We start from the raw sequence: 72089 nt of genomic DNA on the forward strand, positions 1-72089 counted from the left end.
GATAATTGCAAGTGAGTTCCACCCTACTGCATGGGATCCTACTGATAATTTTTCTACACACTTCCCTATGACAACACTTCACGTGTGTTGCCCCAACTCATTGCTAAGAAAGTTAGCCACGTCCTGTGTGACTTCCCAGGGAGAGAACTCTGGACTCGGCTCCCTCTGGACTTTGTCCCGTGCACCCTTCTCTTTGCTGATGTTGCTTGGTATTCCTTCTCTGTAAGAAATCATAGCTGTGACTATGAATGTATCTGAGTCATGTGAATCCTACTAGCAAGTCATTCAACCTTGGGGTGGTTTTGAGGACACCCCAACATATATACTTACTAACATTCCAATGGCCAAAGCAAGTTCCACAGTCAAATCTAAAGTCAAGGAGCTGGAAAATAGACTTTACCTTATTAGTGGGAGGAACTGCAAAATCTCATGGCAGAAAGTTTGGCTACAAAGAGAGACAAAGGTCTGGACCATTAATTCCACCTACCACCGTTCGTGTAAATATATAAAGAGATTAGAACAGCCCTTGACAAACTAACAGTATCGAATAAATTATTATTCTACAAAGCCGTCCTACATATTTCTCTTCTATGTTGATATCTCCTTTCTCTAATCTTTTTTCAACAGTTGTTATTTACCTATATGACAGAACTTAGTTTTTTTTCAAGTTCCTTACGAAAAAGATTGTACCCCCCAACAACGCTGTCAACCATTAAGGTAAAATATCTGACTCACTGAGTTTCTTGCCACCATGTGAAAGTCTTCCCATGGCTAAGTCCAAGGAGAGCTGACTAGTCTGGCAGGCAAGGCGTCATGGAGCTATACAGGCAGTCTCCAACTTTGTCTTCCTTCCTCCAATAAATGTTCGTTCATGTGCAAAAGGCTTTTCACATGCTGAGCAAACAGTAGAGAACAAAGCAGACAAAACTGAACTAACATTCTAGTGGTATTGATTGAACCACATATTGATAAAACCCTTCAGGACTAAGGCATTCTAAATTCTGACCAAACCAACAAGAACTCAAAATATAAATCAAATGTTCATGTACCATTTACAAAGGAGATGTACCTTTCCAGTGATCAACATATCCCCATTAACATATTTGAGTAAGATTCACTTTTTTTTAGCATTTAACATTTCAGAAGTTGGGTTATATATTACAATCAATGACATCTTAAAATTAATGTGCAGGGTATTTTCTTCATGGCTTCCAAGATCACCTGCTTCTCTGCATTAAGCTGTTGCTAAAAGCTAGAAGGCTCATCTGTGCAAGGTTCTCTACAAACCAGGCCTAGTAGTGGCTCACAGCACCTCCCATCCACTAGCCAGAATTCAGTCCCATGGACACCAAACTGCAAGGGAGATAGGGAAATGTAGCCTAGCTACGTGCCCAAGAAGAGAAGGAACCTGGTTAAGTAAAAAACCAGACTCTGCCATACTCTTCCCAAGGCAAGACAGGAAAAAACACAGCCATTTCATTTTTTAAAGTGTTCTCTTTTCTGAACTTTAAGCCAGCCACCATCCTATTGGGTTATTCTTGAAACAGATTTATTAATACAGTTATCAATTTAGTGATCTCTTTCACATTCAGTTATGCCTTCCTGATACTGTACCCTAGTTTCCCTGATTAGAGTTTTGTACAACCCTGCCATAAGACCCATTTTATCTTTAACTAACTTCTGCAGATCACCTAATATATGTGCAGTTTACTAGTTTGACATTTAGTCACTGGTATGGTTTGGCTGTGTTCCCACCCAAATCTCATCTTGAATTGTAGTTCCCATAATCCTCAGGCATCATGGGAGATAACTGAATCATGGGGGTGGGTACCCCTATGCTGCTGTTCTCATGATATGGAGTGAGTTCTCACGAGATCTGATGGTTTTATAAGGAGCTTTCCTCTCTTTTGCTCAGTACTTCTCCTTTCTATCATGTGAAGAAGGATGTGTTTGCTTCCTCTTCCACCATGATTCTAAGTTTCCTGAGGCCTCCCCAGCCATGCTGAACTGTGAATCAATTAAACCTCTTTCCTTTGTAAATTACCCAATCTCAGGAATATCTTTATTAGCAGTGAAAGAACAGACTAATACAGTCACTATGCTAAAGTTCTGAGGACATTCTATTGAGCACAGGTGGAAAAGATACAGACCCAAGTTTTCCTAGGGATGCAGTATAGTGCTTAAGAGTATCAGCCTCTAGTGTCAACTTGCCTCAGTCAACTCCCAGCTCCACCCCTTACTGACTGGGCCAGTTAACCTTGGGCAAGTTGCTTTCATCTTTTTGAACCACCTCTTAGGAAAACTGAGTTAAAGGAAAAGATGCAGGCAAAGATCTTAAAACAGCACCTGGCCCATAATAAGCCCTTTAAAAAATGGCAACTGTTACTAATTATTGTTACTTAAAGACCACTTAGTTCTCAATAACCTTTGCCCAACCACTGAGCTCCATTCTGTGTCCAGTGCAGATTGTTATTCCATCAGCTAGCCAAGAAGTATGTATTTTCTTTTCGAATTTTACACACTCCTGCCTGTGGTTCAGAATAAGCTTTTCTTATAATGACCTTTTCTCACCACCCAAGGAGGTAGCAATTGTCTCTTTGGGTCCCCCCTGAACATAGAGAATGAGGGGCATCTGTTGACCCAGATGCTGCAGGTATCAGTCCCAGTCCTCAGTTCCCAGAGGACCCCCCTCACCTCATTTATTCTTCCTTCTTTTCAGCCCTCCTGAACCTTCCACTCTCTTTTCAACTCAGCTGTTTACTTTGGTAGCATCACTCAGTCTCTTCTAGCTTTCTTCCCCCACTAGTATCTAACAGTTAGAACAGCTCTACACAGCACAGGCACACTAAGGCAATATCCTCTATTTAAAAAAAAAAAATTTTGGAGGCAGAGTCTTGCTGTCACCCATGCTGGAATGCAGTGGCAAAATCATAACTAACTGTAGCCTCAGACTCCTGGGCTCAAGTGATCCTCCCACCTCAGCCTCCCAAGTAGCTAGGACTACAGGCACCTGCCACCATACCCAGCTTTTTTTTTTTATTATTTTTGTGAGACAGGGTCTTGATATATTGCCCAGGCTGGTCTTGAACTCCTGGCCTCCAGCGATCCTCTTGTCTCTCCCTTGCAAAGTGCTGGGATTATAGGCATGAGCCACTGCACCTGGCCTAATTTCTTAAATTTGGAATACATAAGCAAAAAACAAAGAAGCATAAACATATATTAACAGTTTTGTACCAACCAAATAAAATGTACAGAGATAATCACATGCCTGGCAAAAAGAGTACAAGCAATTAGGTGTTTATATAATTAACAACTCTATAAGAAATCAAAATAGCCAGGTACGTGGATCACGCCTGTAATCCCAACACTTTGGGAGGCCAAGACAGGCGGATCATCTGGGATCATCTGGGATCGGGAGTTCAAGACCAGCCTGGCCAACATGGTGAAATCCCATCTCTACTAAAAATTACAAAAATTAGTCCAGCATCATGGCAGGTGCCTATAATCCCAGCTACTCGGGAGGCTGAGGCAGGAGAATCGCTTGAACCCAGGAAGCAGATGTTGCAGTGAGTCAAGATTGTGCCATTCACTCCAGCCTGGGTGACAAGGAGCAAAACTCTATCTCAAAAAAAAAAAAAAAAATCAAAACAAAATTTAAAGTTCTTTTTTTTGTGCTAACCCCGAATGTGTGAAAGACATAGATATTCATGGGATGATGGGGGCTCCGTTCCAGAAAACTTAAAATACTATAAAATCCTTACCAGTACATCTTCATTTTTGGTCACAATTTTCATTAATGATATTTTGTACATGTTTGTCTTCTATTTATTTTCCTTAACAATTAATTTCACGTGTGGTTGACCCATGTGAGGTTCATTAAACATTGAACTGAAACAAAGCTTTGCTGCTTTGAATGTGCTTAAGATTTCTATCTTGATTTTGATTCTAATATGTTTAAACTTAGCTTCCTATCACGTGTTAAGACTTCTGTTTTTTTCAATTTCTCCTCATGTTTATTTAAAAAAGGATAAAATATAATAAAACAGTGAGTTAAAATTTTTTAAAATAACAATAAAGTTCTTTTTTTCCCTTTGCTGTACTTTTAGTATCTATAAATAACACATGTAGATTAGTCTTTCAAAATTTAATCCTCTACACACATAATTAAAAGATGAATTGATTGCATTTGCTGTCCCAGCAGTCACTTCTTGTGCTTTACCCACTTGTACCATCCATCCATGTTCCTCCCTTCCTTCTCTTGTCTCCATCCCAATCACAGCAGCATGCAGAGAAGTATATCCAGCTGTTTTTGTTTTGTTTTGTTTTGTTTTGTTTTGTTTTTGAGATGCAGTCTCACTCTGTCACCCAGACTGGAGTGCAGTGGCATGATCTTGGCTCACTACAACCTCTGCCTTCCAGGTTCAAGCAATTCTCCTGTGTCAGCCTCCTGAGTAGCAGGGATTACAGGCACCCACCACCACGCCCAGCTACTTTTGGATTTTTAGTAGAAATGGGGTTTCACCATATTGGCCAGGATGGTCTCGAACTCCTGACCTTAGATGATCTGCCTGCCCTCGGCCTCCCAAAGCACTGGGATTACAGGCATAAGCCACCACGCCCAGCCCAGCTGTTCTTAAAATGCAAAAAGTGGCAGTTCCAGGTTTGAGGGATACAAAAGTCGAAACAGCAGAAACTCAGGGATCTGAGGCAGTGAATGACGAGGCCAGGAAGAAAGAGCACCATCATCACTCCGCAGAGGCTGGAGTCAGGGCTGGAGCTGAGAGAGAGAGAAGAAGCTGGCCAGAGACAGGCTGACAGGTGATAGGGCAGGGTGGGCATTCTCAACATCCAGCAGTCGGATAAACAGAGGAGAGTGGAAGGAAAAGTTTGGCTGATTATAAAATCTTGAGCTCAAGATATTGAGATCAGGATGGAAATAAGCCTGTGGTTAAAATGGTCCACCAGGAAATGACACAAAAGATGCCTATGGTTAAATGAGCGTATTCTACTGAATGTGAGGCTGGATGTTAGTTGTTTTTGTGGTCTTTTGCTATCGTTTTCAACTTTCCTGGGCCAGGCCCCCTTTTCCAAGGTTACAGCCTGGTTCCCATTCTAGAGGTCAGTCTCCATTCAGGGGTACTTTGTTCTTAAGCATACTCAAATGCACACCTCTGAGTGTGCTTCACCATCCTACACACTCCACAGCCCACCCACTTTCTGGAACTGTTCAGCCCTCAGTGGCCTTGTAGCAAATGCTTCCACCACTCCCTTTTCCTCCAACATACCAGCCCAGCCTTATGGATTCTTGCCTTTGAGAGGGGAGGGTCAAACATGAGGAATGAGAGCCCGAAACACCAACAGCCAACTGTATTTCACAGGTTCACCCAGGGCCAGCCTGGTTTACTTTCAAATATATGCAAATGTATTTTAAAACTGTGCCACTCCGCTTAAAGAGTCTACGGTCCTAGCCATAAAACAAAACATAGGTGCACCTTAAATACTGGTTGATTTGACCAAAGGCAGGACTCTGCGTCTAGACATACATACCCACCTACATTCTCTTGTACACAGTACCATGGCCATTTCTAATATGAAATGTAAACTTACACATCAAAACAATAGCTATAAATATGTGGTGGGTATGGTCTGTTCCTTAACCCTACTAAGGCCTATATTATAAGAGGGCAGGTATTTCCTAAGTAGCCCTTGAGTTCACACAAAAATTTTGTTTTCTAATTGGGCCTTTGATCTGATTTTGTCTTCTAATTTGGCCTGACATACCAGCCAATGTGGTCACCATATTGAACAGCACAGATCTAAAAGGATTTCCTGAGTGTGGAAAAATCTCTGTGGGTCTCTAGGATGGTTAATTTTGTGCATCAACTTGGCTGGGCCATGGTGCCCAGTTATTTGGACAAACATTATTCTGGATGTTTCTGTGAAAGTGTTTTGGGATGAGATTTGCATTAAATTGGGAAACGTTGAGTAAAGCAGACTGCCCTCTATAATATGGATGGGCCTCATCCAATCAGTTGAAGGTCTGAATAGAACAAAAGTCTGACCCTGCCCTGTGCAAGGGGTAATTTCGCCAGTAGACAGCCTTCAGACTTTACATGCAACATTGGCTCTTCTTTGTTCTACAACAACTTTTGGACTCGAATTACAGCCTTTCCTGAGTCTCCAGGACACTGGCCTCCCCCTATCAGATTTTGGACTCACCAAGCTTCCACAAGCACAGAAGCCAATTCCTTAAAATAAATCTGTTTCTATATCCATACATACACATCCTATTCATTCTGTATCTCTGGGCAACCCTGACTAATAGTCTCTAAGTCAAACTATGATACCTTCTTTACTAAGGAATTCCTTCTAATAGTTCTATACCCATTGGTTTTCACAACATGAATCAGGGCTGAAATTTCTGCATATTTTTCTCAGATCTGCTCCAGACGACTTCCTTTCCCATGGCTAAAGGGGGACTGGAGAAGGGGGAGAAATACTCAAATACATTTTTAAAAGATTACAGCTAATTATGTAGAAACACTGGCCCTTAGACCTATCTTACCTGGCATTTTATAATCTCCCTTTCACACAATATAATTTAATTCATATTTGGGGGACAGGAAGATTGATCTACACTGTAACTTGTCTAGTTTCTGGAATGATAAAGAAAATAAAACTTCAATCATATAAAATGTGTTTATACTCCAAATTTTTAGTTTTTTCCCTAGTATTTGCATGTCTAGATATAATTACAAACTCTATGTGATATGCTTTTCATGTGACAATCCAATACAGTGCTTCCCTGAGCCCTTAAAAAATAAAAAAATTACAACTTAAAGAAACAAAAACTCCCTACCATAGCCGCTACAAGGGAGGCTAAGGCGGGAGGATTCCTTGAGGCCAGGAGTTCAAGGCCAGCCTGGGCAACATAGTAAGACCTCCGTCATAAACACAAAAACTCCCAACCCGAGTTCGAGACCAGCCTGACCAACATGGAGAAACCCCGTCTCTACGAAAAATACAAAATTTAGCCAGGCTTGGTGGCACATGCATGCCTGTAATCCCAGCTACTCGGGAGGGTGAGGCAGGAGACTCGCTTGAACCCGGGAGGCGGAGGTTGCGGTGAGCCGAGATGGCGCCATTGCACTCCAACCTGGACTACAAAAGCGAACTCCATCACAAACAAACAAACAAACAAACAACAAAAAACACCTCTCAAACCTATGGACCACGCTGACTTCCAGCCGTCAGAAAGCAAAGTTTTCCAGCGTCCCGCAAGTTCTAGGGCCGCCTTCTGACTCTTCCGCCCCGCCTCCGCCCTCTGCACTCTCCCAACTGGCGGGAGGAGGGCGCCCTCCCAGCCAATCAACGTCCCACAGGGCCCGCCTCCCGCGCGTCTTTCAAAGGTCTTCTAGGAACCAATCAGCGATTAGAGGCCGAGCCTTCGGCCATCCGAAGGAGGAGTAAGAAGCTAGGAGCGGATCTGATTGGTTGCTGGAAGACGCCGCGCCCACCTCACAGGAGGACAAACCAGTGAGCTAAGCGGAGGGGGCGCGGGCTCGGCCCGGACACCGGTGAGTCGCCGGCGCTGCAGAGAGAGGCGGCACTGGTCTCGACTTGGGGCGGCCAGCGATGAAGCCGGTGAGTCGGACGTGCTGGGGCTTGGAGGATCGAGGCGGCAGGGACGCAAGCGGTCCCGGGGACCCGATCCTGGGCCGGAGGGCAGCCGTAGACTGGTAGCACTGCGACTTGCGCCATAACCGTCCTGTGGGTCGGGGAGGTGACTTTGCCCCGCACGGGCACTAGAGACGAAGGAGCAGGGTCGGTGGCCGACGAAGGAAAGACGGACATTCGCTGTGCACCTGCTGTGGGCTGTCGCCTGTCCCCTGCGGGGTCTCATAAGCCTCCCAGCCAACGAAGGCCGAGCCTCGTTGTACCGAGGAAACCGAGCCGAGGAACTTGAGTGTCAGCGATGAGTGGGCGCGATACCCCAACCCCGAAGGGCGTCCGGCCGCTGCCCTGCGCCCACTGGGGAAACCATGAGTACGAATGCCACGCCGCGGCTTGTGGGCGACACCACCGCTGTCACCATGCCCCAGGGCCACTTGGCAATGCTGCCCTTTTCCCGTGACGTTCAGAATCACCGGGCCTGGGGAAGCAGAAACGTCCAGCTCTGTTAGGATGAATAAACCTGGTGAATGGGCCCCACAAATTTGAAATATGAATCATTAAAGCTGCTTTAAAGAAAAAACAGATGCAGGCAAGACGCTGAAGATCCCCCACCTAACCCATATTTCCTACTGCCGGGGTTGACAACCTACTGGAAGCCTTTCCTTTGGGTGCAGTGTATTATAATACTTCAGATAGAGCCAAAGCAATAGAAATGCATAGCCTAGGGCTGGGTGGTGGCTCGCGCCTCTAATCCCAACACTTTGGGAGGCTAAGGCGGGCAGATCACTTGAGGCCAGGAGTTGGAGACCAGCCTGGCCAACACGGTGAAACCCATTCTCTACTAAAAATACAAAAATTAGCTGAGCGTGGTAGTGCACGCCTGTAGTCCCAGCTACTCAGGAGGCTGAGCCACGCGAATAGCTTGAACCCAAGAGGCAGAGGTTGCAGTGAGCTAATATCACGCCAGTGCCCTCCAGCCTGGGCAACAGAGCAAAACGCTGTCTCAAGAAAAAGAAAGAAAAAAATAAAATACATAGCCTAAATTGGCCGTCCTGTGATCTTCAGTACCAAGACCGTTGTAAAATACAGCTTCAGAGCTAGAAAGGCCATTAGGTGGTTACACTTGCTAATCCCTATGTTGCCATGTGGAGGGACATCAGCTGTCCTTCACTCCTGGCCTGTTTCTCCACCTGTCCCTATTGAGTTATCCGATCCCTGAGTTTGGAAGGAACCGAACACCAGTATCTCAACTTTTTCTTTCCTTCTCTCTTGGGAGCTACCTGCCTGCCTGCAGAAGGTGCTTTCTGGTCCACTCTCTGGCACACAGGAGCCCTAGACTGTCCATGGCCACCTGTGACTGGGTGGATACATTTGTCTAATTCTGGGTTGAACAAGGGGCAGGCGCATGTGGCAACAGCTTTAAGCTGCATACTCCATTTGATATACAATAATAAAACTCCATTTCCTTATCTTTCAATTGGTTTCAACTAGGGAGTGAGAAAAGGGTATGGGTTTTGTTCTGTTCTGTTTTGTTTTTCTTTTTCTTTTTCTTTTGATTCTTTAAAATTTCAGCAGGGAGTATAGAAGTCTTCCATGTCAAAATGCTGCAGGATTAAGTTCCAACTGCTTAGATCAGCATACAAAGTCTGTCTCAATCTCTCTAGTCTAGTGATTCATAAAACTGGCAGGTTATTTCACGTACACCACCCCCACCAAACCACTAGGCGATGTGGGGATTGTTTTTTGAGAAAAGGGATGGGCAAAACTACTTCTTCATCTCCTCTACTCCATCTCTATTTTGATATCAGAGTTCCTCAATACAAGGGCCTTGGCTTACCTTCTTTCCTTTCTTTTTTTTTTTTTTTGACAGAGTCATGCCCTGTTGCCCAGGCTAGAGTGCAGGGGTGTGTTCCTGGCTCACTGCAACCGCTGCCTCCTGGGTTCAAGCGATTCTCCTGCCTCAGCCTCCTGAGTAGCTGGGATTATAAGCATGTGTCACCACGCCCAGTTAATTTTTATATTTTTGGTAGAGCCAGGTTTTGCCATGTTAGCCAGGCTGGTCTCAAACTCCTGACCTCAGGTGATCTGCCCGCCTTCTCCTCCCAGAGTGCTGAGATTTACAGGCATGAGCCACCACACGCTCCCTTTCCTATCTTCTTAAAAACCTGCTCTTCCTTCAAAACCCAGCTAAAGCATTTCCTCTGTGAATCCTTCTCCAGCTCCCTACATGGTCAGTCACTCTCTTCTCTGCTCCACAGTATATATTTCTGCTTCCATTTCAGCACTTACATAATACCTTTCTTCTGTAATCTATGCACACATCTATCTCTCCAGCCATACTGAAGGCAGGCTATTTATCTTATAGATCTTTTGCATCTCCAGTGCTTGGCAAATGAAGGTGGTCAAGAAATATTTGTGAATGAATAAATCTCCTCACTTTATAGTTGAGGAAAACTGAGATCCAGAATCAACTGAAGTAGCTTGTCAGAGAGTATACAGTAAGTGGCAGAACCAAGATCAGAAGCCAGATGTCTTGGTTCCCAATCCAACTCTCTTTCCACTATGCAGTGCTGTAATTATTAATAGAAAGGTAAATAGCAGTCATTTATTACTAATATTGCTGATCTCGGTGATATTCTGGATTGATGACTGAATACATTGCAAATATGAATTCAGTGTGTGTTTAGACAAGGACTAGCTATCCTAAAACTACAGAAAAATTCTTTACAGTTATTTAACATAACATTTCTTTTGAAGCCTAGTTCAATACAAACAAGTGAGTTTGACTCATCAGACGAAGAGCCTATTGAAGATGAACAGACTCCAATTCAGATATCATGGTATGTTAGCATTTCTGATCAATGATGAGCTAAAGTCACAATCTACATCATAAATGTAAATTTAGTTACATCATAATCTTAGTAGAATGTAGTTCACATATTGAAAACATTAAGGGTTTATCCCCCTCTGATTATATAATTCTAATTGTTAATGGATCTTCTAACTCCATGATTCATTTACTGTCTGTAATATAGAAAAAGACCCTTTTTTTTTTGGCCCTTCTTTGTACGTTGAGAAAACCTTAGTAGAAGCAAGTAAGTAAGAAATAGAGGTAGGATTGAAATAATCTCCCATTTAGTACCAAAATCTACTTATTCTTTTATGACAAAAGAATAATATACCAAATATGAGATGAGATATTTAATCATTTCTCATTAAATCAAATCCTAGGTAATACTTAGAAGTAATGTCACAGTAATGCATCTATCAACAGACTGTTTAAGATAAAAGCCACATCAATGCAATAACAAAAAGTTTCTACATAAAATCAGCTGTTTAATCTTGGCAAGTGACTTATGGTTATACCAGATTCTCTACAATGAGCAATCAAATACTTTCTCTCATCACCGCAAATATAATAGTCTCTCTCCTTAAGAAAGCACCATCCCTACTGTCAGAAGAGAAAGACAGTCCTAAAGGTCTTTTGTCCTACCATCAAATAGCATTAAACCTTCCATTTTTACTTAAAACTCCCATTTAAACACAAAAATTCATCGAATTTTCAAAGTCAGGTGGTATTTAGATGATGCCTCCTGTTTTCCGTTAAATCATCTTCTGACATGCAGACAAGGTGAGCCTCTGTCCCTGAGTGCTGCAAACTGGGAATGTGATTTCTTGATGTTATTTCTTTTTAACCAAAAACCTGCGGTTTTCATCATATGAAATCATATCTGTTAAGGAAGTTCTACAAAAAAAAAAAATTTTAATAGTAACGTAGAATAAATGCTGGGGAGAAAATTATCAGTCATTTTCCAATTTATTTGCCTAAATCACTAATACAAATTATCTCAGGTAATATACCACAGGATAACATAAGTACACCATATACTACCTTTTGGCAATCTAGACATTATTATCTTTAAGGTAAATTTAAATTAACTTGGCTTTTTGTTTTCTTGTTTTTGTAGAGACAGGATTTCACCATGTTGCCCAGGCTGGTCTCAAACTCCTAGGCTCAAACAGCCTGCCTGCCTTGGCCTCTCTAAGTGCTGGGATCATAGGCATGAGCCATTTGTCATTTTTAATACTTAAATAATAACAAACAAATAAGTCCCTGTTTTAAAACTTTGTCTTTCTATTTTTTGTGTGTGACCAACATATTGATATTTAACTATGAATTCTTATTTTGTGACTACTGTAAAACTTTAACACACCCTTATTTAGTGCAAGCACCCATATTGATTAAACTGAATTTCCATTTATAACTTTTTAAAAAACTTAACTAAACGTGATAAATTTTTCTACTTTTCAGGCTATCTTTGTCACGAGTGAATTGTTCTCAGTTTCTCGGTTTATGTGCTCTTCCAGGTGGGTAACACAATAATGGGCTTCCTCTCTCTACATATATATTTTTTAATTTATTTTTTATTGCAGTAGCTTTTGGGGGAACAGATGGTGTTTGGTTACATAAATAAGTTCTTTAGTGGCGATTTCTGAAATTTTGGTGCACCCATCACCAGAGCAGTGTATAGTGTACCCAATGCGTAGTCTTTTATCCTTCATCCCCCTCCCACCTGTTCCCCTCCAGCCCCCAAAGTCCAATGTATCATTCTTATGCCTTTGTGTCCTCAAAGTTTACCTCCCACTTATGAGCGAGAACATGTGGTGTTTGGTTTTCCATTCCTGAGTTACTTCACTTAGAATAATAGTCTCCAGTGGCTGGGTGCAGTCACTCACACCCATAATCCCAGCACTTTGGGAGGCCAAGGTGCCAGATCATGAGGTCAGAAGATCGAGACCATCCTGGAAACCATGGTGAAATCCCGTCTCTACTAAAAATACAAAAATTAGCTGGGCATGGTGGTGCGTGCCTGTAGTCCCAGCTACTCGGGAGGCTGAGGCAAGAGAATTGCTTGAATCCAGGAGGCAGAGGTTGCAGTGAGCCAAGATCGCACCACTGCACTCCAGCCTGGCAATAGAGCAAGACTCTGTATCAAAAAAAAAAAAAAAAAAAAAGAATAATAGTCTCCAGTTCCACCCAGGTTGCTGTGAATGCCATTTTGTTCCTTTTCATGGCTGAGTAGTATTCCATGGTGGGTGTGTGTGGGGTGTGGGTGTGGGTGTGGGGGTGTGTGTGTGTGTGTGTGTGTGTATCTCACATTTTCTTTTTTTATTATACTTTACAACCCCACTTTTTGATGGGGGTCTTTGTTTTTTTCTTGTAAATTTGTTTAAGTTCCTTGTAGATTCTGGATATTAGACCTTTGTCAGATGGATAGATGGCAAAAATTTTCTCCCATTCTGTAGGTTGCCTATTCACTCTGATGATAGTTTCTTTTGCTGTGCAGAAGCTCTTTCGTTTAATTAAATCCCATTTGTCAATTTTGGCTTTTGTTGCAATTGCTTTTGGTGTTTTAGTCATGAAGTCTTTGCCCATGCCTATGTGCTGAATGGTATTGCCTATGTTTTCTTCTACGGTTTTTACAGTTTTAGGTCTTAGGTGTAAGTCTTTAATCCATCCTAAGTTAATTTGTGTATAAGGTGTAAGGAAGGGGTCCAGTTTCAGTTTTCTACATATGGCTAGCCAGTTTTCCCAACACCATTTATTAAATAGGGAATCCTTTCATAATTGCTTGTTTTTGTTAGGTTTGTCAAAGATCAGATGATTGTAGATGTATGGTGTTATTTCTGAGGCCTCTGTTTCATTGGTCTATATATCTGTTTTGGTATGTATACCATGCTGCATTTGTTACTATAACCTTGTAGTATAGTTTGAAGTCAGGTAGCGTGATGCCTCCAGCTTTGTTCTTTTTGCTTAGGATCGTCTTGACTATATGGGCTCTCTTTTTGTTTCATATGAAATTTAAAGTAGTTTTTTCTAATTCTGTGAAGAAAGTCAATGGTAGCTTGATGGGGATAGCACTGAATCTATAAATTACTTTGGGCAGTATGGTCATTTTCACAATATTGATTCTTCCTATCCATGAGCATGGAATGTTTTTCCATTTGTTTGTGTCCTCTGTCATTTCCTTGAGCAATGGTTTGTAGCTCTCCTTAAAGAAGTCCTTCACATACCTGGTAAGTTGTACTCCTAGGTATTTTATTCTCTTTGTAGCAATTGTGAATGGGAGTTCACTCATGATTTGGCTCTCTGTTTGTCTGTTATTGGTGTATAGGAATGCTTGTGATTTTTGCACATTGATTTTGTATCCTGAAACTTTGCTGAAGTTGCTTATCAGCTTAAGGGGATATTGGGCTGAGACAGTGGGGTTTCCTAAATACACAATCATGTCATCTGTAAAAAGAGACAATTTGACTTCCTCTCTTCCTATTTGAATACTCTTTATTTTTTTCTCTTGCCTGATTCCCCTGGCAAGAACTTCCAATACTATGTTGAATAGGAGTGGTGAGAGAGGGCATTCTTGTCTTGTGCCCATTTTCAAAGGGAATGCTTCCAGCTTTTGCACATTCAGTATGATATTGGCTGTGGGTTTGTCATAAATAGCTGTTATTATTTTCAGATATGTTCCATCAATACCTAGTTTATTGAGTGTTTTTAGCAAGAAGAGGTGTTGAATTTTATCAAAGGCCTTTTCTGGATCTACTGAGATAATCATGTGGGTTTTGTCACTGGTTCTGTTTATATGATGGATTACATTTAATGATTTGCATTATGTTGAACCAACCTTGTATCCCAGGGATGAAGTCGACTTGATCGTGGTGGATAAGCTTTTTAATGTGCTGCTGGCTTCGGTTTTCCAGTATTTTATTGAGGATTTTCGCATCAATGTTCATCAAGGATATTGACCTGAAATTTTCCTTTTTGTTGTGTCTCTGCCAGGCTTTGGTATCAGGATGATGGCTGGCCTCATAAAATGAGTTGGGGAGGATTCCCTCTTTTTCTATTGTTTGGAATAGTTTCAGAAGGAATGGTACCAGCTCCTCTTTGTACCTCTGGTAGAATTCAGCTGTGAATCTGTCTGGTCCTGGGCTTTTCTTGGTTGGTAGGCTATTAATTACTGCCTCAATTTCAGAACTTGTTATTGGTCTATTCACGGATTCGACTTCTTCCTGGTTTAGTCTTGGGAGGGTGTATGTGTCCAGGAATTTATCCATTTCTTCTGGATTTCTAGTTTTTTTTGCATGGAGGTGGTTATAGTATTCTCTGATGGTAGTTTGTATTTCTGTGAGATCAGTGGTGATATCCCCTTTATCGTTTTGTATTGTGTCTATTTGATTCTTCTCTCTTTTCTTCTTTATTAGTCTGGTTAGTGGTCTATCGATTTTGTTAATCTTTTCAAAAAAACCAGCTCCTGGATTCATTGATTTTTTTGAAGGGTTTTTTATGTCTCTATCTCCTTCAGTTCTGCTCTGATCTTAGTTATTTCTTTTCTTTTTTTTTTTTTTTTTTTTTTCTTGAGGCAGAGTCTTGCTCTGTCGCCCAGGCTGGAGTGCAATGGCACGATCTCGGCTCACTGCAAGCTCCGCCTCCCGGGTTTATGCCATTCTCCTGCTTCAGCCTCCCTAGTAGCTGGGACTACAGGCACCCACCACCACACTGGCTAATTTTTTTGTATTTTTAGTAGAGACGGGGTTTCACCGTGTTAGCCAGGATGGTCTCAATCTCCTGACCTTGTGATCCACCCGCCTTGGCCTTCCAAGATGCTGGGATTACAGATGTGAGCTACCACGCCCAGCCTGATCTTAGTTATTTCTTGTCTTCTGCTAGCTTTTGAATTTGTTTGCTCTTTCTTCTCTAGTTCTTTCAATTGTGATGTTAGGGTGTCAATTTTAGATCTTTCCTGCTTTCTCATGTGGGCATTTAGTGCTATAAATTTCCCTCTAAACACTGCTTTAGCTGTGGCCCAGAGATTCTGGTACATTATGTCTCTGTTCTCATTGGTTTCAAATAACTTCTTTTTTTTTCTGCCTTAATTTACCCAGTAGTCATTCAGGAACAGGTTGTTCAGTTTCCATGTAGTTGTGCGGTTTTGAGTGAGTTTCTTAATCCTGAATTCTAATTTGATTTCACTGTGGTCTGAGGGACTGTTTGTTATGATTTCTGTTCTTTTGCATTTGCTGAGTAGAGTTTTACTTCCAATTATGTGGTCAATTTTAGAATAAGTGCGATGTGGTGCTGAGAAGAATGTATATTCTGATGATTTGGAGTGGAGAGTTCTGTAGATGTTAATTAGTTCTGCTTGGTCCAGGGCTGAGTTCAAGTCCTGGATATGGTTGCTAATTTTCTGTCTCATTGATCTGCCTAATATTGACAGTGAGGTGTTAAAGTCTCCCACTATTATTGTGTGGGAGTCTAAGTCTCTTTGTAGGTCTCTAAGAACTTGCTTTATGAATCTGGGTGTTCTTATATTGGGTGCGTATGTATTTAGGATAGTTAGCTCTTTTTTGCATTGATCCCTTTACCATTACATAATCCCCTTCTTTGTCTTTTTTTATCTTTGTTGGTTTAAAGTCTGTTTTATCAGAGACTAGGATTGCAATCCTTGCTTTTTTTTTGCTTTCCATTGTTTGGTAAATATTTCTCCATCCCTTTATTTTGAGCCTATGTGTTTGCATGTGAGATGGGTCTCCTGAATATAGCACACCAATGGGTCTTGACTCTTTATCCAATTTGCCAATCTGTGTCTTTTAATTGGGGCATTTAGCCCATTTACATTTAAGGTCAATATTGTTATGTGTGAATTTGATCCTGTCATTATGGTGCTAGCTGGTTATTTTGCCCATTAGTTGATGCAGTTTCTTCATAGCGTCGATGGTCTTTACAATTTGGTATGTTTTTGCAGTGGCTCATACTAGTTGTTCCTTTCCAGGTTTAGTGCTTCCTTCAGGAGCTCTTGTAAGACAGGCCTGGTAGAGACAAAATCCATCAGCATTTGCTTGTCTGTACAGGATTTTATTTCTCCTTCACTTAGGAAACTTAGTTTGACTAAGTTTCTGGGTTGAAAATTATTTTCTTTAAGAATGTTGAATATTGGCCCCCGCTCTATTCTGGTTTGTAGGGTTTCTGCAGAGAGAGCCGCTGTTAGTCTGATGGGCTTCCCTTTGTGGGTAACCAGATCTTTCTCTCTGCCTGCCCCTAACATTTTTTCCTTCATTTCAACCTTGGTGAATCTGATGATTATGTGCATTGGGGTTGCTCTTCTCGTGGAGTATCTTTGTGGTGTTCTCTATATTTCCTGAATTTGAATGTCAGCCTGTCTTTCTAGGTTGGGGAAGCTCTCCTGGATAATATCCTGAAGTGTGTTTTCCAACTTGGTTCCATTCTTCCCGTCACTTTCAGGTACACCAATCAAACATAGGTTTGGTTGTTTCACATAGTCCCATATTTTTGGAGGCCTTGTTCATTCCTTTTAATTCCTTTCTCTCTAATCTTGTCTTCACACTTTATTTCATTAAGTTGATCTCCAGTATTTGATATCCTTTCTTCCACTTGATCGATTCTGCTATTGATGCTTGTGTATGCGTCACGAAGTTCTCATGCTATGTTTTTCAGCTCCATCAGGTCGTTTATGTTCTTCTCTAAACTGGTTATTCTAGTTAGCAGTTCCTCTAACCTTTTATCAAGGTTCTTAACTTCCTTGCATTGGGTTAGAACATGCTCCTTTAGCTTGGAAGAGTTTGTTATTACCCACCTTCTGAAGCCTACTTCTGTCAATTTGTCAAACTCATTCTCTGTCCAGTTTTGTTCCCTTGCTGGCGAGGAGTTGTGATCCTTTGGAGAAGAAGAGGCGTTCTGGTTTTTGGAATTTTCAGCCTTTTTGCACTGGTTTTTCCTCGTCTTTGTGGATTTATCTACCTTTGGTCTTTGATGTTGGTGACTTTTGGATGGGGTTTCTGTGTGGGCGTGTGGACGTCCTTTTTGTTGATATTGATGCTATTGCTTTCTGTTTGTTAGTCAGGCCCCTCTGCTGCAGGTCTGCTGGAATTTGCTGGAGATCCACTCTAGACCCTGTTTGCGTGGGTATCACCAGCAGAGGCTGCAGAACAGCAAAGATTGCTGCCTGCTCCTTCCTCTGGAAGTTTCATCCCAGAGGGGCACCTGCCAGATGCCAGCTGGAGCTCTCCTGTTCTCCTGTACGAGGTGTCTGTTGACCCCTGCTGGGAGGTGTCTCCCCGTTAGGAGGCACGGGGTTCAGGGGCCCACTTGAGGAGGCAGTCTGTCCCTTAACAAAGCTTGAGCACTGTGCTGGGAGATCTGTTGCTCTCTTTGGAGCCAGCAAGGCAGGAATGTTTAAGTCTGCTGAAGCTGTGTCCACAGCCATCCCTTTCCCCAGCTGCTCTCTCCTAGGGAGATGGGAGTTTATCTATAAGCTCCTGACTGGGGCTGCTGCCTTTCTTTCAGAGATGCCCTGCCCAGAGTGGAGGAATCTAGAGAGGCAGTCTGGCTACAGCAGCTTTTCTGCACTGTGGTGGGTTCTGCACCCAGTTCGAACTTCCAGCTGGCTTTGTTTACACTGTGAGGGGAAAACCACCTACTCAAGCCTCAATAATGGTGGACACCCCTCTCCCCACCAAGCTTGAGCATCCCAGGTTGACTTCAGACTGCTGTGCTGGCAGCGAGAATTTCAAGCCAGTGGATCTTAGCTTGTTGGGCTCCGTTGGGGATGGGATCCACTGAGCAAGACCACTCGGGTCCCTGGCTTCAGCCCTCTTTCCAGGGGAGTGAATGGTTCTGTATCGCTGGCATTCCAGGTACCACTCAGTTGGAAATGCAGAAATCACCCATCTTCTTTCTGCATTGGTCTCACTGGGAGCTGCAGACCAGAGCTGTTCCTATTCAGCCATCTTGCCCAGGAATCCCATATTTTCTTTATCCATTCATTGATTGATGGGCATTTGTGCTAGTTTTACATGTTTGCAATTGCAAATTATGTTGCTATAAACATGTGTGTGCAGGTATCTTTTTCATATAATGACTTCTTTTCCTACGGGTATATACCTACTAGTAGGATTGTTGGTCAAATGGTAGATCTACTTTTAGTTCTTTAAGGCATCTCCACACTGTTTTCCATAATGGTTGTACTAATTTACATTCCCACCAGCAGTGTAAAAGTGTTCCCTTTTCACCATATCTGTGCCAACAATATACTTAGAACAAGTATTTGGTCAACTAACATATCATTCTCTGTACTGGGTAATAAGTAAATTTCACAGACCGTCAGCACTGGGGAACACACTTTGCGAAGCCCTCATGGTGGACTATAGTTAAAGGAACACAGATCTACCTTTCACCCCTTCTAGATCTATAGTCATAGCCCCACAGTTGTGCTTTGCCAATCTTAATAAAGCTTATAGCCTGGGGTACAAATAAGGCTGAGGACTACAACCAGGTACTTGTTACAGAAGAAACATAGAATACAGAATCCTTGATTAGGATGAATCCCTTTGATTATATTCCTAGAAATATCAGAAATTGAAATTCATATTCAAAATATAATTGAAACATATAAATGATTTTGTGAAATGACTTTATAAAGTAGCTATATAAGTATTTAAACATACCTGTTACATATGACCAAAAACTGACTTTTTTACTTGCTTTATTATTACTTATAGGTTGTAAATTTAAAGATGTTAGAAGAAATGTCCAAAAAGATACAGGTAGGTATAATATCACACAACCACACTAATGGGTTTTTTAAATAAATAGCACTGAAAATCTCTCTCTCAAAAAGAACAAATCATAGTTTATTTTTAATACAACAATAAATTTTCAGTATTTTGTGAAGTTTCAAACTATAGACTTATTCTGATATGTAAAGAGGTATTTGTGAAGACCATCATTTACCTAACCATGGAGTTGCTTTTCACTGATTGTTGTAGTTGTATTATACATATAAACTACATTTGAGGTTAGAATGTAGAAGTTGGCAGGAAAAAAAGTATGTAAATAGAAAACTGACATATTGCTCTTCCCAGGTCTTTACTGTTCCTTGCAGACTTGACTGTGGTAGTAGAAATTAAGCATGAGCTGGGAACTCCAAGTTAGCAGTGAAATTGTGAATCCTGTATGGAAAATTTTGAGAGCCAGCATCTAGATGGAAAAGACAGAATGGGAACTGGTTGTTGCATGATCAAAGATGTTTATACCATTATAGCCACAGTCTAATAATCCTCATAATCTTCCCCAATTTGGAATTTACATATTGCATTGATACTAACAAATGTGAATTTTCAAAAGATTTTATTCTGATTGGCCTGGAATGTCTCAAACCTACTAGTCCTACCAATGTCCTTATAGTATGGCAAATTAAAATGTATATATTGCTTGATTCTGACCAGTATAGATTTTTTGAATCTTAAAACCTTTTCCTGGTTATTCTGGAACATCAGTTTGCTAATGTACTTTTAAAAATTTATTCCTGGCCAGGTGCATTGGTTCCACACCTGTAATCCCAGCACTTTGGTAGGCTGAGGCAGGTAGATCGCTTGAACTCAGGAGTTCGAGGACAGCCTGGGCAACAAGGCAAAACCCTGTCTATGCAAAAAATACAAAAATTAACTGGGCATGATGGCACGTGCCTGTAGTCCCAGCAACTTGGGAGGCCGAGGTGGGAGGATCACTTGAGCCCGGGATGTCAAAGCCGCAATGAGCTGAGATGGTGCCAAAATGACAAGGTCTTGCTCTGTCACCCAGGCTGGAGTGCAGTGGGCTGAGATTACATTACTGCACTCCAACCTGGTGGCAGAGCAAGACCCTGCCTCAAAAAAAAAAAAAAAAAAAAAAAAAAAGTATTCCTTACCTACCAAAAAAAGACTTAAAGACGCTAATAGATAGTTGACCCTTGTAGCATTTATAAAAATTTTCTGCTTTAAACACACCCAGCCATGCTAGGAAATTTCCATTTGGAGAACATTTAGGTCATAAGCAAAATATATGTAATTTAAATCATTGGTTCAAAGTCTGTCTTATACATTTTGGAATGTCATATTCATTTAGCATTTTCTATAAAACCAGTTTCCAATTTTTTTTCTAAAAACTTTTTTTTTTCTGCAATGAAATCTTAAATGGAACCCAGTACATAAAACAGGTCAATTTGTTTGATTGGAGACCTAGAATCTCCCTGCAGCAGTTCCTGAGATACCTTCCTAGACCTTTCTCAGAAAGCTGGAAAATCACTGGATAATAAAAATTACCAAATGTGTACAAGAGGCAAATAGATGTACAGTACTATACATCTCAGGGATTAGTTCATGAGAAGGTGCCCTGTACTTAAATAGCTAAATGTCCTTGGATTTAAGGGGCAGGGAGAGGGCTGGAGTTGGGGGCACTTAGATCAGCCAGAGTTACTTATTTTAAACCAAATCCTCTTTAGTTAATATTGCCATAAAGAAGTCCCAGTGTATAGAATGCCTATAGTGTTCATATCATTATAATGAAAAGAGCTAGGTCACATAAGTTTAATACAGGTAATGTTTTATTTTCTGGCGACCTAGTCTATAAAATTAAATACTCAAGGATGTGTTCCAGTGCAGATACGAGGGAGAATACTAGCACTCTGACACCATGGCCATGCTGGAGATTTTATATACAATACTCAGAGTCAAGCAAACAGCTAAGTGATTAAATAACAGACACGGTTGATTTTGTGAGAAAAAGAAAAAAAGTACTATCATTCCTTAATTGAACATAGATCTATCATTCCTTAATTGAACATAGATCTATCATTCCTTAATTGATAGCACTTTTTTTCTTTTTCTCACAAAACCAACCATTTTTGCTACTCAATTTTAAGTGTTTTAAGAGTTATTTTATGCCGGGCGTGGTGGCTCATGCTTGTAATCCCAGCACTTTGGGAGGCTGCGGTGGGCGGATCACCTAAGGTCGGGAGTTCAAGACCAGCCTGACTAACATGGTGAAACCCCATCTCTACTAAAAATACAAAATTAGCCAGATGTGGTGCCACATGCCTGTAATCCCAGCTACTTGGGAGGCTGAGGCAGGAGAATCACTTGAACCTGGGAGGCAGAGGTTGCAGTGATCCAAGATCGTGCCATTGCACTCTAGCCTGGTGACAGAGCGAGACTCTGTCTCAAAAAAACAAAAAAGAAAAAAAGAGTTATTTTAAAGCAGTATTTATTGCAAAAAAAATTTTTTTTGCAAGAACAGCAATTGACTTATTTTGCAATTCAGTAAAAGGCATTTTGACTTGTAAAATGAGGTTTAATTCTAGTCATCTTTTGATTCAGACATATCAATAGGCACTTCAGATTTATAGATTGTCATTTGGTATTAGTATGGCTTAAGAAACTTAACTTCATATTCTTCCTCTTGATGGTATTTAAATGTGCGGTGTTTTCTATGTGTGTGTGTCTGTGTATCCTGGTCTATTGGCAGAAGAACTAAAGAGCTGTGGTATACAAGACATATTTGTTTTCTGCACCAGAGGGGAACTGTCAAAATATAGAGTCCCAAACCTTCTGGATCTCTACCAGCAATGTGGAATTATCACCCATCATCATCCAATCGCAGATGGAGGGACTCCTGACATAGCCAGCTGCTGTGAAATAATGGAAGAGCTTACAATCTGCCTTAAAAATTACCGGAAAACCTTAATACAGTACGTTCTCCTTTTCTCCATACACTACGGGACAAATGTCACAGTCAAATTGATTTCTGGAATCATGGTAGCCCTATTCAGTTATTACCTACTTCCTAGTTCGTGTAAGGATTAAAAGGTAATAATGCACTAGAAAAGCACTGGTACAATGTCTGGTACAGGGTAAGTAGTCAAATATGTGCTGTTATTACTTTTCAAGAGTAGGGACAACAAATGAGTAGATTTAGAAATTATTAGAACAAGGTTACAAGCTTTGTTTTTATTTCTTTCCTTTAGTCTTAGACCTTTAGTGGCAATTTTGGGACCCTCCTTTCCCCTCCTCACCATCACCACCTCACTTACTAGCTTTTCAATTGCTTAGTTGCTTTCAACAGCAAGAAAATCAACTTTTTGGCCAGGTGCAGTGGCTCGCGCCTGTAATCCCGGCATTTTGGGAGGCTATTGTGGTGGATCACTTGAGCTCAGGAGTTCGAGACCAGCCTGGGCAACATGGCAAAACCCCATCTCTGCAAAAAATATACAAAAGAACATGCCAGGCATGGTGGTACGTGCCTGTAGTCCCAGCTACTCAGGAGGCTGAGGTGGGGGCACTGCTTGAGCCTGGGAGACAGAGGTTGCAGTGAGCCAAGATGACAGTACTGTACTCCAGCCTGGGTGACAGGGAGAACCCATCTAAAAAAAAAAAAAAAAGAATAAAGTCGATTTTTTCAAAATTAGCTACCAAAAAAGTTATCTGTAAGCAACAAGCAATCCTAAAAATATGACTTGAAAATTACATTTGATGATATGACTCTGCTAACAGATTGAAAGACGGCCTCTCATTGTGTGTCAGTGGCTATAAAAACACAAGCCGCTGGTGTGAAAGTTTAAAACAAAATAGGTTAAGGAAAGGGGACAAAATGAGGAAGAAAGAAAAGCAGCTTGGAGGAAGGCCAGAGAGAGTGGCAGTGGGCAATAGATACTAGCATGGCAAAGATTCAAAGCGGCGATGTGGGTAATAAACAAGAAATGCTCTGCCAGAAGTGAAACACACAAAGCAACAGAGAGCCAGCCATGGGGAGGAAACTGGCCTTTGCTATGCATAATGTACGTTTCATAGTCTAATAACCTGCTTAATCCTTTCTGGAATAAGGTAGGGTATTAAATAGTTTACAACCTCAAAAGCCCTAAGGTCCTTAAGGGCATTGCTTTGAGCTAGAAGTATAGAAATTACATCAAATAGCCATGAGGTTCTCAGGGCACCTAGTGATAGGACAAGCCCAGCTAACGTCTCCCCTTAAACCTGTAGCCCAGGGGCCTTGTGCCAACAGCGCCAGTTCTGAAGGCAAACCAACTAGTATGAGGGTCTTTGGAGACACACACCTGTTTGTGGCCAAACTGAACTCTGACATACAGTGAAATACAGTTTGCAGAATATGCAGTAAAGAACTAGAAGCCATTCTACATCCTATTGTTTCCCATCTTCCTCTATGGAGAAGCATAGTCACTTATCCAGTACTAATTATAAAAGCTAAATTTCAAATAGATCCAGTTGTTGATGTGAAAGGTGCTGATACATATACGTAAAGTAGCATTAGATAGTTAAATGTAGCTGGGGAAAAATATTTTCCAATATATGGCCCTATTTTTCAAACCATTTTGAGATTTTTTTTTTTTTTCAAATAAATTTTTGAAAGCTGCCTTTACTGAAAAGTTTCCAGAAATCAAACTAGCTCTGTTTAGCAAAGTGAAGCTTAACAAATTCTACTCTAGCTGGTTCTGGCAACCCAAATGCTCTGATGTTTGTGCAGACTACAAACAGGATAGACAGTAGTTGGGTGACTTTGCATATGCTGAATGTTTCAGTCTCCCATAAAATAAAGCATCTGACAACTGGAATTTTTCATCATCCTAGAGCTTTCAAAGGTGTCCCATAGTGACTAGTTTATTTCCTATCCATTCTGCCATCTTTAAGGACCCACACTTCTAGACAGCTATAGTGCTTATCCTTCAGCAACAGGGTCTGGTAAACCTTTTTCACTGTCCTGTTGTCTACCAGTGCCATGGTTCTGGTAGACATTTGCCTGGACATTTGCCTCACTGGTTCTGCCTGGACATTTGCAGCCCTTTATAAATCGGTGAACAACACTGCTTTCCTACTGTATTTTGTAGTTTCCTGGGGCTATTGTAACAAAGTACCACAAACCGGGTAGCTGAAAACAACAGAAATTTCTTTTTTCCCATTTCTAGAGGATGTAAGTCCAAAATTAAGATGAGAGCAGAGCCGTGCCCCCTGAGACTGAGAGTCCTTCCATGCCTCTTCCTAGCTTCTGGTGGTGGCTGTCAATCCGTGGCAGGCCTTGGCTTGCAGCCGAATCCCTCCAGTCTGCCTCTGTTGTCACATGATTCCTTGTGTGTCTGTCTTTGCATGGTGTTGTCCTCTTGTAGGAACACTAGTCATCTAGGATGAGGGCCCACTCTAATTTATCTTAATTTGAATATACCTGCAAAGATTCTAATTCTGAATAAAGTCCCACTCATAGGTACAGGATAAGGACTTCAGCATGTCTTTTAGGGGGACATAATTCAACCAGTAACACCTACCACGTACCACACGCTGAGACTACCAAAGGAGGCACAGTCCCCACCTTCGAGGAACCTGTAACTGACAACACTACCACTGAAATGCAGTAAGACAAGAGGCGGCACACAGGAGAATGATCCTTTCTGTAGGAGCACAAAGGCATTTTAGGAAATGAAATTTGAGGTTTTAAAAGATAAGTAGGAGTTCATCAAATAGAAGAAAAAAGATGAAAATAGCAAAAGGTATAAAATAGTATTAATCTTGCAAAAAGACACTGAAGTGTTCTATCTCAATTTTTTTTTTTTTAAAATAAGACAGTTGTCTCTCTCTGTCACTCAGGCTGGAGTGCAGCAGTGGCACTGTCATAGCTCACTGTAGCCTTGAACTCCCAGGCTCAAGCGATCCTCCCACCTCAGGCTCCCGAGTAGCTAGGACTACAGGTGTGTGCCACCATGCCAGGCCTTTTTTTTTTTTTTTTTTTTTTAATAGAGACAGGGTCTCGCTTTGTTGCCAAAGCTGGTCTTGAACTACTGGACTCAAGCAGTCCTCCCACCTTGGCCTCCCAAAGTGCTGGAATTATAGGCCTGAGCCATTATGCCCAGCCTCTACCTTTATATGGTAGATCCAGATCTCTGAAACAGGCCTATGTCTGGAACACTTTGTAGAAAGCAAGTTCACGAGTAAGGCTAGGGGTCAGTACATATTTGGTCCTCTATTTCACATCCTAAAGCAAGATATTTATCTACAGCTTTACCTACAATACAATACAATACAATACAATACAATACAGTAATTGATGTCCTTAATGATAAGTCATCCACACTAATTTAGGTTCAGTATACCCTCTAAGTACATTAGGAAGCATGTAATACATTTTTTAGGATCTTTGAAAATGATTTAAATGAATAGTTTTGCTACTGAGGGTTAATCTCCATTTTTCTGGAAAATCTAGTTATACAAAACTGCTAATTTCTTCACAGTGCTAGATAACAGCAGCTAACGTTCATTTACTTCTTACTCTGCGCAAAGCTGTGTTCTAAGTCCTTGGCAAATGCTCACTCATTTGTGAGCCTCATTTAATCCTCACTCTGATGTACATACTATTGCTATCATCATTTTACAGGTGAAAAGGCTGAGTCCCAGAGAGATTAAATAACTTGCTTAGCTTTACACATGTAGTAAGTGGCAGAGCCAGGACTCAAGCCCAGGCAGTGGTGCTCCAGAGCCCATGCTCCAGACTTCAGTGATACCCTACCTCTGAACTCCTTTAGATACATGAACAGTTATTATCTACATGGCATTTGTCCGGTAACCACTCAGGTTTTGTTTAGACAGAGGAATAATCAAAATGACAGTTGGTAAAACGTCTGATTTTTATCTATTGGTAACATTCTCCATTTCTCAGATGTGGATCTTGGAGCCTAAAGAGGTCAATAAAAAGACTCTGCCTATCTTGATGTTTAGAGGTATTCAGAATTCCTCCCAACAAAGAAAGAAGCACACCTTGCTCTCAGTTGATTACATCAAAAATATTTATTAATCTTCCTGTGCAAGACACTGTGCTAGGCATTAGAGTTGTAAATAGAAGGCAGAAAGAGCAAGTCTTTAGTTGTAACTAGGGATGGAATGAAATGTACAAACTTCAAAACTGTATTTCCCTTTCAGCTGCTATGGAGGACTTGGGAGATCTTGTCTTGGTAAGAAATATATTTCTATTATTTTTTTAACCTCCAAATAGACAAACTTCTCTTTCCAGACCATATGCTCATTTTGTATTAAAATGGAACCAACCACAATGTAAGTTTGCTAAGACTCAAAGGATGACTGACGGCCCTAACCATGGTGTTCCCTGGAAAGCTTGGCTGGGAGTGGGAGGTAGTTTCAGCATTGTTCTGGAGGATTCTGGCAAAACATCATTTACAAGTCTTAACACTGCATTCTTATTTTTTAACATTTTTTGATGTTCTTCCTGTGTAGGTGTTATAATACAGTAACTTCCAAATAGTTTCCATGGGTAACTATTTACAAATACTGAAGTTACTATATGTTAATTTTAAAAATTTTTTTAATGTACTAAGAAAAACAAAAAGAGTTCATGAAATGCCACACTGGAGTAGTTAGTTATTTTTTTTTAGTGTTGGATGACATTAAAATTGAAAGCTTTTGTGTTTCAAAAAATACTATCAAAATGACAAGACAACCCATAGAATGGGAAAAATATATTTACAATCTATATATTTAATAAGGGATTTATATCCAGAATATAAAAAGAACTCTTACAACTCAGTAATAAAAAGATAGGCCGGGCGTCGTGGCTTATGCCTGTAATCTCTGCACTTTGGGAGGCCAAGGCAGACAGATCACCTGAGTTCAGGAGTTTGAGAACAGCATGGGCAACATGGTGAACCCCATCTCTACAAGAAATACAAAAATTAGCCAGGCATAGTGGTGCATGCCTGTAGTCCCAGCTCCTGTGGGGCTGAGGCTGGAGGACTGCTTGGGCCCAGGAGGTCAAGGCACCAGTGAACCAAGTTTACGCCACTGCACTCCAGCCTAGATGACAAAGTGAGATCCTCTGTCTCTCAAAAAAAAAAATAATAACAACAATAATAAACAAACAACATAATTGAAAAATGGGCAAAGTATCCGAATAAACCTTTTTTCAGGCAAGACACACATATAGTCAATAAGCACATGAAAAGATGCTCAGCATCATTAATCATCAGGAAATGCAAATCAGAACTACAGTGGATACCACTTGACACCCATTAGGAAGGGTATTATAAAAAACATGAAAAATAGCAAGTATTGGCAAGGATGTAGAGAAATTCGAACCCTCATACGCTGTTGGTGGGAATGTAAAATGGTCCAGCTGCTTTGGAAAATAGTCTGGCAGTAGTTCCTCAAACAGGTAAACATTAACATATGACCCAGCAATTTCACTCCAAAGTATATACTCACAAACTTGTATACAAATGTTTATAGCAGCATTAATCATAATAGCCAAAAAATGGAAACAGCCTAAAATGTCCATCAGTTGACAAATGGATAAAAACAATGTGGCATATCCATACAATGGAATATTATTTGATCATAAAAAGGAATTAAATACAGACATAAGCTACAATATGTATGAACCCTGAACACATTATGCTAAGAGAAGTCAGACACACACAAAAAAATATTGTATGTTTCCCTTTATGTGATTGCTCAGAATAGGGGCAGATCTACAAAGTAGACTAGTGGTTGCCTAGGGCAGGGGTTGATGGGGAATAGAGGATGATAGCAAAAGGGTACACTTCTTTCTGAGGTGATGAAATGCTTCAAAATTGACTGTGGTGATGGTTGCACATGTCTGTGAATATACTAAAATCACTGAATGGATGAACACTTTAAATGGATGAAAGAATGAAGCCAGTGTTAAACTTTAATTCAACCATATGGTCATTTAAGATCATAACTTAACTGTCAAAAACACACACTAAAAGTCTCAGTCTTTTAATTCATTTGGAACAATTATACCCGTCTTCTGTATCAATAGAAGTCTTATTAAATATAAAATGCTCTACCTTGTCACTAATTATTTAGCAACATATTATTTTTCTGTCATGTTCCATTAGTAGCTGCTTGTCTCCTACTATACCTGTCTGACACAATATCACCAGAGCAAGCCATAGACAGCCTGCGAGACCTAAGAGGATCCGGGGCAATACAGACCATCAAGGTGAGGAGGTGGGCGGTGCTTGCTTGGTTGTGGTTGGGGTGGCTGTTACACATACAGATTCATATGTAACCAAAAGGGCAGTGAAATGAAAATCCAAAGCACTCATTATTCAAATGCCACTCCACTTGCTTATGCTTTTAGTTTTTAAAAATTTACATGTAAATTTAATCCAGGTAGTCGAAAAAAGCACACAGTATTTCAAACAAGATAATGGAAATTTGAACTTCTTGGTTTACTTTTCCAGGATCTACCTACTGCTCAGTTTTTACCCCAGTCAGTTTTGGGAATGGATCCTCTCACCTAGAACAATGAGATGGTTATTATTAATGTAAACTTGGTAGGTTCTTGGGTAGATTCTCGGCCAAAAAAATCTATGGAAGATCCTATTATATCACCAAAACATTTAATAAAGATAGCTAAATGACTATAATACAAAAAATGGAAAGCAGTGCTAATTATCCTTTGCGGTGGATAACTGGGGACATCTTCCACATGTACATTCCCCTAACACTTCAAAACACTGCACTAGCAATGCCAAGGATATTGTATTAATCATGTTACTGAAAAGATTCTGCAGATTTCACTTACATTCTGTAAAGCTAATGTGCCTTCCTTTTGGAAGCGTGCCCTCTCAGCATTAGAATCCACTCATCAGAGGAGTGGGCACCAAAGAATCCTGGCCGTTAGGCAGCTCCCTAGACTTGACAGCCCATCTTCCCAGGGTTAGAGTTCTAATCCAGTGTCATTAACAGTGAATTATCATAATTACTGATAAATGCACCAAGGAACCTGATTCTTAGGGCTTAAATAAGGTCATTAACGGGACAATCTATACAAGATCCACTCCACTGTACAGGTCTGAAACAGAGAACTCCCCTTATGTTAAAACCAAATGATACGGCCAGGGAGCGGTGGCTCATGCCTGTATCCTAGCACTTTGGGAGGCTGAGCTGGGTGGATCATTTAAGGCCAGGAGTTCGAGACCAGCCTGGCCAACATAACAAAACCTTGTCCCTAGGAAAAATATAAAAATTAGCCAGGGGTGGTTGTGTGTGCCTGTAGTCTGAGCTACTTGGGAGCCTGAGGCACAAGAATCACTTGAACCGGGGAGGCAGAGGTTGCAGTGAGCTGAGATCACACCACTACACTCCAGACTGGGTAACAAAGCAAGACCCTTTCTCAAAAAAAAAAAAAAAAAATCAAATGATGCTTCAAATCCAAAAAGTTCATCTCCCTTCTTGAAAACAAAATACATGGCCATGGCCAGATGTATATATGAATATCCATATGTTTCACCTCTTTAACATTGCTGATAATTAAGCCCACATTACTACAGACTGTCAGTTTATCACCTCAGCATTCTGTGGCAAACAGGCTTGCTGGTGTTAGCAATGCAGTTTCCTCTTCTCAATAAGGGTATGAAATGAGATGATTGGCAGAGTAAGAATATCTTCTGGGAAGCTATTAAAACCCCAAATAAATTATTTAAGGCTTTTATTTTGCTTATCTGCTAAGATTAGTGATAGTTTGTTTTTAAAAAATATTGTCTATGAAAATTATTCCTAGTGGATTATGTCATCACAAAAAGCAGAAGACTAGGGCTTCTATAAATTAAGAAATGGGTTTTCTTACATATACCAGTCACTTGCTATAGAAAGTGCTCTGCCCTTACTTACCAGGGGGGGAAAACGTTAGCAAAAATAATGTCATTATGTATTTTTAAAATCTTATTTGGTCCTGTAAGTAAAGAGAGAAAGGATTTTAGACTTATATCCATCTACATTTCATTTCACCTTCTGATTTTTAGAGACTTGTAGAACAATAGTTTTTCACACTAGTATATGGCTTTACTAAAAGATAAAACTTCCCCACCATACAAATGCTTCCTTACCCAAAAAGATATAGAATTGTGCTTAGCAAGTATTTTTTATTCCTGATACCTGCTAGTATTGTGCCCACACTGATAACTAGTTTTCCACAGTGTATTCCCATGTATCTTTACTTTTTTCAGCAATACAATTATCTTCATGAGTTTCGGGACAAATTAGCTGCACATCTATCATCAAGAGATTCACAATCAAGATCTGTATCAAGATAAAGAATTTCAAATAGCATTTATATGACCGTGTCTGAAATGTCAGAGTTCTCTAGCATCATTTGCATTGAAATGAAACCACTAGTGTTATCAACTTGAATGTAAATGTACATGTGCAGATATTCCTAAAGTTTTATTGACAAAACTCATTGTGTCTTTCATTTCTTATAGGAACAGGAAAATTGGGATAGGAAAATTGGTATGCAATTTTCCTTTTAGAAATGAACTGGTTGTTCTGGTGTACTTTACCTGGAGGTAATGCTGAAAACGTACATATGGAAAAATATTTGACTGCCTATTTTTAATACTTAGTACTTCATTTTTACTTCATTTTACTGTTTGTAACCACTGGGTAGCATATGACAAAGTAGTAAGTAAGAAAATTGGTATGAGTGCCCAAACTTACTTTTAAATAATGTCCCCCTCCCTCTCTATTCCTCCCAAAACTTCTGCTTTTTACTTCATAGACTACAGCATTGAAAAGGATCCTGTGAGTCTTCCAGTCGCCCCCTCCCAGTACTGGATCAGCCCCAAGAGTGTTTGTTTATTCACTATCTGCAGGAACATTTTCAGAGATGAGGAATTCACTGGTTCAAACGGCCGCTCCACTTTTTTTCCACCCTAGGAACTATATGGAATGAGATTAATCCTTTCACATTTATTTCATAAAGAACTTAGCTACAGATTAACAATTTCCAACTCTCTCACTCCTTCACTTCCCCCTATACTATTAAACAGCTTTTTTCATCTTTAAATTCAACTTTGAGTTACCCAAAACAGTCATTTGGGCTGTAGACAAGGGTCACACACAATGTGTCAAACAGACACACCTGTTTGAACAGTCAGTCAGTGGTTTCAGTAGGGCTTACAGTAGTCACATGGCTCTCTTGGCTACTGGTAATTAGAAGCGTGAACCCATGGCCATTTGGCAATGACCACCAGGTTGCAGACTCATAGGCACTTCCACAAAAGACAAAGTTTCACCACATCAAAATTTCATTTTTAAATAATGATTCAATGACCGGCTGGGCGTGGTGGCTCACGCCTGTAATCCCAGCACTTTGGGAGACCGAGGTGAGCGAATCGCTTGAGGTCAGGGGTTTGAGACCAGCCTGGCCAACATGACAAAACCCCATCTCTACTAAAAATACAAAAATTAGCCAGGCATGGTGGTGCACGCCTGTAATCCCAGCTACTGGGGAGGCTGAAGCAGGAAAATCACTTGAACCCGGGGCAGGTGGGGGCGGGGCGCAGAGGTTGCAGTCAGCCGAGATCACGCCACTGCACTCCAGCCTGGGCGACAGAGCAAGACTCCATCTCAAAAAAAAAAAAAAAAATCATACAATGACTAAACGTCTTATTTTGTCTCACACTACTCTTCTTGCTGCAGATGAACTGCTTGAATTTCATTACAAAATACTGCAAAACAATTACCAGCCCTGTTTGGAAATTTCAGAGCACTAGTATGTATTGTAATATAAAATCAATATATTAATATAGTCATCCCTCGGTATCCTCAGAGGATTGGACCCCCCACCCCACCCCCAACAGCAAAATCCATGGACGCTCAAGTCCCTGATAGAAAATGGCATAGTATTTGTATACTTTAAATCATCTCCAGTTACTTATAATACCTAATATAATGTAAATGATGTGTCGTTATTATACTGTATTGGTTTTATTTGTAGTATTTTTTATTTTTCAAATATTTTTAATCTGCAATTGAGTCAGCGGATTTAGAACCCATAGATACAGACGACCGACTGTACTTTTATACATACGCCTGCTTCTAGAACTTAACATTTTATGAGAATACTCAGGAAGGTAGGAGGATCGCATATCCCAGCAGGATCTAAATGGTTAACCTAGGGATTTCATTTTCTTATATAATTAATACCAAAAGTTATATAGCAAGAAAGGTTTTTTTTTGAGACGGAGTCTCACTCTGTCGCCCAGCCTGGAGTGCAGTGGCGCAATCTCGGCTCACTGCAACCGCCGCCTCTCGGGTTCAGGCAATTTTCCTGCCTCTCCCAAGTAGCTGGGACTACAGGCGCCCGCCACCATGCCCGGCTAATTTTTTTTTTTTGTATTTTTAGTAGAGGCGGGGTTTCACTGTGTTAGCCAGGATGGTCTCAATCTCCTGACCTCCTGATCTGCCCGCCCCGGCCTCCCAAAGTGCTGGGATTACAGGCGTGGGCCCCTGTGCCCGGCCCAAGAAAGGCATTTTTTTTAAGTACACGCTGTAATAGATTGGCCTTCTTCATGATTTTTGTATTATAACCATATACAATTTAAAAATCACAATTTCTATTAAACTTTAGATAGTCATTGATATTTACATTAGCCAATCTTTTACCGACAGTCCCCAATCTACAATGGTTCAACTTAGGATTTCTCAACCTTACAATCATGTGAAAGAAATATGTATTCAGTAGAAACTGTAGTTCAAGTATTCATACAACCATTCTGTTTTCACTTTCAGTACAGTACAATGTTTGAGACATTCAACACATTATTATATTGGCTTTGTGTTAGGTTATTTTGCCCAACTGTAGACTGACGTAAATGTTATGACTATGTTTAAGGTGGCTAAGCTATGATGCTTGATAGTTTAGGTGTAGTAAATTCATTTGTGACTTACATTTTCAACTTACGATGTCCAGAGATAATTCCATTGTAAATTGAGAAGCATATATATTATCATTCTCTCAACAAAAGTACATAGCTTATTCATGAATACTTAGGAAAATGGAGAGAAAATATTGGCATGGATTAATCAAATACTTTAATAATCAACTGAATTTTCAGAGTATTTGCATCTCTCAATTCCCACGGCAAGGGCTATTTAAGCCTCTACATTTACAAAGCTTCAGTAGACCAGGCACAGTGGCTCATGTCTGTAATCCCAGCACTTATGGGAGGCTGAGGCAGGCAAATCGCTTGACCTCAGGAGTTCGAGAGCAGCCTAGGCAACATGATGAAACCCTGTCTCTACTAAAAGTACAAAAATTAACCGGGTGTGGTGGTATGCATCTGTGGTCCCAGCTACTTGGGAGGCTAAGGTGGGAGGATCACTTGAGCCCAGGGAGGTAGAGGCTACAGTGAGCCATGATAACACCACTGCACTCTAGCCTGGACAACAGTGAGACCCTGTCTCAAACAAAAATCAAAAAATTTTTTAAAATGCTTGACTAAACTACTTTAATACTAACTATAAGGGAAAACATCAACTATTCTATAACAGAGAAACATGAGATGTCAATTACTAAAATATAATTGTCCAGTTAAATATTCTAGTATTCCAGGGAAAAGTATTTTCTCTACCTCACCTGTGGGATAGTCCCCAAAACAATGAGCAAAGAGGGCGGAGAGAGAATCAGAGTCCTGGTCATACACAAACTAGCGGCATTTGAAATTAACACACAGACTCAGCAATTATGCATAAACTACACAAGGAAACATTTAAGACAACTTTTATTAAATACAAAAGCAAAATAAGCTCTAAGGAGTAAGGTAGGGCTATACTTAAGGGCATTTTCTGTGGACAGCGGGTACAGCACCATTAAGGTTAGCTTAGATATTAACAAACCATGAGCAGAGACAGCTAACTACATTTTATGTTTCTCTTAGTAGTTTTAGGGTCTGCCTAGTAATCAAGAAATTTTACTTCTCCAGAATACATGAACATGGTAACCAAAAAAATGTAAATACTTAGAAAAAGCACTACACAATAAAATTATGACATGCAATTCTCATGCATGTCAAGATGTTCTCTACATCTTCTACAATGTGCATTAACAAAATTAATGCAGATAAGACCTTCACTCCAACCCCAAAGATCTTACATGGTGAATACTATTTTCCAACATCAGCAGAACAAGCTGCAGTTACTTCTTTTAGACATTTAGCTTTAGAACTCTGAATTTCAAAGTAAAATTGTTATAAAACAGCTAGTCAATATATTTAGCAATAGAGCCACTCTTTTACTTTTGACATCATTCTGAGGTATTAATTCAGAACCATCTTCTAAGCTATCCTGGTAGTACCACAGACTTACTAGCTGCTGATCATACTGCAGATCAATGACTGATTTAAGCAAAGGAGCTTAAAATGATCTAAGGCTAGCATGATTAATAGTTTCCAAAAAGGATGAACATGAGTACTTTTATAAGCAATGCTAGATAAGATATCCATATTTTTCTTTCCCCTAAAGAATGTTGTTTTAGAATATTTTTGCCATCAAAATTTGATTTACAATCATACAGCTGATTGAGAGATGCACATTTATGGATGTTAAATGACATAAATAAGTAAACTAGACACATACTTTTAAACATAGATCATTATTTGAGTGGGCTTGATACACTGCTAGGATATAACCACACCTAAAGTGAAAGCTCACCCCCACAGGGTATAAGCGACACACAGAAGTCATTATTTACACCATGGCAATATTCCACAAACTCTATTCATAAACATAGAAGGAAAAGAGAGGTGCTGTACAAAGGAAAATATTTTGCTGGTTTCAAAGCACATACAACTTTATTTCCTTTATATGTAAATATTTGACATAGCTTCAAAATATACTGATTTGGGAAGCAGAAAAGAGCTCTATGAGAGCTGTCAGCGGGAGTGGTAGTCAAGGTGAACACACAGAACTGGCTTTAAAAGAGACACATAGTGCAAACTGCTGTGTACTTTGTTGCCATGTGAGACCCTTATCTGGGTACATGAAATTGACTGGTAGGTCTGTCAGTTTGTGGTACAATCAGTGAGCCTAGGAAACCATTACTAATACTGGACCCATACTCAAGTCAAAAGTGGATAGCCTTGGTCATTTCCTGTCACTTCCCTTTCCCATGAAAAATAATTCAAACTTCAAACAAATTAGCAGTTTGTCCATAGCCTGGAACCAAACCCTCCTCTACCCTGGAATGGGGAGTGAGGAATATCATTAAGCATTGAGAAAACTGTCAAATATCATTAATAACATTTGGATATGAGTGTTCAAATAATTTCTACCCCTAAACCTCCTTAGTATTAAAGGGCCATATTGCCGTGATATAGTATTATTACTCAGTAAAGTAACTGCTAAACAGACATTTATTATGTTAGAGTTTTAATTCAGGACAATCTGTGGTATCCATAGCAACAAAAAGTTGTTGGTATAGATATAACCACAGATAGACACAAATGGGGAAAACAATTTCCTAGAGCTAGAAAGCTTTTAAAGATAAAGCACATAATACCAAAAGTAACTATAATAAGGTAAAAAAAAGAGTACCTAAGTGAACAGCTGTTGCTAAACAGGGAATGTTTAACTTAAACTGTATTGTAAATCCAGGTTAACCAAGCCTCAGCTGAACCCACATGAATAATAGGCTAGGGCCACCCCAAAGAGATTGATGTGGAAAATAAATCCAGAGCAATGAAAAGAGGCAGTCAGATATTGTCAGGTTCAAGTATTTTGTTTCTGCTTTCTCTTGGTAAGTGATCTAATTCAAAAAACACTGACATGGTAAAAGTGGGTAGATATTAGGAGAACAGGTACTCAATATTCTAATCACTTACATGCCTAGGAACTAACAAACTACCACAAAAATGGATGAAACTCACTGTCAATCATCTCTGAGGAATCAGCTGAGGACTACGTATCTTATTTGGGAAACATGAGAAAGTGGCTTCCACAAATTCCAACCAGTAAACTTACTCCTGGAGAATATTCTGGAATAGATTATTAAAAGCATGTTTGTTAACACTTACGAAGGAAAGTAGTGTTTGCTAAGAGAGGCAGGGTTCATGAAAATATTTTGACAGGAATACTCAAGTAACAGCCCCAGGAAACCCATCTGGATTATAGACTTGGCCAGGTCTTGCATGATCAAAAGTCCTTATGAACAAGAAAGAAAAATAAGTGCATGCTGATCTAATCAGGTGGACTGGAAACTGAATGACTGCCTGTGCTCAAAGCATGAATCTTGAGAGCCCAGCAAGTACTCAATAAATAATTTGTTGCATGAACTGACAAAGAGTCAGATCCCTCTAGTTCTCCAGACAGTAAAATACCAGGTCTTTAAAGCTTTCCTTGTTATGGAATGGTTCGAGTCTCCTCACTCTTCTGGTTCTACCTCTCTTCCTCAACATACTCACCCCCATTACCCAGAACAGTTAACAGCTACTCTCTCTCCCAACCATGGGAAACCACTGAAATAAAGCATTTTTCACTAGTAGAGAATAAAACAGCATCTAATCCAACAAGTTATTAGAGTAAGATTTCCACAAACACATCCATAGACTTCCTGGATCATTATGTGAAATTTCTATACATTGGTTCTATTTCTTTTGATCCTCTTCTCAAGAAACTTCTGAACCACTTATTTTATTTTCAAATGCCTTAACTTCCTCATCCCAAATAAAGCACAAGATTTATTTATGCTTATGAAAACATGCAAGCCATAATTTACCTGCCTTACAAGCAGCGGCAAAAACTCAAATTTGCAAGCCATTTTACCTTAAAACTGACTGTTCCAAAAAGGAAAAATAAAAGTAAAATATTTTAAGTGCCACCATAATTCTTCTTAACTGGTAAGAGAAATGATGATGCTATGCCATCCACGTTTATGAATCTTGTCAAATGACAAGAGGTTGATGCGCTTGGCATTTAAAAATTTTCCTTTTTAGATCTAGGCATGGTATTTTTCAGAAAAAAACATAACATAGTACTTCACTTTTAAAAAAATGACAGCAACATGTCTTTATTATGGATTAAGCAAGTTTAAGAAATACTATTTGTAATCTCAAACAATGCACTGAAAGTGAGTCTTAATTTCAGAGTTTTATTGTATTGCACTAAAGGAACAGCAGGATGGTTATACAATTTTCTCTCGTTCAGTTTTGAAAATCTTAAGTACCTGCAAATTCTTAAGAATACCTTTACCACCAGATTAGAACAGTAAGAATAACCAATTTCTTAATAAGTAATGTCTTACAAATAAAAACACATTTAAAATAGCTTTAAATGCATTCTTCACAAATAATTCAGCATATATTTTTATATCATGTTTACTTATGCTTAAGAATTAAAGCAAGTATATTTATTACTCCAATGGAAATATGGGAAATCTCTCATTCATGCAATATACAGGGATAATATTCAAGTCGAAGGGAAAATTCCCACTTTTTATTTTTGTAAATGGATCCGTATATAATCATCTACATGACAGATAAGGAAACCCATGAAGTTTCCCACTAGTCAGATACACATTTTCAGTTCATCAGAAGCACCTGATATCTACAGCTAATTTATAATTAGATACTGTTTCAATGAAACCAAAATGAGCCCTACAAGTTCCTATGAACAAAAGCTTCCAATGTACTAGGACAGTCAGTAATTAATGCATCATTCAGAGGATTATAGCTGTTCCTTAAGAAGTGCAAGTTCAAACCTGTCAACACCAGAGGTAATCATTTTATATTAATTTATACGTAATTCCATTTAAATTCTTTATCCAAGTATAACATATGAAAACAGTCTTTCCACAAGCAAAAAATGTGGAAACATTTAAAAATAAGAAGTCATTTTTTAAAGTAACTGATCAGATTCCACAGGCTACTCTTGGACAGGATCTTGCTGGATAGAATCCCTTCATTTGGTGGCTTTTTGCATGCACTTAACTGGACCAATTCTTCTGTGTGTTGTTCTAAGAGCTCACCAAAACATAGATCATGCTGAAAAGAAGAAAAAAGCTGTTAATTTGAACATTCCTAATTATAAAAAAAAAACTCAAGAGCATGAGAGAGTATGCTTTATATAGCAAACTAGTATCACAGAAAATGAAAAGACTAATGACAAGTTCACAGTGATTTTAATTTGCATTTATGGACTTTTGCCTAACATAGGACTTGGCTCAGTGCATGTGGTGTAGTTGTCCCCTATTCCCTTTCCAATTTTAGCAAGTAGAACAGCACAGCTGAAAGCTTAATGGGGGATCAGAGCTCAGTGAAGCCATCCAAACACCACACGCTCTGGAGTCGTGTCTAATAATAGAATGAGCATCTCTGGAGGGCTCACTTCACACCGGGCCGTTAGGTCTTTCATACACATTACCTCGCTTAATCCTCCAAGCAGTCCTAAAAGGCAGGTACCAGTTGCATTCCCATTGTATAGAAAGGAATGATCAATCAAGGATCTTTCCCATTAGAGAAAGGCTCCAAGCAATAGCAACTTTTAGGAAGCAGTTAAAAAAGAAAAGGGGGGGAAACAGCAAAATAAAAGGCAATGACCTTTTGATTTAGGTTTAAGAACTGCCAAGGGCAATTCTACATAGAGTGATAGGAGAAAGGCATAGGGGCATGGTCCAAAAAGCATGTATCTCTAAACAGAAATACAAAGGAGTTGAACAAGCTTGATAGACAACTTTAAAACAGAACAAATATCCTGGTGCTACCATATCCCGATGAACATTTTCCCACAACTGCACATCTCCAACTTTATCATTTATTCAATCATTCATTTCATTTCTTTCATTCAACATGTATGTTTGAAGCGCCTATTATATGCCAGCCCTGTTCCAGACATTTGCTATGGAAACTTACAAAATGAAAATTAACAGGAAATTAAAATGACACATAGAATTTCACTTTTCAGAGCATTTCTTTGTTTCATACATGAGTAATATCTGCATATGCACTAAAGGATATTCATTTTCACAGTAATAGCCTCTAAAAGCATAAAAATACCAAAAATATCTTTTTCCTAAATTTCAGTCTAACCATTCTTTTTCTATGATGGAAACTTATGTATAAAGAGAAATATGAATATGAATATAAGCCTATCTTAGCAAGTTTTCGAGTAACGAAAAAGAGAATGGAACCTTATGCTGTTTTTTTAAAGCTTACAGCTCTTTTGGAAATATTCTGAAAATCAAGGAGAAAGCCCTCTCTAGTTGAATATGTATTGATAAAAAACGAGAAAGTATTTTATATAAGTGATGTGTAAAAGCATATTCACATGGCTTAAAGAAACATATAATTCTACATTTAACAGTGCCCTTTTCTAGTTGTAATAAGCAGTCATTTCACCGCACCTACAACACACCTACAGCAGGGGTTCTCAACCAGGGCAATTTTGCCCCTCGGGACATCTGGGCAATGTCCAGAGACATTTTTGGTTGTCATCGGGGGGCAGGAGGGCACTAATGGCATCTAGTGGGTAAAGGCCAGGGATGCTGCTAAACGTCCTACAATATACAGGACAGCTTCCCACAGAAATTCCCACACAGCCCAGACTGTCAACAGTGCCGAAGTTGAGAAATCCTGACCTAGAGGAACAATGAGTCCATCAGAGTATAAAAGGAAAAAAAATCAGGCCGGGCGCGATGGCTTATGCCTGTAATCCCAGTACTTTGGGAAGCCAAGGTGGGCAGATCACCTGAGGTCAGGAGTTCAAGACCAGCCTGGCCAACATGGTGAAACTCCTTCTCTACTAAAAATACAAAAATTAGCCAGGGGTGGTGGTACACGCCTGTAATCCCAGCTACTCAGGAGGCTGAGGCAGGGAAATTGCTTGAACCTGGTGGGGCGGAGGGTGCAGTGAGCAGAGATCATGCCACTGCACTCCAGCCTGAGCGACAGAGACTCCGTCTCAAAACAAAAAGGAAAAAAATCAGAAACTGCACCACCCTGTAAGGTAGAACTATTTATTTCATTCATACCACTCAAATCAAGCAAATCAGAAAATAAAGGGCAGAGCACACCACTTATGAAGAATGATAAAGAAAAATTGAAACATAATATCGGGAGAGACCCTGAAGACAAGCAGAAACCTGCAAACTCACACATCCCTATCCTTCAATGACATCACTTTGCCACAGAGAATGAGGACCATCCTTTACCAACTGAATGTGTCTGAGAACTTAGGAAGCAGCATCCCTGACCAAACCTTCTGCCTCTGACAGCAGACTGGTTTACTGCCTTGATAAGCACCAGTGTGGGTCACATTGAGTGTGTGAGAATTTGCTGGTGTGCACCATGCACACTTAAGACACTAAGTTATTCTTCGAATGGATTTTAAGGTGTGAAAACCATAATGCCTGCAAACTTTTAAAGCAGCAAAGTGAAAGCATATTTCATTTTACCTTTTCAACTTACCCGTATAGGTAGTAAAAAAATGCTAGAAGATAAAAAGCTAATTTGCACCATCCTTCCTTCTGACAATATGCTAGAATATCTGCATTCATGATGGTTGTAGGGTCATAGAGTCCTGGGCCACTCATCACTGGTCTACTCATATACCTGGAATAAACAGAGTCTATTAGGCATTCAGAAAGGGCTGCAAACGTTCAGATAAGAAAGCGGGTCTGTCTTCTAAAACATCTGTTACGAAAGGTGGTCCACACAGGGAAGCATTCTTTTACTTATGGGTAAAATGCTTTTCTTTTACCATCTTAATTTTAAAAGTAGAGTCCCTAATGAGCAGAATGAGATAGCTAAACAAGCTTCATCTAGTCTCTACCTTTTCAGAAATCCAAGAAAAACAGGAAGAACTGTAAAAAGAAAATAGGTGTTTTGCTTTTACTTATCTGGACATAATTTTAGATTTACAGAAAAGATGTAAGAACCTTTCACCCAGATATTTCAAATGTCCATTTTTACTATATTTGCTTTATCCTTCTCTTTCTCATTCTGAGTATTGTTTTTTTGTTTTGTTTTGAGACAGCGTCTTACCCTGTCACCCAGGCTGGAATACAGTCGTACAATCTCGGCTCACCACAATCTCAGACTCCTGGGCTCAAGCAATCCTTCTGCCTCAAGCCTCCCAAGTAGCGGGGACTACAGGCACACACCACCATGCTTAGCTAATTTTTTTGTATTTTTTGTAGAGAGGGGATTTTGCCATGTTGCCCAGTCTGTTCTCCAACTCCTAGGCTCAAGTGATCCACCTGCCTCAGTCTCTCAAAGTGCTGGGATTGCAGGGATGAGCCATTGCACCTGGCCCTGAGTAAATTTTTTCTTTTCTTTTTTTTTTTTTGAGATGGAGTCTCGCTCTGTTGCCCAGGCTGCAGTGCACTGGCACGATCTTGCAAACTCCACCTCCTAGCCTGAAGCAATTCTCTGCCTCAGCCTCTGAAGTAGCTGGGATTACAGGCGCCCGCCACCATGACTGGTTAATTTTTGTATTTTTAGTAGAGACAGGGTTTCACCATCTTGGCCAGGCTGGTCTTGAACTCCTGACCTCGTGGATCCACCCACCTCGGCCTCCCAAAGTGCTGGGATTACAGGCGTACGCCACTGCACCCGGCCAAGTACATTTTTTTCTGAATCATTTCAGAGTCCATTGTAGACCTGATACCACTTTACTCCTAAATATTTCTTCGGTATATATCTCCTAAAATCAAGGGCAATAAGGTTTTGACATGCCTATTTAAAACAAAAACTTCTAACTCTATATACTGCAGATATAACTATGGAAGTTAAAAATATTACCTTTTACAAATAACCTAACTTAGTCATAAACACAGAAAGAAATTCGACATACACTGTACATTTTGACTTATCTGCAGTTCAAGGACAAGCAAAGCTAATCTAAGTTGATAGAGGTCAGTGGTCTTGGGAGGTGTGGAGGGTAACTGACTAAGATGGGACACAAGTGCATGCTCTGGAGGCCACAACTGTTGTGTATCTTGATCTGGGTGGTGGTTTAACAGGTGTATACATATGTAAAAATTCATTGAGCTATATACTTCAGACTTGTGCAAAACACTAAGTTATACTTCACTTTTTTAAAAAAAATTCCTTTAAAAATAAAGCTCTGTAAGAGGTATTGAAACAGTTTTTGTTCATCCACTTGATTTTTTTAAAAATAAATGCCAACTAAGCTTCCATTTTTATGTAGGTAACTAGCATGTGAGATAACCATATCAACTGCAGTATATTTAAGTTTTCATTTTAAAAAATTAAAAGTGTATCTAAATATTACCTCCAAATATGATATGCCAAGAGGGGCATGTTGAGACCCAGTGTAAGCCACTCCGCTGCACAGAGAAACATGACACAGAAGAAAGCGTGGATGAGGTACTCTGGGAGTACAAGCTGGAAGGAAAACACAGGCCAGTGATCAAAATGCCTCGGCATTAAGTCAACTGCTAATCTAGAAAGCAGGTGGCAACCAAGTTTCCATAATGAAAAATCACTGTTTTCTTAGACTCAGAAATAAAAGATGCTACTGAGTTTTATTTCCATGTTTAACTTTTTACCAAAAGTAGGATTACAGGCAAACTGACCAGAGTATATAGCTTGCACTAACGTAACATAGTAAGATACATGACTTAAAATTTAAAGCTCAAATTCTTAGAGTAATAGATCAAATTATACAAAGTTACCACCCAGACTGTTAAACAATTTGCTAGTCAACTAGAATACTTTTTCTTTCCACCATTCAACAATGATAGAAGTACAAAAATGAGATATCTGATCACATGCAACATATTAAAAGTTCCACAGAAACAAAACTCCCCTTTAGAATTTTACACATCGGTGTTTTTAAGCCTTTAACAGAAACCAGAAATGCTACATACACAATATTTAGCAAACCACATCGCATTCCCACAGAAGTAATTTTTTAATGGAAAGCCAGTCAGCCAATAATCTCAGCACAGTGGGGGGAAGAACACTAATATGCACAAATGTAAAAGATTTGCTTTCTGCAATGTAGGAGGGAAAAGACTGAGTTCTTAACCATGAAATTAGGATTTTCCAGGTTCCCAAGTTCTTATTCTTAGGTGGCCTTTCCGTTTCTTTACGCCTGCTTGCCAACAAAAAGGTAAGACACAACAGAAGACCAGTAGAAGCTCAGAACCCAAAAACAAAATAAACCTTTTGGTAGTAGGTAGTATTAAGTGAAGAAAAATTAATCAAGCAAAATGCTTTTTATAAAATGACCACGAGTTAATGCTTTATTTTAAATTATCTTTCCCATCCTAAAGATTTCAGCCTGAGAACTTTGTGAAATAAAAATACCAACACCTTTCATTGCAAGTTTCAGCCAAAGTATCTCCTATAAGTCACAGCTACAAAGCCAGTTTCTCAAATGTTTACTTCATACCAAATGGAAATCATGTGAATACTTATCATCATCAGCTCACTCCTGAGGGGAAACCATGGCTGTAGAGATTGTAATCATACTATATACTCAGGCCCATTTTCTCATACTCCCAAATTACTCTCTCCAATTTAAAGCTGTAGAAGGGGCTTTTAAATGAATACTATTTTAGATAAAATCCAGGTAAACAACTAATCTATACCACTAACCAAATACTTTCTACAAACTTAAACATTATAATAAAAGATAAACTCTGCATATGTACATAAACTTCTAAATAACATTTAAGCCAGCATCTATTTAAGATCAAAGTTCTCTAAACAAGAAAATGGCTATAGGACTCCGAAACTCAAGGACTATAACCAGAACAAACCATGAAAAACATACATTTTATTAAGAATTCCACTACAGTTGCTTTTGTAATGCTTGTTTAAATTACAGATGTTGTCTCTAAAATGTAATAAGCCTATTTCAGCCCTAAAAAGCCAACTGATATCTAACAGACAAATCATCATGCAAGGTTTTACCCTACACTTACAGACTGAAGTATGGAAAGAATGATTTTGAAGAAAGCATGACCCCCTCCCGCTCTTAATATACTTTAATAAAAAGTGTTAATAAAGATAACCTACAACTCTACCAGTTCTAATATGAAACAAATGTTATTCCCTCCCTTCTCCTCAAAAGGAGTCCAGAAACATTTACTACCCATCTCTCTTAAAAACCAACCCTCTCCGAGCATTCTTTAATGACAAAATTTCCCCTTAAGTGACACAAAAATTCTTCCATTTAGGAACCAAGGTTCAAACAGAAACTAGTATCCAGAAAAAATACCTCATGCAAATATAGCTGAAATGATAGTATTTAAACATGCAAAACATAATATTCTCTTGTTAAAGTTCACAATTTAAAAAATGGTGATATTTGTCTTCCCCCATACTTTGGCAGAACTGTCAAAACAAATTTAAATAGGGAAAACTGTCAGATGCACTGCTATTCAGCCAATTATCGGCACCCTATCCAAAAGGCAACCTGTGCTGCTACAAAAATGGCCTTCAACCTCCTGCAGCATTAGGATGTCCCAAGCACATGTCTCTTCTCAGTGAGAATTTCTTTCCATTAAGAAAAGCCAGGAATCGCACATTACCTGTTAAAATGAAACCAGTCCCTCCTAAATTTACAATACATTAGGAAAATACAAGAGTTTGAGCTTCAAAAATTAGGCTGTCTTGAGTTCAAATGCTGACTCTATCTTAGCTGTATAACCTTCGGCAAAGTGCTTTAACCTGGCAAAGCTTCAGTTTACTCTCCTATTCATGAGATAACAATATACCTACCTCAGGAGTGTCATAAGAATTAAATTTAAAAATTCAGGCAAAGTGCTTAGCACAGAGCCTAGCACCTAGGAAAATCCTCATCTGATTTCAGATATTTTTACCTTCATCATCATTTGGTTATTCGAAGTAATGAAAAGACAAACAGCATAGAACACTATTAATAAACAGCTATCAAAAGGGGAAATTTCAGTTTCTTCATTTCCTGGTAACAACTTCAACTACTGAGGTTAAAATGTTTTACAATTAACACTTACTACTTTCCAACAGAAGGCAAATTCATCTACTCATATCTTGTTTCATAACAGCAAAGAAACAGGTAATAAGTTAATACTTTTAATTGTACCTACATCAACTCTTACTGTAACAGTTCTCTAAAGACAAACTAGAAATCTCTTCCACCATCCACAGTTATCTAGGAAACAATAATAAAGTACCAAACTAACTTTCTAGATGCTTTTCCAAATAAAATCCCTCTAGCACACTAGTGCTAGTACACTAGTATGCTAGACAACTAAAATCTACACAAACTCTCCCCTTCGTTAAGTAATTTTTAAAGCTGAATTACTGTATTTTATTTCTTGAAGACATACCGATGGCTTTCTTATAAACAACCAACCATTCAATTCCTGACCAATCAGGCACAATCAAATACACAGGCTAAAGGAGAATCTTCCTAAATGCATTTAAAAATACAAAAAACAAGCTGGGTACCTTGGTGTGTGCCTATAATCCCAGCTACCCAGGAAGTTGAGGCAGGAGGATCACTTGACCCAGGAGTTTGATACGAGCCTGGGCAATATAGAGAGATCCCCCCCACCATCTCAAAAGAAAATTTTAAAATACATACATATATATTTTTTCAAACACCCCAAGCACAATGGAGCTACATTAGCACTAAATTCATGATGGCTCAGAACTTCAGGCCTGTTTCAGAAATAGAAAGTAAATACACACTAGAAATAACTACGTAGACATTTGTATACAAATTGTTATCTACAAAATTATGGCACCTTAAGTCCAAAGAATGGCATTACTGTGAGATCCCAGAGCCCCCAGAACAGAGGTATCCACCTAACAGGCTCTGAATAAACATCAGCTGAAAGAATGACTCATTTATTCCAGAATATGCAAACCAAAGACAAACTAGATATGGCAGATAAGTCCATACTAAAGATTTCACTCACCATAAGTCACAACCCAAGAATCATCTCACCATCTATTAGTCATTTTATGTTAACCAACTTTCAAGTACTGCACTAAATAATTTCACATAGAAGTGCCTATGGCTATAACATAAAAAAAACGCATACGCATTTAACAGCTTTCCCTACTTGACCGGGCTAGCAAGCATATATTTGCATAAAATATGAAATTTCATGAAATCATAAACCTCAACAGGCATATGAACGAGCACACTGAACAAAACATTACAAATACAAATGCCCTAACCCTCCCCATGAAATGAATATAGCATTAAAACATTAAACTAAAAAGCAGTACACACCTTTAATGCAATTTTGACTCTTTTAATCTTTTTGACCTTTTCAACTGTCTTTGGCCGACAATGTAAAAAGCAGATTGGAAGAATGTTAGTATGACAGCTGACAAGACCACCAGCAGATTAATAATAGAATAGTCAAGCATGACAGGAAAAAGATTTTTTAACTTCTGCCTACTTCAAAAAGTACAAATATATTATGCTACTCAGAATACTGGCCATTTTCAAATTACATCAAGTTAAAAACAAATATATTTTTTAAAATTAAAGATAAATCCTATATTATAACTTACGGGATTCAGGGTATTACACTGGTCTATAGGATTCTTGTAATCAGTCTTCAGCTCATCAAATGCTATAATCTAAAATAAAATTAAAACAGTTAGGAACACTCACTTTAATTAAAAACAGCAACAAACCTGCCCCATATTCAAATAATTATTAAAGTTAATAAAACAAGAACAAAAGTACACCGAGATCACAAATACCAATTTATACTAAACTCATATATGACAAAAAGAAGAGCCAGAATCCAATTTAAAGAAGTGAAAACATTCTTATCTCAGCATCACTAAAATTTGGTATCACTGTAATAAATACCTCCAATTTTCAATTTCTTCAATGCCTCTGCTCAAGTTATTTCAACTTATCTCTACTTGAAATAATCTTCTGAGTAGAAAAGTCGTTTCAACTGTTTATCCAAATTCCTCTTTATCCAAAAAAAAAACCTTCCTATGCCAATTTCTTTCTGTAGGTTTTCCTAACTCCTCTGGGCAGAAGTAATTGCATCCCTGTCCACATCTCCACACAGCATGGGACTCTATAATGCCATCAATATGGCTTTTCTCATTGCCATGAGTGTGGTATTTACACACAAGTCTGTCCTCCCCTCTACATTCTCAGGGAGAAGGACCATTTTTATTTATCTGTGCATGCTCCTCCTCCCTTGGCACAGTGCTCAGTGGGACACTAGAGATGGATTTTAACTCTTCAATTTGTTCCCATTTGTGCACAAACACATACATTTCTAAGGATGCTTCTGTCCACACTCTGGAGGAATGTGTCAACCTCAAGGGTCACTAGAATGTACGTTAAGAGTCAAAATAGGGGCTATGCATCACTTTGTGGCATCATTTCAGGTGTCAAAGAAAGAAGACAAAGGCAGCAAGTTGATGGGGGAGCCATGTTAGTTGCTAACACTACTCATCCCAGGTACACACAACCTAAGCTACCCTTCCCCTAATGAGTTAGGAATAGTATCTTTACATGTCAAAGTGTCGCTCAATATTATCAGTAATCAGTAAAGTTACATATTTCCATCTTTTAACATGACTGTTTATTTCCCTGTTAAAATTTAGTTTTATAAAAAGATGGTTTAATTTCTAGAGTTCTATAAAATTCACCAACCTGCCCGAATAAAAACTCCAACCAAATAGCAATAGAAGGAAAATAATAAAACATTAGAATGTAATCTCTAAAAGAACAAAGATTGTTATATTTACTATTATGTCCCAGGGCCTAAAATATAAAATAGTGCCTGGCACATAGGTAAGTGCTCAATAAACATTAAATGGAAGGAAGGGGTGAAAAAAATAGCACTTGGGATTAAAAAAAAAAAAAGTGCAGAACTCACCAGAGGGGATTTCCCTTGGCTAATGACACCTAACACAAATGTTAAAAATACAAATGTGAGGCCCGGCGCGGTGGCTCAAGCCTGTAATCCCAGCACTTTGGAAGGCCGAGACGGGCGGGTCACGAGGTCAGGAGATCGAGACCATCCTGGCGAACACGGTGAAACCCCGTCTCTACTAAAAAGTACAAAAAAACTAGCCGGGCGAGGTGGCGGGCACCTGTAGTCCCAGCTACTCGGGAGGCTGAGGGAGGAGAATGGCGTAAACCCGGGAGGCGGAGCTTGCAGTGAGCTGAGATCCGGCCACTGCACTCCAGCCTGGGCGACAGAGCGAGACTCCGTCTCAAATATATATATATATATATGTGTGTAATTAGAAAATACTAATTTCTGATTACTTATGGACATGATTAGTCAGCTACTTGATGTCAGCCGTGGTATATATCCCCAATACATTTTAGTAATAAAGCTCAAGACAAGGATCATAATCACAAGTATTTGTCAATAACAAGATTCAACTTAACAGAATACAAAACCTGTCTTTAAAACTGACATTTAATTGGATATTTTCTTCAGGTGACTTAAAGAGAATCTTTTTTTTTTTTTTTTTTTGTGAGACAGGGTCTTACTCTGTCACCCAGGCTGGAGTGTAGTGGCACAATCTCGGATCACTGCAACCTCCACCCCCTCGGCTCAAATGATTCTCCTGCCTCAGCCTCCGGAGTAGCCGGGACTACAGTTGCATGCCACCACGACTGGCTAATTTTTGGATTTTTTGTAGAGATGGGATTTTACCATGTTGCCCAGACCGGTCTCAAACTCCTGAGCTCAGGTGATCCGCCTGCCTTGGCCTCCCAAAGTGCTGGGATTACAGGTATAAGCCTCCGTGCCCAGCTACAAGGGATCTTTTAAGTATGTTGTTGAATGGGTTTCTCTTTGAGTGCTATAGGTTAGGGTTTTCGAAACTCTTCTGAGAAGACTCTTAAATTAATGGTTTTCAAATCTTTTTGCAGCTATGTGGCTGAGCAAAGACACCCACAAAATTTCCCACAGAAGTATAACAAAAATAAAACAAATCCCTAATGATGCCCAAGTACACAATTCAGGATACCTTCCAACTTGTTACACATCTTTAAGGAATGACTTCTAAACTTTTAAGTTTTCAAACAATCTATGCTCCCGACTCTATTCTCCACAGAGCATCAATCACATGAATTAGGACTAAATTGACAGATATAATCGTCAGCATAAAAAACATTCTCTAATACAGTGATTAATGTAAATAAGATTTTTGGAATGTAATTTAAAAATTGTAAAATGAGTCTTCTGAAAGTTACTTCAACTACCTGCTAGAGTTTGGTTTAACTTCTCCAAATCTCAGGTTGAAATCTGATCCCCAATGTTGGAGGCGGGAATCTAACGGGAGGTGTTTGGGTCATGGGAGCAGATTCCTCATGAATGGTTTGGTGTCATCTTGGAGGGAATAAGTGAGTTCTACTATTAGTACCCAAGAGAACTGGCTGGTAAACAGCGCCTGGCACCTCTCCTTCTTTTTCCTTTGCTTCCTCTCACTATGGGATCTCTATACACTACTCCCCCACCATGAGTGGAAGCAAGCTGAGGCTTTCACCCGATGCCCAGCCTTACAGCCAGCAGAATCCTGAGGTAAATAAACATCTTTTTTCTTTGTAAATTACTCAGCCTCCCCGTATTCCTTTATAGCAACACAAATGGACTAAGATACTACCTAAGATGATAAACATAAGGATATATGGATAACAGAAAAATTAAAACTATCTATTTAGAATTGTTTCCAAAAGGATACTAAGTCTCCGAATGAAGAAATCCCTAAGCACAAAAGCTCTCCATGAATCTGTGGTACAATTTTTTTTTTTAATTCTATAACACAACTTAAAATTATTTACTTCGCCCAGACACGCATTTGTTTCGAAGCTGAAATTAAATTACCCATTTTTTGAAAGTGCAGTTCAGGTTTTCCGTAAGCCAAACACTACTTGGTCCAAAACGTACAAATGTGGAAAAGGCTACCCCAGAGCTCTAAGAATCCCCCTCATTCCAGAAAAAAGGAATACCCATCAAGCAGAGAGTGACTTAAAGCTACATCTACAGATGGAATGGAACCACACATTGTCTTTTTTTTTTTTTTTTTTTGAGACGGAGTCTTGGCCCAGGATGGAGTGCAGTGGCGCCATCTCGGCTCACTGCAACCTCTGCCTCCCGGGTTCAAGCGATTCTCCTCCACCTTAGCCTCCCGAGTAGCTGGGATTACAGGCGCCCACCACCACGCCTGGCTAATTTTTTTGTATTTTTAATAGAGACAGTGTTTCACCATGTTGGCCAGGCTGGTCTCGAACTCCTGACCTCGTGATCCTCCCGCCTCCGCCTCCCAAAGTGCTGGGATTACAGGCGTGAGCCACCGCGCCCAGCCATGGAACCACACATTTTCATCACAGGCTTACTAAGGCTGAGCTAGTCTGTATCCCAAATTATCTTTGGTATTGTTCTTCCATCAAAGCAGAGCTGAAGATGCTCTTCAAATTACTGGCTCTTACTGACAAGCATACTGAGTTAGCAGTTATTTCTGACACAGTTAATAGCCTACATAAGTATTCCTGATTACAATAAGCAGTCAGGTCCTAAAATAATTATAAACATAACCACACTGCTTAGCAAAAAGAATGGATTGTGATATGCTTCCACTTTCGAGATTTTTTTTGCATAAGACGCTGCTGCTATTGAAACATTCTGCCCCTCCTTATGTTTCATAGAAATCCTTGTTACGGGCATGATGAAACCTGACTTAAAATCTACCTAAGAGTGAACGTGTTCATTCAAATTAAAAGCAGTATAGGAGAAGGTACTGGAATACGGGGAAAAGAGAAGCAAGTATGAGATAAATTTTTAATGAATGATTTCCAGAGGGCTCTCAATGCTTTTAATTTTGTGCTAAAGCAACAGAAAATTCTTAAAAATCTCTGTAGAACTATGTCGCTGGGAACTTATGACTTTGGACCAGTAATGCTGTGCTTTCACCCTGCAACAGTGATGATGATGTGTGTAACAGAAATAAATACTGCCCTCGAAAAGCTTAAGGTTTCTGAGCAACTCAAAATCAAAGAAAACCCCCTCTACTAAATCAAGCAATCCTGAATATAAGGGTGGCTTGGAAGGCTGCCGGTTGAAATTCCAGCGGTCCAAGTATGATTTGGGGGGGAAACGCGGACATGCAATCAACAAAGTAATCAATCGAACTTGCATCAAAGTTCACCAGGAAACAATAATCTGGAAAAAGAAAAAAAAAAAAAGTAATTTGATTTGAAGAGCACCCAACAAGTGCTGAGAAGTAGAGTTGGAAATTCACCCTAAGTAGGTTACATTTTGGCCACAGTTCTGTGGAAACCCTAAAAGAAAGCCAATCTATATTAACAAAAATTAGGAAAACTTCATTCACACTACGCCCGTATCACCGCGCCGTTGACATCCTCCCCGGGGATGCAGGGATACGGGGATACGGGGATGCGGGGATGCGGGGCCGCGGGCCAGCAGAGGTGGGTGAGAGCGCAGCGCGGAACCGCAGGGGCCCGCCTGGACCGCGGCCGCCCCACCCAGCCCGGGAGGAGTAGCGGTGCGCGCGGCCTGCGCCAAGACACCGCGGGCGCATCCACCGGGCGACCGCGCGCCCAGGCTCCTCCAGTACCCGCGGCCCCCAGACCGCGGATGGATGGCGCGCAGACCCTACGCCGCGCGGCCCGCACCAGCCGGACCGCAACCCAGGCGAGCAAACCACCCGCCGCCGTGGCGGCCCCGACCGCGAGCCCCGGGCGAAAAGAGGCTGCGCTGCCGCCTCGCCCTCCCTCCCACAGCCCCGGCTACTCACGTGCCAAATGGCGAAGAAGATGAGCGCGGCAGTGAGCAGCAGCGCCAGCATGTAGCAGAAGGCCGCGAACGTGAACGCCATGGTTAGGGAGGAGGAGCAGGGAGCAGCGCCGGTGCCAGCGGAGAAAGGCGGCGCAGGGCCCTCTGGGTAAAACCATTCACTTCCCCCGGCCACAGCCACGACCGCCGCCGATACCGCCTCGGCGCCAGCCTTCTCAGCGCGCCTGCGCACCAGCCCAGCCGCCCCGGCGCCCTCTGATGGCCGGAGTCTGCGTTGCACTGACATTGTCCGCACAGTTGATTATTTTTCCTTCCTCCTCGCGTTTATTTTTTCAACAAATATTTATTGACTGAGTGCCTAGTTTGTTACAGGTACCGCGTTTCTCGCTTCACATACAAAGATGAATAAGATAGTACCTGCACTGAAAGAACTTAGTATAGTGCCGGAAATGAACACCTAAATAAATAATTACTTTATTATAACTCTGTAAACGGATGTGTGTGGGATGTTCTGAAAGGTCGAAGAAGGACAGCCAGCCCGCCCGGGAGCATTTAGGCAGGATTCCTGCTGTAGGTGTTTCCTAAGTTGGCCTTAGATGAGGAGCAGAAGTTCTCCAGGCAAAACGAGGGTAGAACTGGCAGTCCAAGGAAACGGTGCAGAATGAGGAAACGCACAGAGATGGAAAAAAGAAAAGAAAACTAAAGCTTCATGTCTCGGGTGAAACCAGCAGCAATTCTGTATTAATGGAACATAAGTGCAAGACAGTGGTGTGAATTAGAAATGAATCAGCAAGGGATCAGATCATAGAGGGCCTTATATGCTTCGTTACGGATCTCAGACTTCTTATCCCATAAGCCCAAATTTTTCCAATTTTTTTGCTCACCACACATAACCAGAAAGATTTTTTTCATTGCAACCCAGTGGAATATCATACAGACAGCAAGTTATGAAGAGATGGAAATCTAGATATAGAGGCAAAGAAATATAGATATAACCAAAACAAAAATTTCACAAAACTGTACTAATGATCCGTAAGTACTTTCCCTTCTACTCTCTTTTGCTACTTTTTTGTTTTTAATACTGGTTGTAACACACAAAATAGATTCAAAATTGATTAATTTTCCATTACAACCATTTTTAAAAGAAAAAAGAACTCTATTAACTGCTGATGATGGAAGTGAAAATCACTGAAGGCTTTTGAGCAAAAGAAGACTATGTTTAGATTTGCATTAAAGATCGTTCACCTAGCATATTGCATAGAATAGTTTAGAAGTAGGGTCTGTCCAGTGTTGTGCGATAGAATTTTCTGTGATGGTGAAAATTTTCTATACCTACATTGCCCAATACAGTAGCCACTAGCCACATGTGGCCATCGTGCACTTGTAAATTGTCTAGCATGACTGAGGAACCGAACTTTAAATTTCACATCACTTTAAGTAAAATGTGACTAGTGTATTGGACAGTACAGGCCTGTACTACCAGGATTATGTGGCACCTATGTGCAAATTATCAAGTTACTTTTGGCCAGGCACAGTGGCTCATGCCTGTAATCCTACCACTTTGGGAGGCCAAGGCAGGGGGATTACTTGAGCTTAGGAGTTCGAGACCACCCTGGGCAATGTAATGAGAGCTCATCTCTATTTCTTTTTTAAAAAAATAAAAGAAAATAAAATTTTTTGTAAAGTTACTTTCTCCAGATGGACAGAGGCCCACACCAGAGTGTAGGAATGCAGGCTATACTTCAGCCCCACCAACCTTCTTGGCCAGGCACCCATGTGCAATACACAAACTGCCCAACTGTGCACAATGACCCTGATTAGAGGAGTGTTAGATTGGAAACAGGGGCCCACAGCAATGGTCCAAGCAAAAGTTGCTATGGATCTGAACTAGAGCAGTGGAAGCTGGGAAGGAAAGGGGTAAACATGTTTTATAGTAGTTGGGAGACAAGCTCAGCTGAACTTCATTAACTGGATGCCCTGGTGAAAGAGAGGAAGGAAGCAAATATGATTTGATTCAGTACTTCAGGCTACTGGGGCACGGCAGAACACAGCATTGGGCAATATTCATGCAGGAGAACTCACAATCTAATGAAAGGCAGATGCAGCTTCCTGGGCTCAGGGGAAAGAGAGTTTGCAAGGAACTACTCAAGCCAAAACATGAGATCCAACCCCCTTTTTCCAGATGAATCCCATCTACAACTTGGGAAATTATGTTTCATCACCAGATACGAAGAAATCCTACCTTTTGGCAACAAGCTTTCCTCCAGCTTCCCTTGAAATATATATTTTCCCTGTCTCGTGACTAGGCTAGCACCTTACCTCATAGAATGAAACTATCTCCCAGGCACCCATCCTTAATTAGAAGGGGCTACCCCTATTTCACCTGAGGAGGAAGAGGAGATTTGTAAGAGGAATTTTGCCTGCCTCAACCCCTACTACTGCGGTTACATAAAACCCAGGTTCCCCCACCAACTTTCTTCAAGGGTAGCATTTTAGGTAGTTCAACAAAGGTTTATTGAGCACCTGTTCTATGCCAGGTGGAGTGCTGACTGATTCACACAGTCATATAAGCTGCAGTGGGATGAAGCCCCCTTCACATATTACCAGAGCACACAGGTCAACTTTAGACTTGTGCTGTCTAATATAGGAGCCAATAGTCATGTGACTATTTAAATTTAAATTAATTTAAGCTGGGCAAGGTAATGCACACCTGCAATTCCAACACTTTAGGAAGCCGAGGCAGGAGGATCGCTTGAGGCCACGAGGTTGGAGGCTTCAGTGAGCCATGGTTGCACCACTGCACCCCAACATGGGTGACAGAGTGAGACCTTGTCTCCAAAAAAATTGTTTTAATTAAAAAATAAAAACAAATTAAATAAAATTAAAAATTCACTTCCTCAGCTACACTAGCCATATTTCCAGTGCTCATATTTCCAGTATTCAATAGCCTCATGTGGCTACTGTATTAGACAGCATAGATATAGGATACCTCCAACATAGAAAGTTCTGTTGGACAGCAGTACTTTAGACAATATTAAGCAGCTATAATCTGTTAGAAAATACACCCTTTTGAATGAGGATAAAGAGCTAATTGGATCAACCAACCATAGACAAGGTAGTGAGGAAAATAATGAGTTTGACATTTTGGTGGACCATTATGGACAGTGAGAAATCTATACCCTCTGTGTTCAAACAATTCCTAGTATTCTTTGGAATTTGCATTAATTCTTTTAGCCCATGGGAGGACTTTTGCAGTAAATACTGAATTAAGTTCCTGCTTTGACTGTATGTATGAATGGGCTGGATAATATTTCAAAGAAGGATTAATTTATATGCTTGTTCTCGCTGTCTCCCCTCCTCCTTCCCTCGAATTCCTTTGTTCAAATTCTTTCCATCAATTTACCATCACTGCCCCGGCTAGCCATGTCCCCAATCTGGACAGCTAGACACAAGTCAGCTGCTTGGAGCCCTGGAAAACAAAGCCCGCAAATACAAAGCATCTAGTCTAAGAAAAACACAGAAAAAGTTCATGTACACACCTGAGAAATTTTCCAGCCCCACCCCGCACCCCCGGCCAACTAGATAAAGCCGGTATTGAGGAAGGGAAGGGGGAGGCGCTGAGCAGTTCGGAGAATGGGACCTCAGGAAACTTGCAAGGCTCTAAGGAAACAAGCATCACCTTGCCAAACCCCAGGGAGTTGCTTGGCAGCTCAGCTCAGGGTTTCTGCCAATTGAAAGCAGGCCATACTTCACCACTGATCATCCAGGTGGGAGTGAGGCTTGGCGCTCTGCCCAGCACTCCTCCAGCACCAAGGGCAGGGCAGGTGGGGGCGTAAGACGCTTAGAGACTTGGTGGTAACATTAAAGGGAAAGCTCTGCACTGGTGTAAATTTACCCTCAATCAACTACCATGAGGACTCCCACAAAGGGAGAATAATAGGAGAACATCTCATCCCAGTTACAAATGCCATATGCAATCCACTATGCTTTCGGAGGATCTGGGCCCTTGCCTTGAATAATGAGGCACTTCCAAGAGGAAAGAACCCTGGGCACAGAAGACTGTGGGTCAGCAGTCCCCAGTCTTCCAGAAGAGGTTTGCGTATATGGGAAAGAAGCGATTTCGCCTGGTAATTAGCAGTGGTTATGGGTGGGCTATGGATCTAGACATGTGACTTGGACATAAGACTTGGAAAGAATAGTTATAAAGCTGGGGGAAATGAGATGTGTAACCGAAAATATTGGTTGCCTCCAAACCAACCCCCACTTCTTTCTTGTTGGCAGAGGTCAGAGTTTGTTCAAGGTTTCATGCCTCCTATGCCACATGCTCAGAAGAGAAGACCTTCCCAGGCCCAAGGTTTTGAGAAAAGGTAGCTTTGCCCCTCCAGAACAATGTGTGATTCTCAGTTGTTTTCTGTCTGTGGCAGAGCTGACAATGTGTTCATGTTTTTTTCTGCTCACTATGTACATTTCCAAAACCTTGGGTTACGGCAGTGTGCAAGTAGAGAGCTTCAGGCTGTCCAGCAGGATGTGGTTTCTCAATATTGGTGGCTGTGTCATCCACTCTGCCCTTTGCACTGGGAGTGCCTGTTACACAAACATGATGAAGGTAGTTAATGTACAGAAATGACTTAGTCAACAATTTCATATGAGCAAAAAAAGTCACTTTATTGGTGGTTTTTTGTTTGTTTGTTTTTGTTTTTTTGAGACAGTCTCACTCTATTCCCCAGGCTGGAGTGTAGTGGCACGATCACTGCAACCTCTGCCTCCCAGGTTCAAGTAATTCTCCTGCCGCAGCCTCCTGAGTAGCTGGGATTTCAGGTGCCCGCCACCGTGCCCGGCTAATTTATTTGTTTGTTTATTTTTTGAGACAGAGTCTCACTCTGTCCCCCAGGCTGGAGTACGGTGGCGTGATCTTGGCTCACTGCAACCTCCACCTTCCAGGTTCAAGCAATTCTCCTGCCTCAGCCTCCTGAGTAGCTGGGATTACAGGCACATGCCATCAGGCCCAGCTAATTTTTTTTGTATTTTTAGTAGAGATGGGGTTTCACCGTGTTGGCCAGGCTGGTCTCGAACTCCTGACCTCAGGTGATCCACCCACCTCAGCCTCCTGAAGTGCTGGGATAACAGGGGTGAGCCACCACGCCAGGTCTATTGTTCCTATTTTTTATGTGTCTTTCATAAGCCACATAGTTTAAAGATGATGAAATGCACAGATCTTAAGTGTACAATTCAAGGAGTTTCAATACACATATACATCTATGTAACCTCCCTCCTAAAGACACAGAACATTTCCATCACCCCACAAAGTTTCCTCATGACCCACCCCCTAGGCAACAACTGTTCCGCTTTCTAGCACCGTAGATGAGTTTTACGGGTCCTTCAGCTTCACTAAATGGATTCATATGATATATATTCTTTATGTCTGCCTTGTTTTGGCTCAGCGAAATCTTTTGGGTTTTCTCTTCAATATTCATCCATATTGCTGCATGTATCAGCAGTTGATTCACTTTTTAAAAATCAACTGTATTAAGGTATAGTTTATGGAAAATAAAATTTACCCATTTTAAGGGCACAGTCCATGAGTGTATGGAAAATTATACACTCACCCACCCACAATCAAAATGTTCAACCTTTACAATATCCCAAAAATTTCCACCACAGTGCTTCCTAACCCACAGCCCAAGGCAACCACTCATCTGCTTTTTGGCATTACAGATTAGATTGGTCTTTTGTAGAGCATCATATCATTGAAATTATATAGTATGTACTCTTGTCTGGCTTCTTTCATTCAGCATATTTCTGAGATTCACCCTTCTTGTTGTTTTCATAGGGCTTTTTTTCATTGCTCTGTAACATTCCACTGTATGAATACATCACAATTTGTTTATCTGTTCTCCTATTTATGGACATCTGGGCTATTTTTAATCTGGAGCTATTATGGACAAATCTGTAACATACATTCTTATACATGTCTTTTTCTGAATATTTATTTTCTTTTGGGCAGATACGTAGGAGTGAAACTGCTGGGTTATGGCGAAGGTGCTATATTCTTTATTATGTTTAAGTAGCTTTATCCCAATTCCCATTCCCTTTCCAGTGGATTAGTGAAAAATTCTGTCTCAGGCACTACTGGTGGCCTCCCTCCTGAGAGTCATACTAATGTCCTGGAAATGTATGTGATCACTGTAGCAGAATGGGCAAATATTAGAATCTTTGCCAAGTTTGGGAACTCTGGTACATCCAGGCACCCCAGGGTGCCTTTCTTTGGCATCCTTTCTTTGATGCCACTGCCTCCCCACAGCCTATAGAACAGGAGACAGGTCCTTACTGCCTGCAGACTCACAGATCTCTCTCTGATCCCTTCCCAGTTTAGGAAATTAGCTGCTCTCTCCTCTCTCCTGAACCCCCAAAAGCCTTCATTCACCATCCTCCTGCTCTGGGACACCTAGGAAATTCTCTTCAGTGCAATGAGGGCTTTCACAAGAGGCAAGAAGGGCTGTTAATCAGATGGCTTCTTCTTTCTGTCCTTCCTGCAAAAATTCTCAAGGCAAGGAAGCCTAAAGGGATTGATCACCGTCAAAGTGTGGAGGAGAGAGGAACACAAGGGGAAAACACCAGTAATTAGTTCAAGAAATGATTTAGCCACCTTTTAAGTACCAGGGAGTACTCAATCTTATTTTTGGTAGTTTTGCACATTTGATTTCCTGAAATTGTAAACTGAATGTCCTCTTTGTTGAATGAAAGAAGTTTTAAAATCTTTGAAAGAAACCGAATGATTCTATGGGACATATTGCCCTCTAATTTCCTTCATTGAAGATTTTACCATTTGATGTGTGAGTGGGTTAGTCAGGCTCATTGGGGATGCAAGGAAAAGAGTCATGCCCAGGTTTTATCATTCTACAGAGGTAGACCATAAGGACACACTTGGAAGTAGAGGAGCTAGGAAGGGATTGCAGCCTTTGCAAATAGCCTTTTAAAAGACTCTGGAATGCCAGTGACCCAGAACCTGAGAGCCTCTGAGTGACTAGCATGTGTTGTGCCTCTTTCCAGTGGCACATCCTTATGGTAACAACATTATCTCAGGCCCAGGGGCAGCTTTCAGGGGCCACAGAACTCAGAGAGTGTTGAACCCACATAGGAACCTAGACCCACCTTAGCAAACTCGACGTTACAGCATCATGCAGCAATTTCTGGGCTGTCTTAGTCCATTTGTGCTGCTACACTGAATAATTTATAAACAACATACATTTATTTCTCACAATTCTCAAAGCTGATAAGTCTAAGATTCAGGCACCAGCAGGATTGTTGTCTGGTGAGGGCTGCTGTCTCCTTCCAAGATGGCGCCTTATTGTTGCATCCCCTGAAGGGAAGAAACACTCTGTCCTCACCTGATGGAAAGAAAGGAAGGGGCAAAAAGAGCCCAAGCCAGTTCCCTCCAGCCCTTTCATAAAACATGAATCCATTTGTAAAGGCAGAGCCCTCATAACTTAATCACTTCCCAAAAGGCCCCAGCTCCTAATACCACCACAATGGGGATTAAGTTTCAACATGAATTTTGGAGGGGACACATTCAAACCACAGCATGGGCTTAAATTAAGCTGGCAGCCAGCAGCTTGCAGAGCACCTAAGATGGATGCCAAGCTTTCCAGAAACATTGATCCATAAAGACTCTGAATTTTAATTTTGAACACAAACATAATCAAAACCAAAAAACTCTATGAATAATAAAAGCTTCTGAATACCAGCCTAGTAAATGGGAAATGAGACTACAATGTAGGACCTTCTAGCAGATCCCCAGGAGCTGCAGATAGAAGAATCAAGCTACCACCTAAACTGTTCCCCTAGCCACATGGGTTGAGTCATCACCACCAGTTCCTTATTAAGGATAAACGAGACATTGACATTGAAACCAGCTGTGGGGAAGCATTGCCGAGGGTTAAATGGGCACCACTGGAGTCAAAAGTCACTGCTCTACTCATAACTCTAGAGTGACCTTGGGGAAGTAACTCTGACTCTCAAAGTGTGTTTCATTCTCTGAAAAATGTGGAAGATAATAACACCTACCTCATAAAGTTGTTTTAAGGATTCAATGAGGTATGAAGGTGCTTAGCTCAGATAAATAGAAGTGACAGTAATCCCTGCCAAGAAGACAACAGACTCAATATGTTTGACGAAAGAAAACTTCAATGCAAAAGCAAAGATAAAAAGGGAGGAGGTGAGATTCAGAGCCCAAGTGAAAAAAATGTATATTTAAGAGAAAGACATTTATCCACACCCAGAAAGAAATCCAAGGTCATGTCCAGACATTCACTAACTTGAAGAGAAGTTCATTAGGTTATGAAGGCTTGCCAAACTCATAGCGTCTTCTGAGGAAAACCGACCATGCAACCATCCTGTGACAGCTGATTGAACCTAGGCTGTGTCTGGACCTGCCAATCAAACCACCAGCTCCTCAGGAGCAAGGACACAGCAGCAGTGATGGAGGCCACCTCCGTGATGCTCTGCCTCAGCAGATGCATCTGCCATACACACCCCTGAGCAGAACACACAGATCTGTTGTCTCTTGGGGAGTTTGAATGTGAGACATACAAGGACACTCAGTAACTGTGAGCAAGGCAACAGGTGAAGAGATAAAGAGAAAGCAGTCACCAGAGCCCAGGAGTATGCGCAATCCCAGACTAAGCTGAAACCCTAATAATAGAAGTTATGAGTAGATCAAAACCACATTTAAGCAGAAGCAGCCCACTTCCCCGACAGGCACTTGCTTGCCTTCCTAAAAAGAATGTGGCCATGGTGGCTCACACCTGTAGTCCCTGCACTTTGGAAGGCCAAGGCAGGCAGATTGCTTGGACCCAGGAGTTCAAACCAGCCTGAGCAACATGGGGTGAAAACCCTGTCTCTACTAAAAATACAAAACTCAGCCAGGTATAGTGGTGCGTGCACGCCTGTAGTCGCAGCTACTCAGGAGGCTGAAGTGGGAGGATCACTTGAGCCCAAGAGGTTGAAGTTGCAGTGAGCCAAGATTGTGCCACTGCACTCCACCCTGGGTGATAGCGTGAGACCGGTCTTAAAAAAAAAAAAAAAAAAAAGGTGGGAAGCTATTCAGAATCAATAATAGTCAAAGGTTCAATCTTTCATTAGTCTGTTTAGGCTGCTATATATGTCATAGTTCTGGAAGCTGGGAAGTCCAAGATCAAGGAGCTGGCAAATTCGGTATCTGGTGAGAGCCCAATTTCTGATTTATAAATAAAGCCTTCTAGCTGTGTCCTCACGTGGTAGAAGGGGCAAATGAACTCCCTTGAACCTATTTCATAAGTATACTAACCCCAGTCAGAAGGGCACCACCCTCATGACCTAATCACTTCCCAAAGTCCCCACCTCCTAATACCATCACTTCAGGGGTTTAGGATTTCAACATAAGAATTTGGGCAGGAACATAAACATTCAGACTATTGCAAATATGTTTGATGTCACTGTCTGGTTGCCACTTACATCTCCTGTTCATGTCAATTTAGGCCAACCTCTTTAGACCCTGAAGCATCATAGAACTTGACTTTGGGAGTCTAGTACCTCAACTGGCTCAGAAAACAAAAAAAAAAGCAAACTTCTGCATTTGTAAAACATCATGTCCTAGTGCATGGAGGTGCCATTCAGTTGATGCTGAGAACCCTTCTCAGTGCTTCTATGTATAGTAATTAGGTTGGATAATGATGCATGGGTGTATGTTTTATCTTTGTTACTCTTTAAATTTTTTTTTATTCTTATTTTTTATTTTTTTTTTTGAGATGGAGTCTCCCACTGTCACCTGGGCTAGACAGCAGTGCTGACATCTCGGCTCACTGCAACCTCCGCCTCCTCAGTTCAAGCGATTCTCCCGCCTGTCTCCCGAGTAGCTGGGATTACAGGCACCCACCACCATGCCCAGCTAATTTTTTGTATTTTTAGTAGAGATGGGGTTTCACTATGTTGGTCAGGCTGGTCCCAAACGCCTGACCTTGTAATCCATCTGCCTCGGCCTCCCAAAGTGCTGGGATTATAGGTGTGAACCACTGTGCTCAGCCATTAATCTTTAAATTTTACACTCTTTTGTGATTAATCTTTAAATTGTAGACTTTTAATTTTCTTTTTTTTTTTCCCGAAACAGGGTCTCACTCTGTGACCCAGGCTGGAGTGCAGTGGTGCTATCATGGCTCACTGCAGCCTCTATCTCTCAGGCTCAAGTGATCCTCCCACCTCAGCCTCCCAAGTAGCTGGGACTACAGGCACACACCACCACACCCAGCTAATCTTTTAATGTTCTCTAAATATGGGGTCTTGCTATGTTACCCAGGTCTCAAACTCCTGGCTCAAGCAGTCCTCCTGCCTCAGCCTCCCAAAGTGCTGGGATTACATGTGTAAGCCACTGTGTCCGGCCATTAAAGTTTTATATACTTCTATTATTAGGAACATTTGTAACTTTTTAAAGTAAAAATGTTATGATTTTAAAAGAAGAACCGTTTTCCTCTAATTTAATTAGACCAATTCCATTTCTGTTTCTCAGAGAGGCAGCCCCACAGGCCAGAAAAACAGTGACGAGATTGCACTGCTCACTTCCAGCATTATAAGGAGTCTTACCTGTGGAAGACTGGCTGCATCCTAGGCAGGATAGGCCTGAGGCAGGTGCCAGCCCAGTCATGCAACACATTGCAATGCACTGAACTGTTTGCAAGGATGTGGGCAAGGTGGGAGGAAACTAATAAGGGGCAGTACACTGTGGCCCCAATAGCCAGAAGCTATTACCACCCCAGGCCTAAAAGTATTAAAGAGAATTTATATTCCAAGAGAGGCAATGAGGCAGGAGTACTAAAATAGACTGTGAGTGAGGGGAAAGCAGGTTGGTTTTGAGTAAATGCAAAGCAATGAGATGAAGAAACTATTAAAGGCAGTAGAGGGTGAGGTGATTTGTCTGCAGGAATGGTGGAACTAGACAGGGAAATGATTTATTACTCTAATGACAAGTGATCAACAAACTTTTGCATCTGAAGCGAAAACGAGAAAACCGAGTCTACAACTACAGCTGGATGCTTCCAGTTCCCAGGCCACATTCGAACATTCGAATTTCTTTTCTTTTCTTTTCTTTTCTTTTCTTTTCCTTTTGAGATGGAGTTTTGCTCTTGTCGCCCAGGCTGGAGTGCAGTGGCACAATCTCGGCTCACTGCAATCTCTGTCTCCTGGGTTCAAGCTATTCTTCTGCCACCGCAGCCTCCTGAGTAGCTGGGATTATAGGCGCCCGCCACCACGCCTGGCTAATTTTTTGTATGTTTAGTAGAAACAGGGTTTCGCCATGTTGGGCATGCTGGTCTCGAACTCCTGACCTCAGGTGATCCACCTGCCTTGGCCTCACAAAGTGCTGGGATTACAGATATGAGCCACCGCACCGGCTCCCACTTTCAAATTCCTATGAGGCTTGGCTGTACAGCCACCCCTAGGTTCAGTCTCTTTACTGTGATGAGTAATCGCGTAGTTAATCCCAGGACTAAAAGTTACCCAAGTGAATCTTTATTCCCGGCAATCTTAAGAGCTTGATTAAAATGAATAGCCAGAAGCTTCAACAGGAATGTGTGCTATCAATGTGAAAAACATTTTACTACCTCATTGAGAAAAATAAAAGGCCTAAATAAAAGATTTTCCATGGTTGAAGTTTATAAAGATGTCATTTTTCTCTCAAATTAATCTGTATTACCATGGTTGCAATCAAAATCCCTAAGAGATTTGAAACAAAATTATTCTAAAGATCACCTTAAGAATAAATAATGAAAATACCAAACAAATATTTAAAAATAAGGAAAGGTGAAAAGAAACTAACCTTGCCAGATTTGAAACACATTCTGTAAAGTTGTAATCATTATAAGTACAGATGAGTTACAAGAATCGATAAAGTTATCCACATATTAAGATAATTATTCCAGAAAAAGACCCCATTCCATGTAAGAATTGTATACTTTTTAAAGGAGTCACCCCAAATTATTGAGAAAAATATTTGTAACAGTGTTAGACCTTTGTTGAGGTACATTATTAATGTAAATTCTCTAGTGATAGCTTATACTTAGGTGAATCCAAGGCTAGCCAGAAAATGACAGAACACGGAAGAGTTCCGAGCATGGGCATACTTTCTGAACTAAAAATTGGTAAATTACACCCCCCCAAAAAACAATTAAAAATAATGAATACCCAACAAACAGATTCAACTATGCATAAAAATTATAAATATAAAACACCAAAATAAAAAAGGAAAGGAAACAGAGGCCGGGCGTGGTGGCTCATGCCTCTAATCCCAGCATTTTGGGAGGCCAAGGCGGGCAGATCACTTGAGGTCAGGAGTTTCAGACCAGACTGACCAACATGGTGAAACCCCACCTCTACTAAAAATACAAAAATTAGCCTGACGTGGTAGCGCGTGCCTGTAGTCTCAGCTACTTGGGAGACTGAGGCAAGAGAATCGCTTGAACCCAGGAGGCAGAGGTTCCAGTGAGCTGAGATTGCGCCACTGCACTCCAGCTTGGTGACAGAGAGAGACTCTGTCTCAAAAAAAAAAAAAAAAAAAAACGGGAAACAGAAATATCACCAGCAAAAAAAGACAAAGACAAAGTGTTAAGTACATTGAAAGCTCACTAAAGTCAGTGCCACTAAACCCCAGTTTATGAATGGACAAAGGACAGTATCACACTATTTACATTGTGATTGATTAAAAACCGTGAAAAAAACATAAAAAATCTTGGAAACAAATGGTCAACACTCCTCTAGTAATCAAAGGAAAGCAAACTGAAAAATAAAGACAGCCATTTGGATCAATTAAATTAGGCAATACTTTAAATAAATGGAAGTATTGAATGTTGGCGAGCCTCCCTTGTCCCTAGTAGCTGGGAGTCTAGTTCCATATAATAAGCATCTTCAAAATAATCCTAAGCATAGAAAATAGATATTTTCTATATATTAAAAAAAAAGCATACAAAAATATCTCTAGCAATAGTTTGAATCATCAAAATATCAAACAATAAGGGAATTACTAAGTAAATCATGTTATGTACACTCAAAAATACTATTAGAGTAACTACAATTACATGTTTTTTAATCCTGAATGTTTATATTATGTTACTAATAATATGAAATTGGATACATACCCTATACAATATCTTTTTTAAATACATGGAAACAGATTGAAAGGAAACTCATGTATATTAAATTGTTAATGTGATTAAATGGTGCAATGAAAATTTCCCCCTATTTTTATGTCTCTATATTTACCATATGTTCCATAGTTTAAAAAAATTTTTTTTTATCCTATTTTTTTTTTTTTCACAGACAGGGTTTTGCTCTCCCTCTGTCACCCAAGCTGGAGTGTAGTGGTGTGAACATAGTTCACTGCATCCTCAAACTTGAACTCCTGTGCTCAAGTGACCCTCCCAACTTAGCCTCCCAAAGCACTGAGATTATAGGTGTGAGTCACTTCCAGCCAGCTCCAAAAAATATTTTTTGATAATTATTTTAAGGAAAGAAAGTATGCAGATACAGTTACGCACTGTGTAATTCAGTTAATGACAGACCAAGTATACAATAGTGGTCGCATAAGATTATAATGGGGCTGAAATATTCCTTTCACCTGATGACATCACAGCTGTCTATATAGCTACTATATGTTAACTCACATGTTTGTGGTGATGCTGATGGAAACAAACCTGCTGTGCTGCCAGTTGTATAAAAGTGTAGCACATAAGATTATGTACAGTACATAAGACTTGTTAATGATAACAAATGACTGTATTACTGGTTTATATATTTACTATACTATATGTTTTATTGTTATTTTAGAGTGTACTCCTTCTACTTATAAAAATAATTAACTGTAAAAGCCTCAGGCAGGTCCTTCAGGATGTATTCTAGAAGAAGGTAGTGTTATCATAGGAGATGACAGCTCTGTACACATTCTTGCCCCTGAAGACCTTCTATTGGACAAGCTGTGGAGGTAGAAGGCAGTGATATTGATGATCCTGACTCTGCGTAGGCCGAGGCTAATGTGTGTGTTTGTGTCTTAGTTTTTAACAAAAACGTTTTTAAAGGAAAAAAAAAAGTTTATAATAGAAAAAAAAAAAAAACTGGTGCAATGGTTCATACCTATAATCCCAGAACTTCAGGAGACTGAGACAGGAGGATCACTTGAGCCCAGGAGTTTGAGACCAGCCTGGGCAACAGGGCAAGACCTCATCTCTACAAAAAAATTAAAAATTAGCTGGGCATGGTGGCCACACCTGTGGTCCCAGCTACTCAGGAGGCTGAAGTAGGAGGATCACTTGAGCCTGGGAGTTCCAGGCTGTAGTGAGCCATGATCGCACCATTGCACTCCAGCCTTGGCAACAGAGCAAGACCTTGTCTCAAAAAAAAAAAAAAAAAAAAAAAAAAAAAAAAAAGCTTATTGACTAAGAATATAAAGAAAAGAAATATTTTTGTATAGCTGTACAATGTTTTGTGTTTTTGTATTTTAAGCTAAATGTTATTACAAAAGAGTCAAAACTTTAAAAAAACTTTTTAAGTTTATAAATTAAAAAAGTTACAGTGAGCTAAGGTTAATTTATTACTGAAGAAAAAATGTTTTAATAGATTTAGTGTAGCTAAAGTGTATAATATTTATAAAGTCTACAGTAGTGTGTAGAAATGTCCTAGGCCTTCACATTCACCCACCACTCACTCACTGACTCACCCAAAGCAATTTCCAGTCCAGCAAGCCCCATTCATGGTGAGTATCCTATACAAGTGTACCATGTTTTATCTTTTATACTGTACTTTTTCTATGTTTGGATATGTTTAGATATGTAAATTCTTACCACAGTGTTATAATTGCCTATAGTATTCAGGACAGTAACAGACTATCGAGATTAATAGCCTAGGAGCAATAGGCTATACAATATAGCCTAGGTGTGTAGTAGGCTATATCTTCTAGGTTTGAATAAGTACAATCTATGATGTTAACACAACAATGGAATGGGCTAATAACACGTTTCTCAGAATGTATCTCTATTGTTAAGTGATGCATGACTATAATTTGGCTTCAATCCAGTCTTAATCTGTAGGGCACTCTGAGGTTATCAACTATTTTTTTTTAAGTACACAAATAATGTTTGAACAAGTGATAAAATTGCTATTCCCCTGGAGCAAATGCCCAGAGGAAGTTCAAGTTTCTTATATAATTGAATATTAATTTTATTCAAAAGAATGCCTCATTTATAGACTTCAACCCTTTTCTGTAGTATGATCATAATTCAAACTCAGAGAACTAAAATTCAATTTGCCTCCCCTTTTCGATTTTCAATAAATGTGGTTTTATAGTCCAATCTATAACCCAAACATAAATAGTACTCATAACGAATTATTTGAATGATGATATAGTCAGGCTTTGTGTCCCCACCCAAATCTCATCTTGAATTATAATCCCCAGGTATTGAGGGAGAGACCTGGTGAGAGGTGACTGGATCATGGGGTCAGTTTCCCTTATGCTGTTCTTGTGATAGTGAGGGAGTTCTCCTGAGATCTGATGGTTTTAAAAGTATGGCACTTCCTCGCTCACTGGCTTTTGTCTCTCCAGCTGCCTGCGAAGAAGGTGCCTTGCTTCCCCTTTGTCTTCTGCCATAACTGTAAGTTCCCTGAGGCCTCCCCAGCCTTGCAGAACTGTGAGTCAATTAAACCTCTATCCTTTATAAATTACACAGTCTTGGGCAGTTATTTATGGCAGTGTGAGAACAGACTAATATAGTAAATTGGTACAACAGAGAGTGGAGTACTGCTATAAAGATACCTGAAAATGTGGAAGCGACTTTGGAACTGGGTAACAGGCAGAGGTTGGAACAGTTTGGAGGGCTCAGAAGAAGACAGGAAGATGGGGGAAAGCTTGGAATTTCCTAGAGACTTGTTGAATGGTTTTGACCAAAATGCTGATAGTGATATGGACAATGAAGTCTAGGCTGAGGTGGTCTCAGATGGAGATGAGGAACTTATTGGGAGCTGGAGCAAAGGTCACTCTTGCTATGCTTTAGCAAACAGACTAGTGGCATTTTGCCCCTCCTCTAGAGATCTGTGAAACTTTGAAATTGAGAGAAATGATCTGAAATTGGAACTTACATTTGAAAGGGAAGAAGAGCGGCCAGGCGCAGTGGCTCAAGCCTGTAATCCCAGCACTTTGGGAGGCCAAGACGGGCGGATCACGAGGTCAGGAGATCAAGACCATCCTGGCTAACATGGTGAAACCCCGTCTCTACTAAAAAATACAAAAAACTAGCCGGGCGAGGTGGTGGACGCCTGTAGTCCCAGCTTCTCGGGAGGCTGAGGCAGGAGAATGCGTAAACCTGGGAGGCAGAGCTTGCAGTGAGCTGAGATCCGACCACTGCACTCCAGCCGGGGTGACAGAGCGAGACTCTGTCTCAAAAAAAAAAAAAAAAAAAAAGGGAAGCAGAGCATAGAAGTTTGGGAAATTTGCAGCCTGATGATACAATAGAAAAAAAACAAATCTCATATTCTGGGGAGAAATTCAAGCCGGCTACAAAAATTTGCATAAGTAATCAGGAGCCAAATGTTAATTGCCAAGACAATGGGGAAACCCACTAGGGTTGTTATAGTCAAAAAGATACACAATAACAAGTGTCATCAAGAATGTGGAAAAATTGGAATATCATACATTGATTATGTAAATATAAAATGGTATGCTGTTTTGAAAAACAGTCTGGCAGTTCCCCAAAATGTTAAACATAGAGTTATCAGATGCGCTAGTCTGTTTTGTGTAACAGAATATCTGAGACTGGGTAATTTATTTTTAAAAGAGGTGTATTTGGCTCACAATTAGGTGGCTGCACCTGGTGAGGGTCTCAGGTTGTTTTAATTCCTGTCAGACAGCAGAAGGGGAGCAGGCATGTGCAAAGAGATCACATGGTGGGAGAAGAGGCAAGAGAGTGAAATGAGGAGGAGGCCGAATTCCACTGAACACACAGTTCTCTTGGGAAATAATCCACTCCTATAGGAACTCACTCACCCCAGGGGGAGGCATTAGAGGACATTAATCTATTCACAAGGGATACACTCCATAAGCCAAACACCTCCCACTAGGTTCCACCTCCCAACACTGCCATATTGGAGATCAAATTTCAACACTAATTTTGGTGGGAACAAACAAACGATATCTAAACAATAGCAGCATATAACCCAGCAAATTTGCACCCAAGAGTCATGAGAACATGTATCTACACAAAAACTTGAACATGAATATCTGTAGTAGCATTATTCATAATAGCCAAGAAATAAAAACAACCCAGCAACTAATGAATGGATAAATAATAGGTGGTATAGCCATACAATGGAATATTATTTAGCAATAAAAAGGAATGAAGTATAGACTGGGTGTAGTGGCTCACACCTGTAATGAGCTTGCAATGAGCTGAGATCATCCGTCTCAAAAAAAAAAAAAAAAAAAAAAAAGCCTCTTTTCTGGAAGATCTGAAAATAAAATAAAATTGGCCAGGCGCAGTGGCTCATGCCTATAATCCCAGCACTTTGGGAGGCCAAGGCGGGTGGATCACGAGGTCAGGAGATTGAGACCATCCTGGCTAACACGGTGAAACCCCGTCTCTACTAAAAATACAAAAAATTAGCCAGGCATTGTGGTGGACCCCGGTAGTCCCAGCTACTTGGGAGGCTGAGGCAGAAGAATCGCTTGAGCCCGAGAGGCGGAGCTTGCAGAGAGCAGAGATTACGCCACCATACTCCAGCCTGGGTGACACAGCAAGACTCCATCTCAAAAAAAAATAAAATAAAATAAAATTTAATAAAATAAAATAAAACTGACTACGATGATGGCTGCACAATTATGTGAATATGCTAAAAGTCATTGAATTGCTTTTGGTATACACATTTTAGGTATATTCTATGATATGTGAATTATGTCTCAATAAAACTATTTTTAGGTTCTGATCATTGAGCATGTCTATGTCATTTTCAATGGGGCAACAAAAATCTGACTACCAAAATATTAAATTTGGCACAAGGCCACTATTGAAGAACAAAGAATCCACTTTATATCTCTCATTGAGAACTAATCTGGAATCTGTTCTAGTCTTAGGAGTTTACAAGCAGTCAAGGATATTACTTCCAGGTGGGCCAGGAACACTGGCAACATTGGCAAACTTTGGGAATTCCAGAGAAAGAAAGGTGCTCCCATATTAAGAAATACTGCAGATCAAACTGAAGAAGGGTTACCAATTCTGGACTTAAAGGAGATGACAAGGGCAGGTAGAAAGAGAGAGAGAGAAAAAAAAGAATTAAAACAGCCTTGGCATCTTTTAGGTAATCTCCAGATAGAAGTTAATACTTTAGCTTTGGTAATCTTACGACTGTCGTGATGGTTAATTCTATATGTCAGTTTGGCTGGGAGAAGGGGTACCCAGATTAAACATTATTTCTAGGTGTGTTGGCAAGAATGTTTCCAATGGGTTTAACATTTGGATCCATAGACTCAGTAAACTAGATTTCTTTAAAGAAGATTTCAGTAAAGTAGATTTCTCTTCCTAATGTGGGTGGGCATGACCCAGTACATCCAGCACCTTCACAGAACAAAAGGTGGGTGAACAAGGAATTTGCCCCTCTTTGCTTCCTCCCTGCCTTCTTGAGCTAGGACATCAGTTTTCTCCTGCCCTTGACTGCAATTAACACAGTTAGGTCTCCTGGTTCTCAGGCCTTTGGACTCAGACTAGTATTGCATCCCCATCTTTCCTGGGTCTTTAGCCTGCAGATGGCAGATCATGAGTCATCTCAGCTCCATAATCATGTGAGCCACTTCTTGATAATAAATATATATATTTGGTGTAGAGATAGATAGATGATCTGTGTGTGTGTGTGTGTGTGTGTGTGTGTGTGTGTGTCCTACTGGATCTGTTTCTCTGGAGAATGCTGACTAACAAAGCACTAATATAGTTGACCACAGAGCAAGGACATCTTTGTGTGTTAACACCTTCTGTTAACATCTTTATGAATAAAACATGCCACACAGAACATACACAGTTTAAAAGCCTATATTTACAAACTACATGAAGAGTTACCACTGAAACTAAGCCACTAGTGAGATTTTATGTGGAGATTTCTTCTCTAAAGCGGAAAACATGTTTAAATAAAAAATATCAATAGGTATACACATACACATATTGCTATCATGATTGTGTATTGTCATGCCAGACCCTTACTAAGTGACTCCAATAGAGATGGCCCCGTGTCCAAGAGGTGGAAGAAGAGACCTGAAGCCAGTGAACCAGACATAGGATTTATTGAGGTCTTACATACAGAGGCTGTCAAGTGGCAGTAAGCTGGACAGGAGAATTGCTACTGTTTATTAAAAACATGCAATTTATATAGCATTTTTACTTGGTACCTTCCATCTAGCAACTTCCATTTAGCCCAAAACAAAGGGCTTCGATCCCCTGTATGGCCTGACTTCCAAGGCCTGGGCCAGGGGTTCAGATGTCCTTCACAGATAAGAAGTGAATCTAGGGGATGGCTACTCCCAGATTCCTTGGCTTGGGACTCCAAATCAACATTCTTCTTAGACCATAGGATCATTCTCAAGGTATGCTTAAGTTCTTGTGGCCAGGTGTATCTGCCATATATGCATGTATTGTGTAAACTAAGCCTGAACCTGATTTGTACCAGAAATATAAAAAGTGATTGACTGGGTGACTGTAGCATAAAAACACAATAGACTTACCTTTTTGCCCAGACAGGTCTTTAAAGATTGTCTACATCAATGGTTCTCAAAAGTGTGGCCTCTGAACAGGTAGTATCTGCTTCACCTGGGAACTTGTTAGAATGCAAATTATTTAGGCCCCACACCAGACCTATCGGATTAGAAACTCTGGGGCTACAGCCAGGAATCTGGATCTAACAAGGTGATTGTGAGGCAAGCTGAAGTTTGAGAACCACTGGT

The 72089-nt window shown here is 40.3% G+C and overlaps 2 protein-coding genes across 10 annotated transcripts; one reads left to right on the forward strand and one right to left on the reverse strand.

The window, feature by feature from the left end:
• The first annotated feature begins 7433 nt into the window (after positions 1–7433).
• On the forward strand, positions 7434–30951 carry CDKN3 (cyclin dependent kinase inhibitor 3). Of its 5 annotated transcripts, XM_025390983.1 has the most exons (9): positions 7434–7644; positions 10432–10514; positions 11987–12042; positions 19252–19296; positions 22034–22256; positions 26485–26516; positions 28440–28543; positions 28788–28880; positions 30555–30778. In XM_025390983.1, exons 1-8 carry the CDS (start codon positions 7636–7638, stop codon positions 28845–28847), a joined length of 612 nt encoding a protein of 203 aa, XP_025246768.1. In that variant the 5' UTR covers positions 7434–7635; the 3' UTR covers positions 28848–28880; positions 30555–30778. The 5 variants fall into 5 exon arrangements, with proteins under 5 accessions (XP_025246768.1, XP_025246766.1, XP_025246765.1 ...); XM_025390981.1 differs by lacking the exon at positions 28788–28880 and having other exon boundaries at positions 7500–7644; positions 28443–28543; positions 30555–30951; XM_025390980.1 differs by lacking the exon at positions 28788–28880 and having other exon boundaries at positions 7500–7644; positions 30555–30783.
• A 3144-nt stretch (positions 30952–34095) lies between these two features.
• On the reverse strand, positions 34096–52319 carry CNIH1 (cornichon family AMPA receptor auxiliary protein 1). 5 transcript variants are annotated; one of them, XM_025390986.1, is made up of 6 exons: positions 52101–52299; positions 50887–50888; positions 46866–46934; positions 42616–42728; positions 40788–40931; positions 34096–38366 (listed from the first exon to the last, which is right to left on the reverse strand). In XM_025390986.1, the coding sequence occupies exons 1-6, from the start codon at positions 52255–52257 to the stop codon at positions 38339–38341; spliced, it is 513 nt and encodes a 170-aa protein (XP_025246771.1). In that variant the 5' UTR covers positions 52258–52299; the 3' UTR covers positions 34096–38338. The 5 variants fall into 5 exon arrangements, with proteins under 5 accessions (XP_025246771.1, XP_025246774.1, XP_025246773.1 ...); XM_025390987.1 differs by lacking the exon at positions 50887–50888 and adding an exon at positions 46579–46626 and having other exon boundaries at positions 37718–38366; positions 52101–52247; XM_025390989.1 differs by lacking the exon at positions 50887–50888 and having other exon boundaries at positions 40775–40931; positions 52101–52319.
• Between the last annotated feature and the right edge of the window lie 19770 nt (positions 52320–72089).

Source organism: Theropithecus gelada, chromosome 7b (assembly GCF_003255815.1).
Source record: "Theropithecus gelada isolate Dixy chromosome 7b, Tgel_1.0, whole genome shotgun sequence".
NCBI lineage: Eukaryota > Metazoa > Chordata > Mammalia > Primates > Cercopithecidae > Theropithecus > Theropithecus gelada.

What these genes read in the sequence shown, in the direction of transcription:
- CNIH1 (XM_025390986.1), bottom strand. Translation starts at nt 52,257, where the DNA reads ATGGTTTTACCCAGAGGGCCCTGCGCCGCCTTTCTCCGCTGGCACCGG. An exon ending in TTGGCATATCATATTTGGAG is followed by an intron (nt 40,932 to 42,615) that starts GTAATATTTAGA and finishes TGTTTATTCCAG; the next exon opens with GTATATGAGTAGACCAGTGA. An exon ending in TTTTTTTACTACCTATACGG is followed by an intron (nt 38,367 to 40,787) that starts GTAAGTTGAAAA and finishes TCTTCTTTTCAG; the next exon opens with CATGATCTATGTTTTGGTGA.
- CDKN3 (XM_025390980.1), top strand. An exon ending in AAATGTCCAAAAAGATACAG is followed by an intron (nt 19,297 to 22,033) that starts GTAGGTATAATA and finishes GTCTATTGGCAG; the next exon opens with AAGAACTAAAGAGCTGTGGT. An exon ending in ACTTGGGAGATCTTGTCTTG is followed by an intron (nt 26,517 to 28,439) that starts GTAAGAAATATA and finishes ATGTTCCATTAG; the next exon opens with TAGCTGCTTGTCTCCTACTA.